Here is a 72,089-nt window from a genome sequence, read left to right on the forward strand (position 1 = left end):
GGACACATCGTCGCCTTTCCAGAAGAAGTGTACATTGCCTATCTTACAGTTAGCGCAGCTTCCTCCGATCGTTATTTCACAACATGATCAAAAAATTTGCAGAACAATAAATAACGTAGCTAAATCTATTCGTGTTTAAACGGATTACTTGTCATATTTCTTCATAACCACGGCACAAATTCTAGTCCGGTACTTCCGAGGAACTCCAAGTTCGATGAGTGTGTTTTTCTGCTGTGACGCTTGGCGACATAGGTTCGTGGTGAGGAGAAATTCAGTCCTCCGGCTCCAGTTCAGCCTCTTTACGGGCCTTGCGTGCAAAGGCCACCAGAAGCTGCTCCAGACTAGAGTCACTGACGACGATGTGGTCGAAGGTGAACGCCTTTCGCAGGGCGGCTACCCTCTGGAAGAGCACACTCCACGGGATCCGGTATTGCAAGCGGTATTCAGCAACCTTCTGCACACGCTGTGGAAACCAAGAAAGTTGCGCAGGTATCAGACAAAAGCTGGGAAGACTAAAGCGTGATCAAAGAAAAGAAACTGTAGTTACTGTGCTGCACTAAAGGCGCTACAAACAATTGCATCGTTTAATATAGTTACAAGAGTCATAATGCTCACATCTTTGCCTTCCAGGCGTTTCGCTCCGGGAAACGCTTGGAGGACGGCCGTGTCCAGCTGCTCGTCATCGACCTTAGCGCCTTCTGCCAGCTTGAATTTGAGGGTGAGGCTCCCGCCGAACTTTACCCTGAGGTGCCACATGGGTCCGAGACACGTCATTTGGCCCTTGACCATGATACCGATGCGGTCGCAGGCCTCTTCACACTCTTCCATGCTGTGGGAACGGGACGGGGCACATTGCGGAGACACTGACTCAGTGATATGATGCAGCAACCGACAATGAAGTGCGCGGCTGTATTTTATATTCTCTTAGGAGATATTTCAGTAAACGGTATGGCGGGGTCACGGTCTTGTATGTAGCCGCATGGAAGTTTCCTGTGGCACCTAGATAGGGCGTAGCTTATGTACGGCGATAAATGGCTGCATGCTATGCAAATGGAGAAGTTATCTAACTGAAGCCGTTTGCTACAGTAGTCGACTAGGCACCACTAGCAGCATTTTAGCAACAGTAAACAGTAACGGTTATTTTTAATAGTCGCAAAGAACGACTGTTGGCTAAAGTAGCCGCCACAGCCAAGTTTTATTGCAAATGATTTCTTCCGGAAAGGACCGGCAGGCGGCAACAAAAACGTCTGTAAGAAGGGCATTTATATGGGCATGGCAGTCTATTGGTGACAGGCACTTTCTAACAACACTTTACCTGAATGAAACTTAAGCGACTAGACGTCCGAAGTTCTCGTCACTGCAAGGTACAGCTGAGTTCTCATTGTGCACAGTTCATCTCGCAAAGAGAAATGACAACAGCACCTGGTGCTCTGTTATCATTGTAGTGCACTGGTATGACATCATGAAAGGGAACGGCTGGTACTCAATGGCCAAATTTATTTTACTTGCCATTGAACTTTAAAATGTATTCTAGAGACCATTCTTAGAGAGATAAATAATGAGAATAAACCGCATTTCTCACCCACAATCATGGAGTAATCGTCAGTTGAGGGAAAAGCAAGCGTTTCCTTTTATGCTGCTCGCGCCTGTGCGTGCTCTCGCGCGGCAGCTTCGAATCGTTTCACAGAAGCTCTGCAGAATTGTGCCTAACACGTCGTATGGGTCGGTTCTTGGCAAGTGCGGTGAACGCGACGCTGTAGACTTAAACGGCGAGCAAATATTATACATTCTGGGAAAGATGCATCACGCCAGTTGTGTGCGGCTTGAAATAAACAAGTTAAAACCGAAATTCCAACCAACGGAATTTCTTAGAAGACAAGCTCGCGCCATTATGCTGGGCCCAGGTAAAAGCTCTCACTTGTGCGTCGTTAAGATGAACGTGGTTTTGGTGGCGACCTTGACGTCGGCCAAGACACGCTGGATGTGAATGCGCGAGGCAACGTCGACGCCTGCGAAGGGCTCGTCCAGGAACACGACTGGAGGGAAGCCCACCATTGCCGTGGCGATGGAGAGCTTCCGTTTGTTTCCCCCCACTGCGCATTGGGAGAAGCCCACGTGAACCATCAAACTGAGGCAGGGAAGGTGGGCTCCTGTCTGAGTCTCTTGTTTCTTCACGTCTTACTTGCGAGGGCCTGGCCCACTGTTAGGCGGCATTCCCTTGCTTCGCTTCCAATGCTGTTCGATAGCTCTCGGCATTCATGCAAATGCTGTTGTTGTTGTTGACCTCACACAATGGCACATACCCACAAGGGGGATTGGCCATAACCAGGCGGTGACTATTTAAATGACCAGTTGCATGTGGCAAGCATGGGATGTCCTACCAAAATTTGGATCGCACAGTTTCCGTAGCCGAGGTGGTTGCAGGAGGTTAGGGGGGTCATACAAACTAAAATTTAGGCAAAGAAGGGGTGGGGATTACTATAAGTGGTTGTAAAAACCGAAATACAGAAGCTGATAATGGGATGGGCAGGAGAAAGCTCATGATGGTAGACGTTTTGATTCTAGGAGATAATTTTGAACGGCAGAGCAAACATTCCCATTGGTATGGCCAAGCATAGAAGTGCCAAGAGACAGAACAACCGCAGAAGACAGGCGCAAACTGAGATTCTGTATTGGAACTTCTAATAGTCGCCTCCTAATCGATGAGTAGCGACGGCAAAAAAGAAGAAAGTGCTCTATTGTTTCCGGCTCCGCACAATACAAAACCATGCCCAGTAGAGCACGTGCATAGCTCCCGACAATCTGTGCCCCGTTTTACCATGTCGCATGGTCGGAGTCCGTGGTATGCGTTTGGGCTGCAGCCACTCCTCAGTCAGACGAACAGATCGCCCAAATAATAAGCAAAGAACACTTTAGAAATATGCATTTCAGCGACTGTAAAAACGCGGTGCTGCAGCAGTCGTGCTGCGCAGTTGAGAATGTGTGTGTTCCGCGTATCATGAAACTACTCGAGGGGAAGGGCAGAGAGAGAGGAAGGCACGTGAGTGAGAGAAAGGGGACGTAGGAGGAGAGCAAGGAGAGAGTTCAGTGCTGTCAGGTGAAGGTGCCATTCGGGAAACCGAAGCTTACCATTTTACAGTACCACCTCGCCTTCTCTCTCTCTTTTTTTTTCAATTACGCAAGTGGATGCGTGCTCGCGTCTGCTCTCGCGTGAAGAGCGGCAATAGAAATACCGTGCTTGTAGCGACAAAACAAAAGCTGTCCTACTTCAACGTATTCAGCAAAAGATGGTTATAAAGGGGAGTACGCAGAAACTTAAAAAAAGCGAGGAAATATATCTTCGAAGTGCAAATTTTAGGTGAAAGCTGACTTACATGTCACCATCACCATTATCAGCTTGACTGCACCCACTGCAAGATAAAGGGGTTTCCCACGTCTCTCCAATTAACCCTGTACTCTGCCAGCTGCGGGCACCCTATCCACGCGATCTTCTTATTCTGATCCGCCCACCTAACTTTCTGCCGCCCCCTGCTACGCTTACTTTCTCTTGGAATCCACTCCGTTACCCTTAAGGACCAGCGGTTATCTTGCCTTCGCATTACATGCCCTGCCCAAGCCCGTCTCTTCCACTTGATTTCGACTAGGATGTCATTTACCCGCGTTTGTTTCCTGACCCACACGGCCCTCTTCCTAGCTCTTAAGGTTACATCTATCATTTTCCTATCCATAGCTCGCTGCATTGTCCTCAATTTAAGTTGACCCTTTTCATTAGCGTGTATGTTCCTGCTCGATAGGTAGTGCCGCTAAGATAGAGGTTTAATATATTTTTCTATCGAGGTGCACTGGTAAACTACCATTCGTGATATGAGAAACCTGCCAACACACCGTTCTTATTCTTCCAGTTATTTCTTGTGATCCGGCTCTGCAGTCACTACCTGCCTTAAGTGGACGCATATCCTTACCACTTCCAGCTCCTCGGTACCAACTTTAAACTTCTGTTCCCTTCCCAGACTATTGAAGATTAATTTGGTTTTCTGCAGAATAAATTTTTCATCTACCGTTCTGCTCTGCCCCGTAGGCTTTGAGCTTACATGTAGACACTTACAGTGAAGGTGTCAAACAACTTCGCCTGAGGACTTTTGCAAACCATTTCATCCTCGACTACGATGGCAAGTCATGCTACAGAGGCGCCAGCCCGCCGCGTTGGATGAGAGGTTAAGGCATTCGGGTGTGGAGCCCTGTGACATGGGATCGAATCCTGGCCACCGAGGCAGCATTTCGATGAAGGCGAAATTCGATTCACACCCGTGTGCTCCGCCGGCAGTGTACGTTGAAGGGCATCAGGCGGTCGAAATGACTGCAGGACCTTTAGGCCCCACTTCAGCCTTACTCGTATCCCACCTGCAGCTTCAGGGCGTTCATCCTACAAACCAAAACACTCCATCGCAGCAGGGCTTGAAATAACAAGCTGCAGTGCATCAACCGCTGCGTCGCGCCCAATGCGAAGATGTACGACGGCTGAGTCGTTCCTTCTCCTCGCACGTTCGGTGAACCTACTCCCAACGCCACTTGCGCCATGCGACCATAAATGACAACTGTAGCCAGAGCGCTGCGACTCTTCCGACGTATTCAACGTACCCACTACGCTCTCCTTGACTGGGTCCAAAAAACCAATTCGCGCAATTTTTCGCGCAAAGTTTGATGCCGAGAATTCTAGGAACAGACGAGAATACGTTTGTTGCTTACCTGTAGCATTCGCAAGGCTTCGCCGCGTATTCCTCTAGGTCGACCTTGATGATCAGCTCTTGCACCATGACGGCAAGGACCCTCTCCGGCACACCGCGCAGTCGGCCGAACAAGAAGAGCGTCTCGTAGGCATTCAGCTTGCCCAGTAACGAGTCCCTTTGAGGGCAATACCCGATGTGCGCTTGCCACTGCGTACACACGCAACAAGCAGACGGGGACGCCGACGCTGTTGGTACATTCTTCAGCGTGTGCAGCGTCCGTAGAAGTCGCTGCTACGCGATTGGATCCTCTTCTCATATATCGGGAGATCGAACCACGCTTTCATGCATCTTAACGTCGGTCTCTGTGTTGACACATCGATACGTCGGAACCTTTTCCACTCAACACATCGCCTTTATCATATAGGCATTTCGTACCTTGTTCTAAAACAACGGCGCATCGAACTGTTTTCGTGCATCATCACTTCTGACTCAGTTCTGACACACTGCATATCCCTACTGAAAGTTTCCATGTGGTGAGTCCCATAATTCCGTTTTCATATGGATTATACGAAGTACAGAGGGCAAAACACATGTACAGAACGACCGAACCGTGTGTTCCGCAGCTCCCAAAGCTGCATCGGCCAGGAAGGCGAAAAATGGCGATGAAATGAGTTTAACTGCACATGCTTACATCCAGACCATTTTTAATCAAATGTTATCGCTAGATACCGGGTGTTCAGTCCGGAACATGCCCGGAACGTGTTCTAGAGAAGCGTTTTGTCCTCTGTATATATGGAACAAGTGGAGAGAATGGAAAGCGCTAATAGAAACTTATGGACGTCATGAACACTATATGGAAATTATATTGAAGTTGTATGAAATATTTATAGACACCATAGAGAAGACATATGGACTTCCATATATTCCTCCATATCAGATGGCCTCGGTATTCCTCTAATTACACACGAGCGCCTCATGGAATGCTTCAGTAGGGTGGCACGTAGGAACCTGTTTTGATACATCGCACCCCGTTTTCATGCATGGCACGTAAGGCCTTATTTTGATACACCTGCACATCAAATCCTGTTTTCACAATTCAGCTCCCTGTTGTGACGCAACGGCACGTCGGACTCTGCCGGCTTTGAATGACTGGCACATCAAAGTCTGTTTTATCGGACAGCGCCAGGCGTGCAGTGCCGCTGACAATCGGCTCAGAGACTTTCAACTGCGGCGTCTACAGGTTTTACATGTTGTAGACTCGTAGCGGGCACAACAGCTTATTCTGGAGACGCGCTTACCTGCCGAGGCGCCTTGTTGAGAACGAGTGTCTTCATGTAGGCGTTGCCATCGGTCATCGGAATCAGCGCAGCGAGCATCTGGAATGTCGTTGTCTTGCCGGCACCGTTGACGCCGACCAGGCCGAAGCATTCGCCCGGACGTAGGGCCAGATAGATACCACGCACGGCGTAGAATTCGCCGAAAAACTTGTGCAGGTTGCGCGCTACCAGGGTGTACTCAGCCAACCTGTCGTAAAAATTGCACCCCTTCTGCATGTCATGTCAGATGCTGCAAACCGCACTAATACACCTCTGTTCACTTGTTGCTCCTCAAAATTCCGGCTAAAATGAAAAACTTCAACTAGGAAGAATACCAAGTTTTTGCTAAGAAACTCGGGTTAATGACATCCTAGTCGAAATTTAGAGGAAGAAACGGGCTTCGGTGGGGCATGTAATGCGAAGGCAAGATAACCACTGGTCCTTAATGGTAACGGAGTGGATTCCAAGAGAAGGCAAGCATAGCAGGGGGCGGCAGGAAGTTAGGTGGGCGGATGAGATTAAGAACTTTGCGGGCATAGGGTGGGCACAGCTGGCAAAGGACAGGGCTAATTGGAGGGACATGGGAGAGGCCTTTGCCCTGCAGTGGGCGCAGTCAGGCTGATTATGATGATGATAGTGATGTCTCTATGGCTGTAACAGAAAGAGTAACAGAAATATACCATGACCCGTTCTCGCGGCGGAGCAGCTGCGCCTGCGCTGTGGCAGGCTTGCGCCCCTCGGAGCCATCTGGGCATGCGGAGCTCGTTCTTCGGGGAACCGGTTAGCGGTAGTGGAACGCGGATCGCGCTCACTAAATCTCTCTGAGATTTGGAGCTCCAGCATAGCGCGTGCCGCTACCACTCTGTATTGCTCTACCGCCATGTGAGAATGCGCACGCGCAGATTATCCCTAAGGCAAAGGTGCGCACTCAGCTGTACAGTCGCTGGAAGGAGACTCCATGCAGTTGACTACGACTGGCTTGTCGGCGCTATCTGCGCATGCGCGATGGGTCCGGGCGGTCAGGGTATACGGTAACGGCATGCTTTTCCCCTTTCAGGCGCCAGTAATTGTTCCGGTTTCAAGTAAATATTTTACCCTTCAAATAATGAAGGAGGGGATGCGAAGAGGAAAAGATTCACCGTAGTTGTGCTCTCCGGAATGATTTCAAATTACATGGCGGACTTAAACATGCACTGACATTTCATACCGCACGGGGTACTTTTGAATCTAAAGATATTTGCTCTGTTCAAACGGCCTTACATAGAATTGGAGCCTAAACGCTATCTCATTAAAACACGACTAGATAGAAATGTGCACATAAATAAGCCTTGATTTAATCTCAACTAAGTGGTATCTGCCACCTGCGGTTGTTCTCATAACAAAGGGGCTAAATGGCTCCTTGCTTTGGAATCTGCACTGCTGACGTTTCTTACAATAAACTTTCAGAGATCCCTCTACCAGCCATAATACTTATCCATTATTACTGATTGGATAACAGTGCTGCTTTCTGGAGAGAGCTCTTTGTTTACCATTTCTTTTAGTGTTCTGTTCTTTTTATCAATGCCTTCTGCCGCTTGTAAGTGGTAGTTCGCAATTATCATGCAGCTATTAATATAAGGGTTTCCACTGTTTAAGTTAATATATTTTTATTTTATCTTCCTTTCTGCTTTCGCCATATTTCTGCACTGTGAGACAGATATACGGGTGCTTGTAGATGAAATCACAATACAGGTCAACAGGCTATAAGTAACCCAGAAAGAACAGGCGTTTTTTTTCTGCCTTCTGCTCCACCATACCCTAGCTGGAAGGGTGGAGAGGTGACTGGTGGGTGGTGCTTCTTGACGGCAGCTCGATTTCCTACTGCGTCTTTAAGTCAATTTCGACATTGTTTTTTCGTTCAACTGATGCGTGGGCTTCTAGTGTGTGGAGGCCTTGTGAAGGATGGAAGGAGGTGGGTTGGTGCTGCGTGGAACTTCTGCAGGTTGAAGGTATACTGGGGTGGGGAGGTGGATTGAGGGTGCCGCTGGGTGGGTGGACAGCCCCATAGCTACAGATAGGGAGGTGAATGGGGCTTTTGGAGTGGAGGCTTCATTTTTGCCCGTCATTTTAGTCCTGCGTCACTGGTATCGCAGGTAAAGAAGTAATCCTATGTCATATGCAGCTTTCGTACGTAAATACAGAACGGTTTAGGGTTGTGCGGTGCGCATCGAAACTATATATTAAAGATGAGCGAACAAATACTTCTTTTCGCGGACTATGGTGTTGACGAGCTGCTTCTCATTCTCCACGTCCTCGTCCAGCGCCGGCGTGTGCAGGTCCTGCAGCTTCTCTTCGCCAAAGATGTCGCCCGACGCCTTATGCACGGCGTAGGTGAACAGGCACGCACTCAGCGCCACCATGAGTGTCAGGGGAGCCTGGATGCTGTACCAGGAGAACGAGAAGGGGCCCGTCACCTGCCATGCCTCCTTCTTTGAGTCTGAGGTCAGCACTGCGAGCACAAAGAGGAGAGAACGTTGGAACGATTAACACGCTATCGATTATATAAGTGTCTCGATCCATTGTACCGTACCGTTTGCAGGTGGTGTAGCTGTTGCATCCCAGTAATTCAATCACAAAATACAACTCATATTTTCTGTAGTGCTGCTGTCAAAACAAAACTTCCTGTTGTATTGATCACTAGTCTCTTGTAGCGACAGAGCGAAATAAATTGTTTTGATTTGACGAGTGACTGCTGAATACCACAGAAGACGTTGTTGTTACTGCAGGAATACCTTTTGCGGCGTCAAGAATTTCGGCCGTTACATCAAGATCACGTACCAAAATACTGCAAGAATATCTGTTGTAACCACGGGAACTTTTCTGGCGTGTTTTTTATAGGGCAACTAGAAACACAGGACGTCTCACGACAGTCGTTAGGAGGGTTGGGCCACCCCGCACTCCCTATGGCACAACGGGTGCTTAGGACACAGCCTGTAGGTGATATTCTGTCGTAAAACACGGCTCCAACGAGCACAGCATCTTTTTACGGGTTTGAGCTGCGTGCCTGTAGTATCGCGATGAGTTGCAATGAGTTGTAATGAAAAAGATGCGGCGGAGATTTTCTCACAAAATTAAAGCGCGCAAAAGAAAACGACGAGGTGAGATTCGTAGAAACGACACTACCCAGTGGGCATTGAAACTCCCTTAGACGTCCTGTGGATGTTCAGGATGTCTGCAGGGCGTCTGCAGGACGTCCAAGGGAGGTTCAGTGCCCATTGGGTACGAGCACAGGCCGTAGTGCGCACGTGGTGTCGCTCTGCACGAAATATATAAACGTTGCCCCTACGTACTATTTTTCGTTCCAGACTTTTGCGAAGTTAGGGTTGAGTGGCGGGGGTCTCCTAGTTCGTAAAGGCGAATCAGGTGCGCTTTTGTGGATGGGTCTAATATGCTTCGCAGTTTACTTGGCTGGGCATGAACGACCAGCCGGCAAGCGCGTTCTACCAATGAATTCGGCGGGTTTACTGTGAATTCGTGGAATTCCACGTGATGTGAGAAAGGGGGTGGGGAGGAGAGTTATTCTTCTAGCTGCCAATCGCAAACGCAGAACTCTCGGCCCTGTACATCACGAGGCATTGGATTCGTATAAAGTGCCGTCTGTTATACAGTGCATGTAGTACAGTTCCAGAAGCCAGCTATAGAAACCCGGCGCAGCAACCTTTGGTGTATCTATAATTTTACATCGGCCTATACAATCCTTATAATAAAATGCATTGAGATAATTTCTTAAGATACACCATTTTCTTGAAAAGTTCAGCCCCGTTATAGTGTATGAGACGTTTAGGCGCCGCCGCTTATGATTCAAGTTTCATACGCACAGTCCCCAGTACACTGGCAACAGCATGGCGAGCCCTGCTGTTTTCGATATTTGTTTTTGCGAAACATAAAGGAACACGAACGAAGAAAGTAAGTGTAATGACAGCTATCAGCCTTCACAAGTTAACGGGACGAAAATCGTTCGCTTCGTTCATGTTAGCTTCAGCGTCGCGAAACTGTGTCCATCATTTCAACACACGTATTCTCCAAAAGGTCCTCGAAGCTCCCTAGCAATCGGATTTCAGGGAACGCAAGCAAGGTTATGTTGATACTGCCATCCTCAAGACTGTGTCGCAGCTTCTACTAAAGCCTTCATCAGCATGCATGTAGGCCAATGATAATTTGTGAATCGAAGTTGGTTGCAGCAGTCGCGCACCTTGGGCCCTTTGAGACTGTAATCTGAAATCACTTTTATTGTCCAACGTTATACATAATAAAACTGTCCCATAATGAAGCGCTGTACTGGAAAGCACTTAATAATTGGTTTTTGGGGAAAGGAAATGGCGCAGGCTGTCTCATATATCGTTGGACACCAGAACCGCGCCGTTAGGCAAGGGATAAAGCAGGGGGTGAAAGAAGAAAGGAAGAGAGAGGTGCCGTAGTGGAGGGCTCCGGAATAATTTCGACCACCTGGGGATCTTTAACGTGCACTGGCATCGCACAGCACACGGGCGCCTTAGCGTTTTTCCTCCATAAAAACGCAGCCGCCGCGGTCGGGTTCGAACCCGGGCACTCCGGATCAGTAGCCGAGCGCCCTAACCACTGAGCCACCGCTACGTCAATTTTTCTTACTCGGCTTTAAGACGTTACCGTCAATTCCTTTTGAACGATAGCTCAATACGGGCAATTATCAAGGGTAAGCAAGGAGGAGGAGGAGGAGGAGGAAAAGCTTTACTTTTATTTAAGGCAAGCATCGCGTCCACCTGCTTACCGACATGAATGATATCGAGGTGGGTTAGGACCATGAAGACCATGTGGGCCCAGGAGGGCGCGCTCTTGACAATTCTCCCTCTGCGGTCACGCCCTCATGGTTCAGCGCATTTATCAGGGGGTGCGGCTCCCCTCCTGCACTCCCATCTTCAACAATGGTGACACTGGATCGGACGGGAGTATTGTTTCCTTTAACCATGGCAATGGAACAAGTGTCAGCGTGAGAGTTGGAAAGTGGAAAGAAAGGGATAGTGAGGAGGAGGGCTCTCACTTTTGCAGCAATGAATGATGCCCGATCCGAGGAGGCGCATCTCATCGCAGAAGTTAACGAGCGTCTTGTCGACGCTGCTCCGAGAGCGCAGGTCGTTGCACATGGCCGCCTCGTATTCGAGGTTCACGGCGCGGATGGTGGCGGCGCCAAGCAGGAATGGCGGAAAGATGAGCAGTGGGATGCTGAGAGCCTGGCTGCGGAACGCCGTCACGGACGTCAGGAAGAGGAGGAAGGCTGCGGGTCCTGCAACACAAGCACCGGAAGTGGGCGAAATGTGACGTGCGGGAGTGATTGATGGATTCGTGTCAAAGCAAAGCTTTGGGCTGTGAAGGACACCGTACTGGAGGATTGCTTATCTGTTTAGACCAGCAGGGATTCTTTAACGTAGACTAGTATCGCAACGCAACGTCTCTTGAATTTCGCCTCCATCGGTAGGCGGCCACAAATTGAGGAAATAATCTTGCTGAACCTGCGATCATCAGCTCAACGCAACAACCATTAAGCCATCACTGGGGCTGGCATGTATGAAAGCAATTGTTTCAAGTGCTGATGTTCTAGGAACGCTGTCCTAGTTGGAGGTGGACCCAAGCGTATAATACAGTTTGAGGTCACAGCGGGATGCATTCCTTGTTCTTATTCGTTGCAGGCAAGCTTATAATACCCATCCCTGCAGTTCCCATACCGAGGACCACGTCTTTCACTGAGTTTTTCGCAACAGCGCGCCACGCTCAACAATCAAAACGAGTGCCCTATAGAGCAGATGCTAGCGCTGGTGGGCTTATTATTTATCAGGCCTAATTTGAGGGCCAGGAAAAAAATCTATGCGGAGTATTTTATTTTTTTCAGTAGGAATGCTGCATTAACAACGATAAAATAGTTGCGGAGCACAGCTCTTGGGGCAGTGTGTCATACCTTGTTTAAATATATTTGTAAATACTTTTCGTTCCGCTGCGTAATATGTTACTGGGATTTAAAATGAAATGTATTGAATTCCGTACCCGATACAGTCAAATAAACTGTATATTTACGGGCTGGCTGGTAAATATATAGGCCGAGTTTACGTGCTAGAAACGAGAAGTACGATGTTCTATTTGTGAAAGCACAAAGCGCGAAGGCGGCGCTCGGAACAGGGCACAAGCGGTATGTACAGTCTTGGTGGGTTTCACATTTTTTGGTGTTTTTTTTCGTACGTATGTGTTATTTGCACAGTGAACTTCCACATGGGTTACCCATCTTGCCCTATCTCCCACGCTGCTCATTTGGTTTGAGGGCCAGTCGTTGGTGCCTGCTGCTCTTTCCTTATTATGCGCCTGCAGTGGAGGGCCAGTTGGCAGAACGGTGTGACAGCCTGTCTGACATTTAGCTCACGGCGCACGCAAATGTGTCATTAAAAAGCTACAACAGGAATAAAAACGAATTTATAAGTATGCATTATACTGAGCAGTGCTGAGTAGTACAGACGGGCACTTAGCGTAAGATTGATACGTTACTCAAAGAACACCTAGCCTGATATGGAGTTGCATGCAGACTAGTCGGAAGCTGCTTTTAGCCACAACCTACAGGGCGTGCAAACTCTTACCGCGGAAGGGGGCAGCCACCTACTCACCTCCCAGAGCGTATATGCCCATAATAACGGAATTCGCTGTGCTCTCGGACGTGATGTGCTCCGCCACTATATACGGGAGCAGTATGCCGATCGGGGCGAACACCAGCACAATCGTGAAGAGGGCCACTGCAAATGTAAAAGTAGGATAAACAGGGCGGGGTTGTACCTAGTGTTATCTGTCAGAGTTACGAACGACATAAGATGGTTTAGTTTATGGAGTTTATTGTCCCAAAGTGACTCATGCTACGAGGGACACTGTATAGTGGAGGGCTCCTGATAATTTCGACCTCCTGGGATTAATTAACGTGCACTGACATCGCACAGAACACTGGAATCTAAGATTTCGCCTCCATTGAAGGGGCGGAGGGGAGGGGACAGCTAACGTTATCCGAAAGAGGGGGGTCTAAGCCATAGCTGCGTTGTAGACCTGGGAGTGGGAGTGGGCGTTCTCTAAAATGTGCAGTTTCTGGTCATACTCAGAGAGGGCCCAGTGGGAGTGCTTTTTCTTTTTAAGTTGCATTTGCTAAACACAAGGTGTCTGGCCACCACGTAACAGTAGTATAGTCGTTTTGACCATCCAGCAAAGCATACACATGCTTACAAAGCATACAAGGCATACAAAGCATACAAAGCATACACATGCGCTTTGCTGAGGCGCCAAGTGTACTATAGACTTCAACAGGAATACTGAAGCACAGGGAATCTTCGCTTACCGCCAGTCTCGAGGGACAGCTGCTGTAGATATATAAAGCCTCCGTAGATGGTGGACATTGGGACAAAATAGAAGAGGAAGTCGAAGGTGAAGTGCGCCGTGACGTAGACGCAGCCAGAAACGCCGCTCATGAGCTGCAAGCCACGCACCCCGCTGTGATTCTCTGCGGCCGGGAGGGCGACAAAAGGAGACAGCAGCAGACCCATGCTGACCGTCACCATGCAGCCCCAGTACGCCCAGTTCTGCTCCACGGCCAGTTTCAGCTGCTGCAGCATCTCGTCGTCATCGCGGTCGCTGATAATCCGGAGAAGGTCATCTGGCATCAGGTCCAGGGTCAAGTTGGTGTAGATTCGCAAGTCACGCTTGTTGGTCGCCGCCCGAAGATTGGCCGATTGCATCAGGTTGTTCTGCACCAGCAAGCTCATGATGGCCGCTGGGTTGTACCATCCGGTTATGGTTCTGCGAAGTGATAGAAGCGCGCATTTGTGTTTTGCTTCTTATCCGCTGCGTTGCCCATTCCTTCAGATGCTTTTTTTTGGGACATCGCGAGTTGTACCGTTGCCTCCAAAGGTCTCTGATGACTCTACGACAGATTCACTCCGCGGAGAACAGCCGGGAGGTGTAAAAATAGTCAAACGCACCAAGAACTGAAAGATTTACAGTTCAGCCGAGTAATGGAGCACCTACGGTACCCCTCAAGCCCCCATCTCAGAATCTGTATGAACAAAACATCTCATGGCTTTCAATCAATCTAAAGCTTCAGGCATACCTTAAGTACCCGGCTACAAGACTAACTTGCAAGCCAAGCGGCAAAGAGACCTTTGATAATGTCTGCACGTTTTAATTAAAGTAACAGATTGGACACGGGCTGCCAAATAAGGCAGAAAATGGATATCGATATTGGTGCATTTATTGTCGTTGAAATGTTCTAATTGTAACGATATCCGGAGTCTCTGTACGCCGAAACAGTGAGTTCAGGACGTAGCGTGAGGGAGCTGGTCAAAATACAATGTGCAGATGACCCGTCACAATGCGTCATATGACAGAAATATTACCTTGAGGTGGAATTTATTAGAAACCCTCCATTACGGCGCCCGTCGTAACCTGAGTCACTTTGGAACGTTGAAGCCCTTAAAATCTTGAAAACTTTCTCCGTTCCCGAGGTTCGTGTTCATTTCTGTTGCTGGCAATTACTTCTTGTTTTTCTCTCTTCAAGAGTTGTTCGACAACAGACGTAACCGCGCCTAGAGGGTGCCCTACAGCGTGATGACGTGCTGCCTCATAATCTAAGCTTTCGTGCATGGCATGAGCGCATGATTTCTGGATCGCATTCAGCACGCACAAGCTGGCTCGCAGTCACTCTCTTTTTCAACTTTGGATGGGCAGACTTGAATGGCAGCAGCTGCTTGCAGCTCCGAGGCTCGTATTTCCAGCCGGTGTGGCTTTCGCGAAAAACTTGCCGCAGATCTAAAATCGGCAACGAACTTTTGAAGGGGTCCTCATGAGTCACTTCCAGCGGCTTCAGATCTTGCTCTAAGGTCTCGAAACCATCCAAAAGTAAGGTATCCGCTTCTGTTCCAGTTCTTTGGTCGAAAAAAACTAGGTGCCTTTCACAACAGTGGGGCCTGGAAGGAGGGATGACCGGCTTGTGCCCTTCCGGGCTAGAAACAGGTCGCTGAGCAAAGAGGCGATGCAGGATCCTATATAAATCCCGCTCTTCACGCATACAGGGTCATACTCAATATTTATGGACAAGCGCAGTTTTGAACGAGATGCTATTTATGAACGCATTTTTTCACGTATCTCGAGGACCCGAAATATAACAGTCAATATATTCGCATATCCCTAGTCGGCAGACTATGAGAATTGTAGGTTTTTGGCTCTTAACATTCTGGTTATCGCCAGAAAAAGATTTTGCTATGCAATATTTCCATAATAGTACTCACAAAATTTTACAGTTGCCTCATAATTAAAATTGATGTCCTAGAATTCTGCAATTGTCGTTGCCACTGCGCTGTGGTTGACTCCAGGTACACTACTAGTACCCTGAGAAAATTGCCCACCCATAATGCTCCGGTGCTCTTTTCCACGCACACGATGAACTCCTCCCGAGGGATGGAATAGTGGATGTCTTTAACCTCTTTGCAACCCGCCAAGCACCATTTGCTGTACCGCTTTCGATACTCATTGACGTCATTCTAACTTCGTACTCGGAATGGGTGATCGATGGACGGCACGTCGATCTGTTGCTGAAGGAACATAGCTACCGATTTTTTTGCAGCTGCCACGAGAACGCGAAGCTTCTGCTGTGGCTTGTTGGTGTTCACAGTAAAGTAAACGTCAACTTCCGGCTTCTGACTGTTCTCGATAGAGCGGACCAGGGCGTTCAAATTCAGTTTGCATAGCTTCTTGGCTTATATTTTCATCATTAACATAGTGCGCTTTGTCATTTTAAAGAAGGCGTCAAAAGCAGCTGATGGTTTTAACGAGGGCAGACTTCTGTGAAGAAGAACAAACTAGTCCTTTTTATCTGCTGTCAGAAGGGTCAATGACCGTCCTTACAGGCACGAGCCGATATGTGCCAAAGGCAAGTTCTGGTTTTGCAGTGTCTAGTGCAAGGATATGTACGCACCTTCTGTTATGCATCTACTTCTATCAGCATCCAGAGCTGAACTTTCAACCGGGTGCACAAGGCACAATAGCGCAACCCATGAAACAGCTGGTTGTACGGCAAACTTAGGTCCTTGGCTAAGTACCTCGCTTACCTATTCCGACAAAGAATCCACTGCAATCGTATGGAAAATGTGCGTAGTAGCCTTGCTTGGCTTGGCACATTCTTTTCGCACTTTAAAAGTGCGCCGTTATGCTCTCTAGGATGCGATGAGCTTCCAATCATGTTCCTAGTGTCCACCGGTGTGGCTTGAAAGATCCGGAGATGCGAACACAAAGTCAGTCTTTGAAGGGGCGCTCTCTGATTCGGCTTTAGCAATAAAGCACAACATTTTCCTATAGGCGGCAGACGAGAGCAGACTGCTGAAGATGGGTAGCTGTTCCAGCGGGAGCACGTTGTTCCCGATACAAAAAGACATGGTCCTTGCATTACAGACTGCTTGGGCAGCCAGAAACGCCAGGCACATGAGATCCAGGGAAAAACAGTTGAAATGGCCTGATGCACAAAAAATGAAATTCATTTGGATAAGGTTGAAGGCTAATTGGTGATCCATGATGAAGGATTGCAGCGCAACACACAAAAAAAAAAACTACATAGAGAGACAAGTTGACGCATGAGCGCTGAACTTCCAAATTGCCTCTGTGTGTTACTTTTTCCTGCGTTGTATTCCAATTTTCCGTCAACCGAGATAATAATAATAATAATAATAATTGTTTTTTTTTGGGAAAGGAAATGGCCCAGTATCTGTCTCGTATATCGTTGGAAACCTGAACCGCGCCGTAAGGGAAGGGATAAAGAAGGGAGTGAAAGAAGAAAGGAAGAATTAGGTGCCATAGTGGAGGGCTCCGGAATAATTTCGACCACCTGGGGATCTTTAACGTGCACTGACATCGCACAGCACACGGGCGCCTTAGCGTTTTTCCTCCATAAAAACGCAGCCGCCGCGGTCGGGTTCGAACCCGGGAACTCCGGATCAGTACCGTCAACCGAGAAAACTCGCGATGCGCTCCGCGTTGACCTAATCATCCGGCGTCCACCCATTTGCTTTGGACGCTGCATATCCACTGCTCAAAAACACCTCCCATGGGGCGACAGAGTCAGGAAAGCAACCTTGGCTTCTCGAAACAATATAGTAAATACCTCAAAATTAACAGGGACCCTTAATTACGTTGTGTTGGCAATGCGATACGATAAGAGGACGGGGCTGCCTATATATTTAGCTTCCAATTATTCTGGCATGGTTCTTATTGCGGACCCTTACACTTCTGACCGCACACAACCAGACGTCTCCCCAGGCAATCTAGGTGGTGATTAAAGGTTTCCCCGCATGTTTCTCGATTTGGCGACACGGACTTCTAGTTGTCACTTCCGGTCTAATGGTGTCACTTCCCTTCAACCAATGGGCGGGATTTATGATCGACGGCACATTCTTTTCCCCGATGAGGCTTCCAGTGCTCTCAAATTAATACTGGTGTTAAGACTGGCGCAAACGCGTATCCACTCTTCTAAACCAAAGAACGAAACACACAGGCTTGTTCTGCGTTATCGGTCTTATTTAACGAGTGCTGCTAACCTCTGGTATAATTCGGCACCCATTGGGTAAGTCGAGGCGTAAAGTACGTAATCTCTTTCCAGACTGTCGAGCAGCTTGACTTGCGGGTTTTGGACCTTGTCGATGGCTGCGGCCTGGCTCTCCAACAGCACCCGATAATTGATCGAACAGTTGTCCGTGGTCATCTCGTGCAAGAAGGCGCGTGCGCCAGTGCCAAACTGCGCGAGTGCGCTGACAGCGATCTTCCGCGGAAGCATGCCAGTGTCCACCTGACGCGCCGTCAGCGTTGTCGTGGCCAGGTACGCTATGGCGACCGGAAGTATCCACGCAGGGAGCAGCAGGAAAGGGGAGCGGCCGAGGTACGAGCCGCGTTTGGAGAGGAGTGCCAGGAATTGCTGACACTCGTCGCGACTCCAGCTCCCTCTCCGGAACTTTTTGTTTGTAGTTTCTTGCGTCGGTTTGTCTTGCTCTGCACAAGAGGGAAATAAACAAGCTTCTGCGGCTTCACCTGTCACACCTGGCCCGAAAAATTGAAAACATTATTCTTACTTATTACTAGACTATTTGCACTGTTGTGGAACATACGAGGCACAAACGAACAAACTGAGCACTATGACCGAGGAGACTGGATTAGGGGGACATGTGTGACAGAGGTTCTTAATCAGATAGTTGACCTCCTACTAAGACTTGTGGTGCCTGCTCTCTACGAAGAATAATGCTCTCATTACTTGCAGCGACTGCTCGGAGCCTTGCGTATACGGCTTTTTAAACTTCTTTGTAGGCAAGTGTAGCGTCTTGCATGCTAGAATGGCAACACATGCCCACGGAACAGGCCCCAAGTGAGCACGCCCTTATGCATCGCAAGCAATCCGTGTATAATTTCATTATTATTTTTTTTGGTTTCACACTTATGAATCTTAAATGTGTCTTCTGCACAGATGCCACTGCTGACATTTCATCTTGAGGAACTCGGAAGGCATCATAACGTTACAGAAACGATAATAGCGGGCAAGGCAATTAAAAAAAATCAGGAAGGAACCAAAAGGGTGTTTGAAAGATGATTTTGAATCTAGATCCTTAAATTTAGAAGACGAATTTGCTGAAATGTTTTCTTTTTTTGGTGGGAAGAGGGGAAGGCGGGTTCCTTATTCCACGTGAGCAGAGCTTCAGCGCACATCACAAATGACAAGGGGACACCGCGGTCTGGTTTATTTGAAAATAATGCTCACTCTAATCGGTACGGATTGAAAAAAGTCATCGATTATAGATGGCCGGATATCAGTTGAGCGGCTGATGTGGATGCTGACGAAAAGAAGGCATCACTTTTCTGGTGGTGGAAAACGGGAAGGTGTCGAAAATTGTCTGTGATTGTCTGCGTTGGAAATTGCCTGGCGTGAAAATTGTCCCGGCACTGGTTATGACGTCACATTTGAGCGGGCGAAGAAGAGTGGGACATGGAAAAGATGTCGGCTGTGTTATGGATGGTTGTGTATATGTTTAGGAAATGCTGAGCGGGAGCAAATCCCATCATACATATTTATTATACCCTTGAAGGCCCTAAGGTCATTCTATAAGCGGGGGATATAAATCACACAAAAAACAGACACAGAACGCCCTAGAACGTGGAGTATTGGGCAAATGTTTACGGGATGCGGATTCAAAGAAAATAGTTTAGTCCTGCGTTGCCAGGCTAAGTTCAGTTGGTATTTGTTCCAGGACATGGAGCACGCATGTTCCTTCATGCTTGTATGGCTTTTCTCTGACGTCCTTTGCCTGACCGCGTCGGAATTTTTTGTAGCGAAAGTTACACTGGCCACGAACTCACAGTTTCGCCATGCTCGCATTCCCACCGTGCTCGCACCGCACCACGTGACCAACCACGCGACTGGTCACGTGACCAACCACGTGACTAACCACGTGACAACCACTAGCCAGACAACCAGACTAACCTGGACTTGCAATCAAGATTAACCTAGGCTAACCAAGCTATGCCTTAGCTTTCGCTACGTATATCCTGGCATATCCGAGCTAAGCCACTGCCAATTTTTTCCCTCGAACTCGCATCCCATAGACTTTTTTCCATGACTACAGCAACCAATGCGACAATTTCCTACATTAAAAAAGAACTCAGGAAAAAAATATATTTCTCGTGAATAATAAAATTTGACGCCGAAAGCAAGCATCGTTAAGGAATGCTTGTAAGTGCTTCGACACAAAGCAAACCAAATCTTTTATGCGTACGAGGGATCATGGCAGGAGACTGTTCTCTCCCATTTGGGGAGAGCTTTGGAAGAGGCTTGACGTCTGCAGCAACCGCGTTGGCAGGAACCACATTCGCAGGAACTACTTTGGCAGCCATCACGTTGGCACCTTCCTCCCCCGCCGCCATTACAGCTGGCTTGGCCGATGTCCCAGCGGCTTCGATACGACATACACGCAGAATAAACGAATAAGTGAGTACTGGTCTTAAACAAATGAAAGGATACCTCTTACAAACGCAGAAAAAATAATTAAAACCACAGTTTAATAAAAGGCCATTCATTATGTCGTGACTACAATGTGCCAAAACAAGCCTGAAACAAAGTATGAGAAACAAGCCAAGAGCAGTGCTTCATAATTATTTAAGGTATGGACAACAAACTGAAAAATGCAGGAGGTTGTTGGGCAAGTGAAAACATCTTGTTTTATATATGGTACACTCGAAGCACAGGTTAATAGAAGAAATCTGCTTTTACTTCTGCACTAATAAAAGCGTGCACTAGAAAATTCTGCACTGAGAATATATACTATTCGTGCCAAAAGTCTCCAGGAGACGCAAGCGGCAACTAAAGCGCACAACTCTGTTATCGCCCGGTGGCTCGAAACCACACACATAGAGGGGAACATTAGACTTCAGTCCTCTAATGTGTGCTAGGGACATCAGGCGATTGTCGGCAAACGTTGCTGCAGCTGCAACACGCCCTGATCGCTCTTCAAGCGCCCTGGAGACTTCCCTCCGCGATAATACATACCGAGGGTTTGTTACTCTCGGTGTGTCCCGCAAAGTCAGCACATATCGGTACCACATACACTAAATATCAGTACATTATATACGTATATACATAGCCACTGATCTCCAATTCCTCTCTCCCCCCATGGTAGCATACTGGGCGTCGTCTAGTTAACCTCCTGCATTTCTGTTGTTCTTTCTCTCTCTCCACACGCCCGCACGGGCACACGCGCACGCACACACACGCACGAACGCACACGCACGCACGCACGCGCACGCACACACACCGGCTACTGGCTCGGAGGCATCCCTGGCGAATGCAACGCCGCGCAGGGCGACGCATTCGCGGGTCGCGGCCGCACTCTGCACTGGTTATGACGTCACATTTGAGCGGGCGAAGAGGTTGCTGCAGACGGTGACCGCGGTATTCTATTTAACTTTAACCGCGGCGTGCCGTTTGCCGTCATTCAAGCCGGAGAAAAAGTGCAGGATGCGAGTGACGTAAGCCCATGGGCGTGTCCCTGGGTTGCCCTGCGGTCGCCGGGCGCCCGGTGTGTGCTGTGTCTGGAGAGCTTAAACTTAAATTGGGAGCACTGTAGCGCTGCAGACAGTTATATTTTCCCTAAAGCTAGTGACCGATATCGGATGCGCTGATGATCTCCTGTTTCCTCATTACAACCAAACGCCTGTCACAATTGATAAGGTAAATATAGGTGGTGGTAAATTAGCCCGCTATTTATCACTTGGAACCTGTTTTATAAAGTCCGCCTAGACACAGTCACGATCGCGCAAGAAGATTAATTTTAGCTCAAAAAGTTCATTTTCTATATCAGTCTTCCTTGAAACACCTGTATATTAGCACAAGCAATGGAACTGTCTTTTTGGCATGCACCAAAATTACAATCGCCTACTTGTACGCAAGTCTGCTGTCTGCCATTTGGTGTTGCGCGTATGTTTTTGGTACGATTGCTATTTACTCTCTTGTTATGGTTTCTAGCTTCTGGACATACACTACCGAATATGTTCACTGATTGAAAAGTCGTTCCTAGAATGTTTTACGGCGTTTTAAAGCCTCGCTAAAGTTGTTGAAATCAAAGCGGATCACATTGTTACGGCGTACCACACTGCCAACAACGCCGATTTAGCAAATAAAAGTCATCGAATGAACCAAACATTATTTGTCGGTGTCTTTGAGGCTTTTTGTCGAAGATGGCTCAACACTTACCAGGAATCTGATCTTTATTTTCGAGCTTTTTTTCTTCTGAAGCCCACTGTTTAATTATTCTGCAATGATAATAAACATCACGGAAGCAGAAAGTGAATTCTCGGGCAATCATAAAAACCTTTCTGCGGCATTTATTGCGAACAATTTTTATAGTGAGAATAAAACAAAAACGTCGCTTGCTTTCAAAGCAAATGAAACTCGCTGTCAAACTCTTTCTTGCAAATAAGTTCGTATGGCTAGAGCAGGTTTGTAAAAAGCCCTAGATTAGGATATCATGGCGAAGCCTGTGACAAAGCAATCCTTATTGCTGAGGTATTGCGAGGGTGGACACATGCTGTCTCGACGGAGTACTCGTAGAACAGTGTGCACAGTTAAGGGAGAATAACATCCAGCCTCAGCAACATGCTGGTTCAAGCCATTGCTGCATGGTCACCGGGCATAAGTGAAACAGTGGAGCCTTTGCGGCAGCGATAAAAAAGGCCTGAGCGAACAGATATCTGTATCTGAAAACATTTGGCGTCTAATCAGTCAAAACAGGCTCCCTCATAGCCTGAGTCACTTTGGGACGTTAAACCCGGCAAACCAAACCAGGCAATGACGAGTTATCCACAAAGGATTTGACGTCTGTTGCATGATGGAGGTTATAAATGGGGCTTGTATTTCAACAAGTCATGCTGCTGGATCGGAGGGTTCATTATGCTTTTACATATGCATGTAGCGCGACATGACGACAAAATGGGCTGATAGTGTATTTGCACTACTGCGTAAATACAAATGTGTGGAGGACATCTTATGAGTGTCGACTGGATTGCTGTAGAACTGCAGCTGCGGCCAGAGCAAGAGACATGACCAAGAAGATTTTTTTTTTGGCCGGCGCACAAAATGGCAGGGCCTAATATCAAAAACTGTGGAAAGACGTAAGTTAAACACCCTGAATATTTATCGGCAGGGGAATCCAAGTACTTCCTGCTTATTCCCTTCTTTCACTTCTTAGGCAAAAAAGAAGCCATGCCCTCCTGCTTCATCTAATGCCATCTGTGCTGGCCTTAGCCTTCACTTTCTACAACGCCCCTTGCAAAAAATTGTGGCTCCAATACACGCCGTGAAAGTAGTTGGACAGCGAAGCTGTAATACGACACCCAATTACCCACTACGACGTCACTTGAAAATTCACGCACACGTTGCTCTACAAAGAGTGAAACCAGGGACAAGTGAAATGTACTTATATTACCCTTTATTACTTCACAACGACGGTCACAACTGCTTTATGATCCTTATGATATACATTGAGATTTTCAGTTGTAACTGTGAGATATTCTTTGCTAAGGTTAAATCAATGCATGAAACATGAATGCTGGTTGGTTGAGTTGCATTGATGAAACGGCGTTCCCATTGTTCACACGCGCCTTATCATCCATCATGTCGTTTTGAAGCTTGTTTTGTTTTTTCTTAATGAAAACGAGCACCGAGCTGTGTATGTTGTATGCCTGATTTCAAAGGAGATTTACACTTAATATAAGTTTTATTGTTTTTGATATTTATTTTCTAATCTTTCTATGTTATTTTTATTTAATATATTTTTCTGCACTTTTTATTCTTTAATATATCATTTTTAAACTTATTATTATTTCTCTCGTTTATTTTTATATTTTTTACATTAAGACTGCTTTATGATCAGTATGATCATACAAAAATGTCCTATGGCCGGCTATAGAATTTTGGCCCAAATAGCTATAGACCTTTCCTATTTCTGTCTATAGCTGTCTACACAGGCTGATATATTTTTCTATAGAGAGCTTAAGACAATTGTATGGTTCCAAAGCTATAGCTTTAGTGCCATACATTTTTCAATAGCTGGCAATAAGCACCTCTATGGGTGCTTATAGACGTTCATAAAAGATAATATACGGACATAGCTTTTTCCATAGACGCCCATAGGACTTTTTTGTATGGGTGATATATAATTTCTATGCTGTTGGGTACTTTTCCACTTGGAGTAGCATTAAAGTTTTAGCGTGGCGTTTTTTGCTGACGACGCCGACGACACGAAAATTTCCTTGGACGGTAGAGGTATACAGCTTCGCTGTAAAAACGATTTGTCGCCCTCCGCCATGGAGAAGGACTCGCTAACTGTGTTTGGTTATCGTGTTGCGCACAGAGATACAACACAGACCACAGTGGTACCAGTAGGGCTCTTACTTGATGTACGCGTCTGCCATTGTGGCAGCAGTGACTCCCACGCCAGAGATGCCGAGCCTTTGGGCACCTAATTCGAGCTGCCGGAACATGTTCGCGAAGCCCTCGCAATCGAAGGTGCGCAGGGCGATGATGACGTCATTGTTGCGCTCTTCCTCTACGACTGCCTGTGGTGCCGCCTGACGCACGACGGTTAGGACGTTGTCCTTCTGGAAGCCTTTTTTCCGCTTTTCCCACTTTGAGCTTGTAGCCCACTCCTGCGAGTGAAATTGTGCGCCGCATTGCCGGTGTTCTGGAGAAGAACCGAAAACTGAGCTAGTTGGTGCATCTGGCGGTGTTCTGGCTTCGGCAACTTGTACAGCCCCGCCGCGGTGGCTCAGTGGTTAGGGCGCTCGACTACTGATCCGGAGTTCCCGGGTTCGAACCCGACCGCGGCGGCTGCGTTTTTATGAAGGAAAAACCCTAAGGCGCCCGTGTGCTGTGCGATGTCAGTGCACGTTAAAGATCCCCAGGTGGTCGAAATTATTCCGGAGCCCTCCACTACGGGACCTCATTCTTCCTTTCTTCTTTCACTCCCTCCTTTATACCTTCCCTTACGGCGCGGTTCAGGTGTCCAACGATATATGAGACAGATACTGCGCCATTTCCTTTCCCCCAAAAACCAATTATTATTATAAACTTGTACAGCGGCGAAGAGCTGTGTTGTGGTCCGAGTGCAGCGCGATAGATTCTAGCTGGCAGGCGATATTCAGGGGCACATTTACAACTTACATGTTAAGATATTTATAGATTTGTAGCAGATTGCACAATGCGTTTAATGACCTTGTATTGATGATAAAAATCGGGGCCACAGTGTTTTATCCTATAGGAGATTTCTCGCACCAAGCATGCCCTGAAATCTTCCCTTGGCCGGATTTAAGCGATGCAAGCGCTGGTCCAAAGTCGGGTGGGAAGCGAACCGACGAAATTTTTTCACGTCGTGCTGGCTTCGCAGAGTGCCGTTAAGTTCTTATGAGTTCCATACAGAGCCAAGAGCCGACAAACCTCTTTGAACTAGTTCTCACTAGCTGCTTTTAAATGAAATCGACAGAATGCGACAGTAGCACATAGCATTTGCAAGCACAGCACGGGTAATGCCATGCGCCAGCGTTTGCATGTATCGCATTGCCATTGGCTCGGTTGTGACACACACGGCGTCGCATAAGAGTATAAGTCGTATAAGAGTGAACTACTCAGTCGTATAAGAGTGAACTATTTCCGCGACGCTCATTCATTACATGCGCATGCACAAAACAAGCAGCAGATTTATTGCACTCGATAAAAAGTAGGCTTGCGAGGCTTTGAACAGAAGCACGGACGAGTTGTGGTATTGTAGACTCACGCAAACGACTACTGAGTATCAGTGCGTAGTGGATGGAGCAAAATGACAGGTGCAAGCTTAAATGACAGGTGGCAACCTGCAATCGCCTTCAATATGACCTGAAACGCACAATATCTGGCAGTAAGCTAATGCGAGCTTATAGTGATGCTGAAATCTTGTGCATTTGGCCGTTGATGCATGCAGGTAACAAATCACACTGAATGTCTAGGTTTGGGCGAATCAGGTGATGTGTGATAAGGGATGGGTTTACTATTAAGCGGAATCACCATTTGCGTTACCCAGCACGCACAGGAAGTCATATTGAGTGCGATAGTGGACAAAAGTAAAAGCTAGTTAATGACGCCTTAACTCAAATTAGGAGGGAAAAAGGGGCTTGGGCACAATGCAAAGAACAGGGAACCATGAACGTCTTAAAGCGACAGATTAGATAGCAAGAAAGGCAGAACGCAGTCAAGGGCGGCGCAGGTTCTAGTATATCGTGGGGAGGTTACGAGATTTCCTTGGATTGGTTTGGTGCCGTTGCCGTAGGTTGAGCGTGATTGAAGGTGTAGCAGGGCGACGATTGATGAAAGCGAAAATGTGAGAGATGACTTCGAAACTATATCTTTTGCTCATGTTCACTGTTTCATGGCTCATGCACCATGGACGAATGGAATCTGAATTGATGGAACCTTGAAAAAGAAGACGTCAAAGAGTTTCCGCGTTCCTAAAAAAACATATTTGACAGCGGTGTAATATGTCATTTTGGTCATTTATAGCCATGAACACCTAAGCAACGTATTTCAAATCATCGTAAATATATCGATCATCTCGGAAGGTGGCAAACTCACCGCACGCCGCCTTCAGGAAGCTGGTTGAACCGCTGCAGATCACCCTGCCTTCGTGCATGACGATAATCCTGTCCCCGAGGATGTCTGCCTCTTCCATGTCATGCGTCGAGATGAGCACGGTCTTCCTGCCTTTGAAGCGCTGTATTCGTTTCCACAAGTGTTTCTTGGCGGTCGGGTCCATTCCCGATGTCGGCTCGTCCATAATCAGCAACTGTGGGCATACGACACCCGGGACAAAATTCAAGAAATCTCATGGGCTCGGTCACGTGGTCATGGCCTAATGATACTCATGGGTTGAATCTTTCTCTCGTGACACTAAACGCTTAGGGATCTTAACACCTTTTTTTCGCATGACTTGAAGGTCTCTACGTAAGCCCACAAAAAAAAGCGAGCTTTATTGCATCAAGTTAAACCTGCGTTGAACATGCACATTTTCATCCGGATGTGCACAGTAGCCAGTTGTTATAGTTAAGATTAATTCGGTGGCCAAGTGGTTGAGCATCCGCCTCGCATGCGGGAGCTGCGGGGTTCGATTCCCAGTGCCGCCGGGTACCCACCGGTGATACAATGGGTACAAGCTTTCCCCTGGCCTGATGCTCGGCTTCTTTGGGGTGAAATGCTTGGGAAATGGGTCTTTGAGCCCACCTTGAGTGGAAGAAAATACCTTGTGCCATGGCACGCCTTGGCCACAGATGCCCTTGCGCCATAAAAATCCATCACCAGAATAACTAATTTGACAGAGTGTGGTTACGAGAGCGCCTGAGGCTCTCAAGGAGGAGTTGTAAGAACCTTATTGATCTCTGTGATCCCTTGGTGGAAAATAATCCTCGCGATAATCATCCAGTTCACGGCTATGATGAACACCATCATAGAAATGCGTCGGAAAAACGCGAACTCGCCTGTCTTGTGTTTCAAGAAAAAAAAAACTTTCAAAAGACGGGAAAGCTTTTTTTCCTGATGCTGATTCGGAAGAAAACAGGAGACGCTGCCGAGGGCGCGGCTAACGGCACTGCATGCATTCCAAGGACAGTTAACGGCGGTAGGCGGCGACGGCAAGAATGAACAAAATCGGATGTCGTTTAATGTGCACCCTTCACCTGCGGTGATGTCAGGAGGGCAAGACACACGCTGAGCTTCCGCCGTTGACCGCCAGACAGCTGATCAGGCAGGCTGGGGGCTTTCGAAGTGAGACTCATAGATTTCAGAAGCGAGTTCGTTCGTTTGACGGGGTCGGCAGCTCCTCTGATCTGCAGCGAGAATAAACAGATTTCTTGTTGTCACTTACTGAAAAAGATACAATGGTTACCCTTTATCATTCAGAAGCTATGAGTCTGTGGCTCAGTGTTCTTGATGGAGTGTTGTAGGCAGACGTGCGACTCAGTTCCCCTACCGATGTTTCAGCTTTTGTTTGAGAAACCATTTTCCAAGTTTTCAGGTCACCTGAGTAGCCTTTCTACTTTTAGCACGGGATAATAATGAAATCAAAAATTAATTTTCAATTTTTCTTTTGTCCAAAATGCTTAAAGTTTATATAGAAAATTTCTCATATGTTCCACATAGTAGTGGCTTTCTTTTAAACGAAAATAATAATGAATGCATATTATTCTTTCTAGAAAAATGTTGAACTAAGACCTAAAATAATGATTTTACACGTTTTGTACTTTGTGACAAGACAAACTAAAACTAATATGCCCTACGGAAAGGCAGTCTTCAGTTCAGTATACATGCAGCTGGAATATAGTAAATTAAAGAAAAAAATCGCGGCGAATGGTCTGTTAAGTTAAAAAGAAAAGATTCCTTGCGTGAAAAAGTAGAAATTTCCTTTCAGAAACCACACTATGAAGTTCGGTCGCACAGTCATAATCATTAAGCGTCGTCTCCTTCACACTGACTAGGGCCGCTTTCTTGGCAAATTCCTTCATCTTCCTTTTATCTTGCTCTCAGCAGAGGCTTGAGAATCTGTCCTTGTTACTCCGGCGCCGTACAAGTGCTTCAGCATGACATCACAAGGCGCACATAGTCTAACATACGGATTTCCGTAGAACCATAAGTTTTTTCCGATATCAAAGAAAAATGAGCCATGCCTTCACAATGTATTTGGAAAGCACAAAGCAGCTGCGAGCTTTCGTAACCTCCAAAAACTAGCATAGCTTGAAAAATAATTGATGCCAGTACAACAATCACAAACCAGCGCCTGGCACCCAAAACAGAAATATTAAGAACCAAATCCTTGCGTAATATGTTCTGTTTTGATGCCAAACACAGCTATTCAGACGATATCTGCCTGCTGTCGCCCCTAAATTAAAGAGCGTATAGGCATGGTTTACGCTATGTTAAGATATGCTCGAGTGCTCATAGGAGAAAGCACTTGTGAAGATGTGTGCTTCTGGAATTCTTATGTTTTTTACAAAGAGAAAAATTTGTATTATTTTTGCAAATTTTACATACCAAAGCCTCTTAAGTAGGATTTGACTGCTCATGCTTTCATCATAATAGTGGTCAGGCTAATGATGATAATTATGCTTTGCGATCCGCTAGGCTGCAGTTAAAGCGGATTCGCGGCTTGAGCGTTAATTACTCGACTATTAAATTCGACGTCGGGGCCAGGAAAGATGCCGACCGGATTTGTAGTTCCTTATGGTGAGTAGGTGGCCAGTAACTAGAGCACTAAAAATGGAAATCCCTCCTTGTGGTTGTTCCATACCCTTTTTAAATAGACAGCAAAGATTATGCAATGCCGTATAACTGACGGATTGCTTGCGCCGGAAGCGTTCCCTCTTAATATGGTCACGGTGTGCATCAGAAGTGCGTCTTCAGGTACGCTGTATACTAATCGGGCTTTTATTTCTTTAATACCTGTACGTAAATTATGTGCATTAACAAATAAATAAAAAGTTCGGTAGGCAACGGTTAACTTAACCTTGGGAAAGTACTCCAGGGATTGCTCATTTTATTTCTTGATTGTAGGAAGAAATGTTAACTTAAATTTGGCGTACTGCACACTTAAAGCCACAATGTTTGTGCATTGAAATTTAGGAGCAGGAAATACGCTCCCACGAAGCTCATGCATTCGTACATGCAGTGGTGTTTACTGAGAAACTGAGACGAAAGCTTATGACTATTAAAGTCCAGCAGGCGTGTGTACCATGCGCAAGCAACCATGGACCTGGGTACAAATTATTTGAACGAGGCTCCATGCCATGCGTGGTTTTTGCCTGTTCTTTTTCAGAAGCTGGTCTTAAAAATCCCTTTACTACTTCTCTTAGGAAGGCCTCGCATGCGGGAGGTGTGGGGTTCTATCCTTAGTGCCGCCGGGTACCCACCGGTGATACAATGGGTACAAGCTTTCCTCTGGCCTGGTGCTCGGCTAGTAAGGGCTGAAATTCTTGGAAAATGGGTCTTTGACCCCAACTTGAGTAATCGAAAAATACCTGGTGCCATGGCACTCTTTGGCCCTAGACGCCCCTGCGCCATAAAAATCCATAATCATCATCATCACCTACTCTTAGGAAGAGGCTCAAAGTGTGGCCGTTACCACGCCCTTCAAATGCAAATCTGTGGGAAGTAATCTCATCCCTGCTACGCAGATAAAAGCGAGCGTTGAGAATTTGAGGGTACCTAAGTGACCTGAAGAGTGGCATGCGATAGCATTAGATTTCACATTTGCCGTGGCTCCTCTTGCAACTTCTGTCTATGTTTGTGTCCGTTTATTTGCAATTGTCAGTCCACCAACGACCTTATTCGGACAGCTATCTGCAGTTGCAGGTATGCTCTGTGCTGTAATGGTGCCAGCATTTGCATATGTCACATTGTTTCCCGATTTTTCATTTCGACTATCCGTGTTGGCTGCTGTCTAGAAACTAGGTTTGCCAGAGCCCGGTGGGAAGGTGATAATGTCACAAGGTCGCGTGACCTCTCTCGACCAATCATTTAACTGCCACTTGCCATGATGGCCAGCTTGCCATCTGCTATGCTCGGCTGGTTGTGACGACATTGCAAGGTCACATGGACCCTGTCGACTAATCAGGGGGCCCATCAGGACAGGTTGGGATGACCCCACAATGTCACGTGACCTATCACGACCAGTTAGCGATTCTCGTCTAGGACATTTACAGAGTCCCGGAGTGACAACTCTACTGCATCGCATTAATAAAGTAGGGCTCCCAGCCAACACCGCCACAAGCTTCGCCTCGCTACTCTGCGCCAGTGGGGTCCGCTCGGTATTTTGAAAAACAGTTTTTTGTAACGTAGGAAGGGGACTCAAGGAATGGGGTGTGGCTGTCATGCCCCCCCCCCCCCCCCCCCCCCCCCCCCGCGGGAGTTGCCCTTTAATGGCTGTAACTTTTCGTGAAAAGAGGCAGTGACCATTTCCCACCACAACGGCGCATAACGGCCACGAAAATATTCTTCGCTGTGTGTCGTGCGTCGACATCACATCGCTCTGTAAAAGTGGCGGAAGAGGAAGCCTGCCATCAAGGCATCTTGAAGGCGAAATCTGTCTTCACAAAACGCGGCCCCGTCTGGGGAATGGCGAAAATTCGTCTGCTCTTGGGCGAAAACAAATGCCCGTGGGAAATACAGGTGCGATCCGGTACCACGAGGCACCAATTGCGGCTGTGAAGTGGCGAGTGCGTGCTTGACAGCTGCTGCCATCTGTCACAAGCGCCTCTCGCTAACCTCAGCTGCGCATGCACACTAGGAGCTGGCGGTTTGTTTTCAACCAGTGCAGATGGAAGAGGAGAGGCTCGTATGAGCAGAGCTGCCATGTGAAAAAGGCGGATTGTATGGTGTAACGAAGGAATAATACGACAGCATTGCAGTTGTGGTCACACCAGAACCCGCCGATGTTCCAGTCAAAATTAGCTGATTTGTCGAAAGAGGTCACGTGACCTTGTGACGTCATCGCAATCTGCCCAACGTGACAACTGGAAACATGGCCACCAGATTCTGAACATAATAAAATTAGGAAGACGCTTACGCTTGCCTTCAGGGTAGACGCCACCGCGCATTTTCATTCTTTTGTGACGCCCATTTAGCATATATATAATTGTTTGCATTTTTTAAAACTTACTGCAACATCAGTAAGCATCTCTAACACACTTGACTGTCATCAAACCCCAACGAGTTAACTTGTTGCCCCTCAAACACGCTTGCACCAACGACCCCTTGTGGCATGTAAACTGTCGAAACGGGCAATAAAGAAAAAAAAAACTTTTTGGCATATGCATTGCGTACCCGCTTGGCACTCAGAGGGTCTTGATTCGAACCCCAATAAAAAAATGAAAGTTTATGTTTGCGAAAAGGAAATAGCGAAGTAACTTTCTCACATATCTCCGCGGACACCCAAACCGCGCCGTAAGGGAAGGGATAAAGGAGGGAGTGAAAGAAGAAAGAGAGAAACAGGTGCCGTAGTGGAGGGCTCCGGCATAATTTCGACCCCCTGGGGAACTTTAACGTGTACTGACATCGCACAGCACACGGGCGCCTTTTGTGCTTCGCCTCCATCGAAACGTGGCCGCCGCGGTAGGGTTTGAACCCGACCGCGGCGGCCTCGTTCGCCTACGGCAATGGTCATGAAGGGAGCAATGCACTCAAATAAACACGAGCACGGCAGCTCATCTCACTCACACGAGCAAAGTAGAGCAGGTGCTCCTCTACAGTGAGGTCGTTGAAGAAGACGTCTTTCTGAGGGCAGAAGCCCACGGCTTGCCGTGCAGCATCGGTGTTAACATGCCAGCCAGCAACTGTAGCAGAACCACCGCTCGGACTGAGAAATCCTGAAACACAAATATTATGCATAAAAAATAAGTAATTCTAGTTTATAAATGGTATATAGATGCCGCTTTATATGCACGGCGAAAAATGTTGTCAACGAAAAAAAAGGAAAAAGGGAACATGGGCGACAAAATGCCGGTACAGGTACACGAACAACCTTCAAGCTGTACTAAAATATTAACAGTTTACGTTCCAGCCATCAAACTGCTTATCGCAGCTTTAACGAGTCGCTCTATTCGGAAACATGCCGCCAGCTAGAGACAGCAGTGTCAATGTCCTATGGATACCACGAACACGTGGAGAAAATGCAGTTATGCTCTTTCGAGAAACACTCTTCTTGGTGCCTTGCTCAGCATGATGCCTTTCTGTTACTTTTGTTCTCGAGACAACAAAATCTGTTGTCGGAACAATAGGTCCTCATCGCTGTCGCTGCTGCTGACGACAACAAAGATAGCTATACTCCTGACTGCGAATTCTGTTGCTAATAAAGGGAATATTCATTAGCAAACCAGGGTGAGGACAGCAATCTGTGAGGGGGAAAAAGAGGCAGTATGAAAATGACAGTTTTGGAGTTTTGGAGTACAGTCTTGGTCAAAGGCCACAGCGTTCAGTTGTAGCGAAATGAATGTTCCTAGAGTGCTCCGTGTAGTGAATCATTCAAAACGCAAGTCAAGGAGGAAGCTTTTATACCGCAAGGAGAAACCTTCTGTTAGCATATCAAGGTCATTCGGTCTATAATAGTGCCGTAATGATTCTGTTATGCGGCTAAAGCAAAAAGCCTTTGGCATTAAGAGTTTTGAGCAAGACTGTACATGAATTACTCCGCGGAACCAGAACAATGTTGAGAAGCTTTGAAAAAATCTGCAGAACATGAAATTTTCTCCATACAGTGCATCCCTAATCACCTAATCGACTGTCACCGTGATAAAGGGATCTGTTAGGACTTCATGTGTGGGTAGTGACTGCAGCAGACTCTTTATTAGCCATAGATTTTGAGATCTCCATAGTCGGGTACAACTCAAGAATGTAGCGCTGGACGCCCCTCAAAGGAAGCCCTCGAACGAGTGGCTCCGGTCTGTCTCCAAGATGTCGCGGTCAGCCGCTTAGTATCCGCGAGTGTTGCATCGCAGGTGCATGGCGAATGACTACGATGTCATGACAATATGTAGACGAAACTTGTTGGAGGGCCTGAACTGGGGGCCATTTGCTGCTGGATCTTCGAGTTGTGTCCTACCGCAATAAACAAATTGGTTGTCCGAAATTTTGAGTTACTTACCTGCGTCAAACCCGGTGGTTGGTTTGTTCATTTTAAGAATCATTATTTCAACTTTAAGGACATTTTAAAGCACGCAGATTACCTTATTCAATGACATTTAAAACATTCAACGTGCATACTCAATCATTAAACATATGACTTTCACACGTCGTCAGGACAGGGGGAACTAATCACTGGAGTGCTTGGTGGCCGTCTATCGCACCTGTGAGTATGCTCATCAGCGTTGTTTTCCCGGCTCCGTTCTGGCCGAGCAGAACAGTAACCTGCTTCGAGTGGATGGTCATGTCGACGCCGTTTAAAGCAATCACGCTTCCGAAGTACTGTGGACAGGGGAAAAAGAAATTAAAACTAGAGTGTGGGTTGTAAAAATCAGGAGGTGTCATGTATACGGTAGGCACAATTTACGTAATAACACCACCTATTACCAGACTTGTTCCTTTATTATTTAATAAAACAGCTTGCTCCCACAGTTTAACGTTTGGACCGCTGGAAATACGTAAAATGTTTCCATTAGAAACTTGGAGTGCCTCGAGAAAATTGCTTACTGGGGATTGCTGTGCGATGTCAGTGCACGTTAAAGATCCCCAGGTGGTCGAAATTATTCCGGAGCCCTCCACTACGGCACCTCTTCCTTCCTTCTTTCACTCCCTCCCTTGTCCCTTTCCTTACGGCGCGGTTCAGGTGTCCAACGATATATGAGACAGATACTGCGCCATTTCCTTTCCCGATAAAACCAATTATATTATATATTTCTTCAAGAAGTTAGCTGCTTTCTTTTTTCAGCGAAAGCTTTTACGATTTTTAGCCATACAGTCCTACATTCTACCGTTGAATATACAGCGTCAGCTATGAATCATTTTAATATAACTTGAATTATAAAATTTATTTTAACTTGAGTAAATGTAATGCAGTTATATAAAAATCAATTTCCACCAGCGAACCGTAGGTTGGTGAGCTTTTTACGCGCGCTGGCGTTGACGCTGGAAGGAAAAACATGGGCGTGGCATTACAACTGCCAATACGCGAAAGCAGAAGAGCGCAGGATTTTTTTTAACGCAAGCGAAAATGACGCCTAGAATATCGTCACAAGTGGTGAACACAATCTGGTGGGAAGGAGGACGACAGAGAACTGCTGAAAGAAAGCATTTATAGGGCGAACTTGCTCCCGCCAGTAAAAAAAGAAACATCTCTGCACACTACGCACACTACAAGCATTTGACCACTTGTGCCAGAGGGGGAAGGAAATGGTCAAAATAGTACCACAAGAATAACGAAATTTCAAGCTTCTTCTGAAGCGATGCAACTTTCAAATGAAAGCTTATAATGTATATGTAATACGTAAAAAGTTAATGTTGACTTCGCACAGTGAGATATATATATATATATATATATATATATATATATATATGAAGAGATCACCATTAGTGTTTTTAAGTGTGGTTGTCACCACAAACATAATTTGTTTCGTACACACTACCAATTCATTTGTTTGCATGACAAAAATAATCGTACATGGAGGATGCTACCTCGTGCTCTGCACACATTAATAAAAGAGACGCTTTAGTGCTGTTATTAAGGGTGTAGCAGCCATAATGGTGAGCTAGATTTAAGTGCCCATATGTACAGACTTTATGTAGCACCTTGGCGAACAGACAATTCATGAGAGCCGCGAAGCCTCTGCAGGTCATCCCTGCCAAGCTCACCAAGACAAGGGGCAGTGAAAATGCCTTCACATCGTAATGTCAGCTTCACCGAACTTGCAGTGCAGAAAGCAGCAAAGTTAAAGAAAGCACTGATAGTAGATATAAAACGGTACAAAGAAAACTGGCCTTTCGGCCGTCACCTTGACCAAGCCGTTGCACTGCACGACGGCCTGAGTTTCTGGGGGCGCCTCGAAACGCTCGTTTACACGTGGCTCCTTTTGTGGAGACTCCAAGTTTGGAGGTACGCGGCTGGGACGCCAATAGCTGGGCTGCGCAGCAAGAATCACCCTTTGATACAGCGAAATGCACTGGGATGAGTCCAGTGTTAGGAACCGGAATCAAAATGGAAAGCAGAATCACTCTTTACCTGCGAATAGAGTTAATGTGTACAGCGTATAACACAGAAGGAGGTCCTAAAGTTAGTGACTGTATGGGACTTCGTAATTAAATAAATCAAATGAATGCTGAGTATATACAGAGTAGCATTACCATGCAGACACGTCGAAGGAAATTAAAAGCCATTAAGCGGCTATTATATCAAGCCCAAGAATTATGAACAAACGCTTCTTTTTGCATGGCATCCACCACTAGCCGCGTGGCGCTGAACATTCAATATCCTCGCAGTAATTTCGAATTTTCGGTACGCCCCTGTAATTTTTTATTGCAGCCGAAAACAGCTGATGTGGCCGTATGAATGATTTAATAGTTCAGATTTTGATGTGAGGAGGAAGAGTCAGGGATGATAATAATCAAGTTACGAAGAATATACAGGAACTCTCTAGTTAATTTCGTAACTATAATTTTAAAATATCTCTAGTAAGTCACGCGTTGCTCACTATTGGCGGCCAACAGGTGATGCTAGTTACTAAATCTCCAAATAAGCGGGTATGGTCGTGTCTCCTCAATATCCATGCTTCTTCGCGTAACACAAAAAAAATGTCTACTGTTAACTATCTTAATGCATTCCAGATCATACTGCTCCTATGACAGGCTGTCATTCTAGCAACATCTACTGAACGTATGTAAGACTTTTTGAGGGTAGTCTCAAAACAAAAATAGTTTGAAGCACAGAACTAGTATGGCACTAACACAGGATGTATGATGGAAATAACATCTTTTAGAAGTATAATAACAAATACTGAGAAGCAGGGCGTCTTCCTATATCAGACCGACAATCTTCACCCATTCAATAAACGCGTCCACTTGAGTTCTAGGAGCGGAATATTTGAGAACGAGATTGCTTAAAGAAATTTTGTGGTCATTTTCTATTCTATGTGGGATAAAACTGAGATGCCGAGCTTCAATATTCTTTTAAAAAATTGTGAGTTGTGGGGTTTTAGGTTCTGATTCAACATTTGGGCTATGAGGGGTGCCGTATGGATGCCTTCGGATTATTTTAAACCACCTAGGGGTCTTTAACATGCGCTGAGTGAAACACTGTTGCCATCGCCGAAATACAATGAAGATTGTAAGTAAGAGGTGTTCCTGTAAGCACACAGTGCGTCTCTTCAATAGAAAAGGGAACAAAGCTTTAGCAATCAGTTAATTATTAATTTTTAATTAGGGGGGACAGGCACACGTCCTGTTTCCTACTTTCTATCGTGGCGTATGTAATATCTAAAAGACAGTTTCATTTTCGGAACCCCAGAAAAACCCCAGGTGGTCGAAACTTCCGGAGCCCTTCACTACGGCGTCCCGCATAGCCTGAGTCGCTTTGGGACGTAAAACCTCTATAAACCATAAACCAGATTCATTTTTAACGCAGAAAAAGCTATTCTCATTCTACATCCTTTTCTATTCACTTCCCAGTGGACTTCATGGAGTCCCACTGGTCTTCCCATGGGACTTCCTGGGAGTCCTTTGGATTCCTTCGTTAAATTCAATTAAACGTCCTGCACACACTCGCACATGCTTTCTTGCTAAAACGTATAACGCTCCCTGCCCCAAATCATAAACTAATTTGTCTCATTGACTTCTTTCACTCCCTCCTTTTTCCCTTCCCTTACGGCGCGGTTCATGTGTCCAGCGATATATGAGACAGATAATGCGCCATTTCCTTTCCCCAAAAGTAAATTATTATTATTATTATTATTATTATTATTATTATTATTATTATTATTATTATTATTATTATTATTATTATTATTCATTGCCTTCCAGAATGGCCGACGACCATCCGGACTCCCCCCGCCCCCCCACCTCCCGGCCCCTCTATTGAACAATGCCCGACTCGCCTCGGTCCTGCTGCAAGATTAGGTGGCCCGCGTGCGCCAGTCCCGCTCTCTTCTTGGAGCTTGACTTGGAGCGACGTGGTACTGCTACTACTAATACTGCAGTCGCTATTACTTGTCTATGCTATATGTAGCCCGATTTTCTTTGGTCCCTAGGATCTGGAAGGTTGGCGCATACATATTAAAGTGAGTATATTATGATCCTGGCAATGCCTTTTATCTTACAATTCACTTTAAAGCACGCGTGTCTTTACTGTGTGCTTCGGGGCAAGTGTCCCTTCGCCTCCTCTCCAGCATATGCCCCTCGATAATACAGGTGGTACTCCGAAAGGTATACCGACCAGCAGAGGAAAAAGCAGGTGCTCGGGCGTAGCCGCGGTCCAAGGCAGCACATTGGACAGGTACCAGATCAGCAGGGCTGCCCCCACCGCTGTGGACCCCATTACAACCCACACGTCGAGGATGGTCACGCTGTCGCATCGTAGCGCCCGACTGCCGACCACGGTCCAGTTGGCATTCACTGCGGCGAGAAAATTGCGTCGCGACACTGTGCCAGAGGCATTCCAAGGTTAATGACGCTATAGCGGTGGCCTGCTGGCCCGTCGCACTGACGACTCTCGTTGAATACGAAGAATACCGAGAAAGCAGCTCTGTCACTCAGCATAAAGATGCAGCTATCGCTGAGGCGCATACGCTGCTTTATTAACGTAAGCGTGAATTCCGCGTGATTGGCTAGGCGTTGTTGTATGCAAATTTCACAAGAAATTACGAAAAATCACCATAGGCTCAGGTGTCAAAATTACCACGCCTTTCCTCAAGAGCTAAATAGGCTTCAGAAATTTGATGAATTTCTTATGTTGTTTATCTTGGCTCATTGTTAGGGCCCTGTGAATATCTGACTTTAAGCGAGGTTTGTTCTTTGCGGGCATTTTTGGCATTTTTGTATTGTTTGATTATTTACGCTCAAAGCCGACAGGTGGATTTATCATTTTGTTCGTGACGCAAGATGGTACCAGACTTATTTCGATTAACCGGGGTCACGCGGAGCATTCTAGTTGCTGTCGCCGCCGCCGATTCATTCCGTTCTTTGTGGGCGCAGGTCTTCCCAATAAACAGTTTTGTTTGGAAGCCTTTCTGTAGTGTTCCTTCCTGTTTTACGGACTGCCGTCACCACTATTATTACGAATCGAGACAAAGCGCATAATGTTAGCAGCCTTTTGAACTGCAGTTAAGGACGCCAATTTCTGTACATATGTGTGTAAACGGACGTCATAAAAAGCGATCCATTATAACCATCAATAGAATACGTATCTCTTGTCTGTTTCGTTTAGATATGCATGAGATGGGAATTCAGCGCGACTTCCAAGTTAACAGATTTCCACAGATGAACGATTGATACCATGATGGAGCTGACGCAGCCGATGCTTGACGCTGTGTCTGTCACTTTATAAAATGCTTCCACTACCTCTGTGACGCTGGAGAAGAACCTGACACGATGCGAAAAATGAGAAAAATCCCTATTGAAAAATGTGTACAGGTTTGAATAGGAGACAAATAGGATTATGGCACGTTTCGTTTAACATTATAGCATGAAGCTTCCAAAGTGATTCAGCCTTTGAGTGACTCTTTAATGGAGGGCTCCGTATAACTACCATTACCCGTGGTTAATTACCGTGCACTTACATCACACAGTGCATGCAAGTCGTGGGTTCGAACCCGCCCACTACGGTATCACTTCGATGGAGGAAAAATGTGAAAATTCCGTGTACTGTGCACTGTTAGTGCCTGTTAAGAACCTCAGGTGGTCGAAATTATTCGGAGCCCTCCACTACGGCGTCCCTCATAGACTGAGCCGCTTTGGGACGTCCATCCTATAAAGCCGAACCAAATGTGCCATAATCCTATTTGCTGACCCGTTTAAACCTATATACATTTTTTTCAGTAGGGATGGCCCGTTTTAAAGCAAAATGAGTAGACGAGGAGTAAAAGGAATTATCACTAGTGAGATTCTCAGGTATGCACGATAAGTTTTTTTGTTAACTTTGTATAATTTATTTATTTATTTGCTCAATTTTTATTTCTTTGTTCACAAAAACTCGCTTGAAACGGTCCAAAATGTTTGTTAGGTTCGTTCCCTCTAACGGTTCAAGAACTGCAAGCATAACCAGCATGAAAGCTAGCCTTGGTCTGCCATACCTGGCATCTCGTCGTAGAACACTTCGTCTTCGCCTTTTCAAATTTTCATTTCATTTTCACCATTTTTAAGCTATGTATATAGCTTACATAAGCTACATTCAAGTTGAAGGCTAGCTTGCGACAGGGATTCGAACCGACGACATATGCACCTTCACTTGTGTGCCTCTCTCTACCACTACCCTTAAGGCGAGGTTGAGGCGTCCACCGAGATGTGAGACAGTTACTGCGCCATTTCCTTTCATCGAAAACCAATTTTTCTATCAAAATTCTGACTGAACACTTCATTGCACGCCTCTGCGGGTGGTGTCATACGATTTCTCGTTGCGTACAGCATACGTCTCTTAGCCATGTGAAAGGCTAGCTTGCGACAGGTATTCGAACCGAGTGTCCGAGTGTTGCACTCGAACCTTTGTGGATCCAGTCTTCGCTTCATTTCTCAGTACGCAAGCTGCGTCAAGGTGAAATGGTGGCGATGACACACCAATTCTTTCGTCTTCACACCAAGTAATCAGTCTCAAGTGCCTTCTAAATTTTTTTTTGCCGTAGTAGCATTAATAGAAACGTCCCTACTGCACATTGAAGAAAAGGCGAGAAATCTGAAATGCCTGCTTGGTAGGGGCTTGTTTATCGCATTTAGAGCCGGGACGAGAATTTGTCACCCTGCGTTAAAAGCGCAGAAAAGATGTTCATAAAAAGTATATCACTATGGTGGTTAAGGTTTCGTTTTTTTTTTAGCACTCCACGTCTTTTATTTTAATACCAGCATATATGAGAAGACTACATGAATTCATTGAAGAATTTGAAAGAGACGGTGGTTTTAACTATTCGTCAACACGAAGAAACTGTGCTGCCAGTTTTCCTGACCGTAAGCGGTCATATCTGAGTCATTAAGCAATGTATTCTAGTGTCTTCTTTTTAACTTCACTCTTACATTATTCTAAGGCCGTGCATACCAAATGCTTCCAACGCTCCTCCAAGTCTGAATATAATTTGTACGTCTCAGAGGGCCCACTACAGGCTGCTGACTAAAACGTCACCATATCTACAAGAGGGCGCAGATGCCTAGAGTGAAGAATGAACGATGTATTCGCAGGAATCCGAGAAGCGCTAAAATTTCGAAACAGCGAGGGCATTCTAAATTTTAAAAAAAGTAAAAACAAGCAAGAGACGACTAGGGGATAGGTGGAGAAGGTCAGGAGAGTAGTTTAGAAATTGGAAAAGGAAAATTGGCAGTTAATCTGAAGATATTGAGCATGGTGGAAATTAATGGCTAGGTACCACATTTCGCTATCTCGATACAAAGAGTAAATTGATAATTATCTCTCTACCTCACGTTCGCACGCGTTTAGCTTCTGCGAAAATATGGTGTCACTTTTTAGATTTTACTATGACTCACGATTTTCCAGAATACATCGCGAGAAAACGGCAATCATCCGCTCACAATCAAAGTCGGCAAAGATGGAGATAATCTTCATCACAGTAGCGGTCGCGAAGTTTGGGTAGACGCTCTTTCGGAGCTTGCTCAGCCTGTTCTCCAGCAGGTATTCGCTGAGGTGGGCTCCGGAGAGGTAGCTGAACCGGTCGCCGTCGTACATCGGTAGGACGAAGTAGAACGCGAAGCCAAACAGCATCGCCCATCGACCTGGGAGGAAGTTTAAAATAGCGCGCACGAGGTCTCTTAGTCCTCTAACTCAGGCAAAAATGTAGCTTTACGCTTTACCCAGGCTGGTGCTAGCAATGCACTACTGTCGAGCTCGCTTCAAGGTTTTGTGTTTTAATGGAGAATATGACGGATAAGGTGTACAGCACGCAAAATGCATAAACAACACTAGCGTTCACATAAATATTTTTGGCCGTTAAATGCGTCTTTCTAGAGAGTCGAATCTTGGACAAATGGGTAGGGGGGGGGGGAGGTGGCTATTAACATGAGCGGCTATCCGCTGCACGTGAGTGTAGGGTCCTGTGCTGCACTTCGCTTCGTGTGCGTGAGTGCGGGTATTTGCGCCATGTTTTGCGCACTGGCTGTCGCCACTCGTCATGCACTGTTTCGTCAATTCGCAGGACGATTGTTGCTGCGTGGTATTATAATGTCGCATTCATGGTGCGTGTGTGTGCCATTGGTGTTTCGAGAACATGCTGGGAAGGTGCGCACAAAGACAAACCTGCGCGAAGAAAGGGTAGTCTTAGTCATTGAGTCTTTGTTAATGTAGGTGCTTGTTGGATGCAGAGCCGGATTGTGCTGCAGGACAACTGTGTTACAGCTCAGTGACGACTCAATGAATCAAGACTTCGCTGAAACATTCAGTAGGCGTAAATGAAGAAATCACGTTACGTATCTTCTAAAGGAAGTTTTGCTGATATCTCGACGACGCATTTGCGGTCTCTGTGTAGCAAAACGCTTCGCCCAAGCTGATATAAAAGATCATTACAGCAACGACTAGACGTCACGTAGACAGGTAAATACACGCTTAGCTCTTGATTAACAGCACAACTACGAGCTTAACGGACGTACCAGAAGCCACAAGGCAGGAGACGAGCAGCACTAGCATAGTATGAGAGATGTGGAAGGCCAGTAAGACGGCTGCCAGTAGTGTTACGTCCGCATTGTGCAAGTACGGTACGTCCAGGAAGTCCAGACGGACGGCCTTGTAGTGCGCCCTCTCTTCGTCTCCTGGAGGGCCGTCCTGGCCAGTTTTCAAAGCGAGCCACAAATACCGGGGTGCTTTTGTGGGGAGATCCTTCGGAGGTGGAAAGTCGCTCACGGTGACGTAGATGACGATTAAAACGCAGAAACCTTCCACCAGAGCCATGATGAGGGCGGACAAGAAGTGGGCGACCCAGAACTGGGCCAAGGTTAGACCCATAAGCCGCTGGTACTCCTGGAGGAAGGTTAGATAGGGAACAATGAGTGCTTCCCGCATAAGTGCATACTGCATGCATGTCTTCAGCCTGCCTTTCGTATACCGGCATGACAACCAAGCATAGTTGCTGCTCGGGGAGAACCGTATCTAGTCGCTGCTTTTGCTGTTAAAGCGAGGCGTTGGGAGCCGGGACGTGTGACGGGAAGCTATAACCTTGGAGGCGCTATGGAGCGACGAAGAGTAAATGCCGTCCAAAAAGTTTTGATAAGAGGTCATTCCTCGAAGTTGTGGGTCATATCTCCGGAATTTGTAATGACAACTTGACCGCACTTCAGAAAATGGAAGTCGTTGTTGAATGCCTTAATGTTTCTACTCATAACAATGCGTTTCCATGCTCCACTGTGCTGCCCTTTATGTTACTTCTATGTCCCTCCACCTCTATAGTAATGCCCATTCGTGCGCTGTAGGTATTTAAATAAATAAACAAATAAATCAATAAATAAACAAACCTGCGTCTTTGTAGTAGTGCTAGTTTTAAATGAAAATGAAAACTGGTTTTTGGGAAAAGGAAACGGCGCTGTAACTGCTCACGTATCTCGGAGGACACCCGAACCGCGTCGTAAGAGAAGGGATAAAAGAGGGAGTGAAAGAAGAAAGGAAGAAAGGGGTGCCGTTGTGGAGGCCTCCGGAATAATTTCGACCACCTGGGGATCTTTACCGTGTACTGACATCGCAAAACACGCGGGCGCCTTTTTGCGTTTAGCCTCCATCGAAACGCGGCGCTGAAGGGAGCCATCTAATTTTCGAACCGTCCTTGGCCGCTTCTTGAGTAAAGAGGCACTCAGAGCGCGAAGAGCTGCTTGTACGCGTCTAGCGTCGATTGACTGATTGATTTAAAACATCTTATTTACTGCATATTCGCAGAACATGTGAGTGGGTCGCCTAGTCCGGTAGTCCACTGGTTATTGCTGCTGCGCCGGCCCTCCCCACCAGCCAGTGCTGACGGTCCGGATCATCGCTGAGCAGAATAGCCTCCCACTGCTCCTCTGAGGGGTTTGGAATGGGGTCAACTATAAGATTAAATTGCCATGCCCACACCACGTGGTAGAGGTTTGCTACCTCTCCACAGTGTGGGCACTGCGGAGAGTATAATGTAGTGCACCACTGGTGTAACTTAGCTGGCGTTGGGTATGTGTTGGTTTGTAGTCTCCTAAGGATGTTCTCTTCTATCTTATTGAGGGATTTATGTGGTGTGGGGTACTCCTTCCTGGCTGTTCTGTATGGCGCGAGATTGTCAGCACACACTGCTAAAGCAATTAGGTCGCGGCACCCTTTATGGTCATCAGGGGGAGACGCCCGGTATAAAAGAGCTCGGGCATGCCTGTGAGCGGCTTCGCTTCCTCCTGGTAGTTCGAGGTAACCGGGAAACCAGATGACTGAGGCTTGGCTGGGTGGATGCTTAATGAGCAATGACAACCCTGACCTGTGAATTAATCTGTTATTGAAGTTGCGGCAGGCGTTCTGGGAATCAGTGAGCACAACGGCGTTGGGGGTTAGATGCTACAGCTAATGACTGTAGGGTTAGAAATGATGATTATTTATTAACAGTGCATAGTGTGCTTCTTTGTCTATGTGCCTGTGTTTGGAGCATGTACTTTCATAAAGTGTATTTGCTTTAAAACCTTGTTTATGTATGTTAATATTTTTCTTGTTGCAAATCGTAACTTCACCATTGTTGCTGATTCCAAGGCATAGTGCTTACTAAGAAATATATGTACCCTCTCCTGCTTGGACCGATTCGGTCTGCAGCATTCTGTAAATAAATAATAATAAATAAATAGCTGCTCCCTCTGCGTAAGTGGGGTTAGATTTTTTCATCGAGGCGCAGTTCACCATCGATCCTGAAGGCGTTGAGACCACAATAGTCATCACTCCATTCTTTGGTACTGCGGCGTCCACATAAAAGGTGTTACGTTGCTCGTCCCATTTCTTCTGCAGGGCTTCCCCTCTTGCTTCTAGCGTCGAGAACATGTGCCTAATAATAAAATATAATCGACTAAATTGAAAAAAAAAGAAGGTATACATCTGAGTTGTCTTGGCAGGAAAACGTATTTGGTCTGTCATATGTGGTCCCGGGTTTGAACCCGACCGCGGCGGCTGCGTTTTTATGGAGGAACAGCGGTAAGGCGCCCGTGTGCTGTGCGATGTCAGTGCACGTTTAAGATCCCCAGGTGGTCGAAATTATTCCGGAGCCATCCACTACGGCACCTTATTCTTCCTTTCTTCTGTCACTCCCTCCTTTATCCCTTCCCTTACGGCGCGGTTCAGGTGTCCAACGATGTATGAGACGGATACTGCGCCATTTTCCTTTCCCCAAAAACCAATTATTATTATTATTATGTCATATGTGGAGTGAAACATGCGTTCAGGTCAAGGAGAGAGGTACGGAATCGTGAAGGTAGCCTTGTGCCTACCTCAACGGAAGGGTGCTGGAAATAAGGCGTGTTGGAAAACTGAGCGAAGGAAGGCCGGCCGCTCATAATTATTCTTTATTGAGGTAAGGAACTTTCTAAAATTAGGCCTTAAATCAGTGCTCACGTGAAACAATGCTTTGTACATTTGTCGTGACCTGCTGCGGTGGCCCAGTGGTTAGCGCGCTCGGCTACTGATCCGGAGTTCCCGGGTTCGAATCCAACCACGGCGGCTGCGTTTCGATGGAGGCGAAACGCTAAGGCACCCGTGTGCTGTGCGATGTCAGTGCACGTTAAAAATCCCCAGGTTGTCAAAATTATTCCGGAGCCCTCCACTACGGCATCTCTTTCTTCCTTTCTTCTTTCACTCCCTCCTTTATTCCTTCGCTTACGGCGCTGTTCAGGTGTCCAAGGATATATGAGACAGATACTGCACCATTTCATTTCCCCAAAAACCAATTATTAATTATTATTGATTAGCTTCTTCCTAACAGATAGTGCGACGTTAAGCCCCCATAAACCAAACCAACCAACCTTGCGTACTTAGCGCCAGAGTGCGTAAATGGTAGCTCTAACGGCAGTGGCATGCGGTAACGCTACCGTAAAGCTCTCTGTTGATGCCCCGTGTCCAGGCGACAGGTGTCTGCGCAAACCTCTCAGCGGACAGTGTCGATGTATTACGTAACTGGCGATGTGTAGCTTCGGAAATCCCCTAGAAAAATGGTAGGATTTTGACGTAGTTAAACCGACTAGACGTGCGAAAGCATGTGCTTAGCCTGGTTGGCTCATGGCTTTGCTTTGCGGGGTCGTCGGTACGTCTGACGACGATATTATACTCGGGTTAAGCTCTGATCGAGGTTAATTTGATCTGATCTCTTCGTGCCGCAGATGGAAGTTGATAAGACGACGATGTGTAGTGCACAGCGCGAGTGTGTTTTGCAGTGTAACACGAGGCATGATCGGCTGTGCGATAGCAAAGTGCTCTCGCGCACTGGCCAGAGCAACTGACCCGTTCGCGCCGCCGCGGCTTCGAAACCCAGTCGCAGCAATATTTTACTTTTGCGTGGGCTGTTACTATGCTAGGCTTGGCCAAGGTCACCCGTAAGGCCACTCTCCCATTGGCTATAGCTCGCCCGACGATTCTCCGAACTAACCCGAGCTTACCCGAGTTACTCCGAGGCTTCACACAAGATTCTTGCTTGTGTATGACCCCGTTGAGCAGTGAATTTTCTCTAAAAGAGGACCCACAAAGCTTACTTGCGAAATGAGGAAAACGGTCGAAGGCCGGAGGGCAAGCGCGTTTCCTGGGTGATGCAAGACAAGCAGTGCAGCTTGGCAAATTTTCCAGCACATGTGGTCGAATCACGATGTACCACACAGCGAATATTAGACAGTAGACAGTTTTAGCTGTGCGTACGCAAAGAGTTAGCGTACGCGAGGAGTTTGCGGGGACGGTAGTGCGCATGCGCAGAACGCAAGCGCAAGCCTTGCGTCTTGCGTACGGTAGCCTTGCGTACGGTAGCCAGCGGAGTTTGCGTTGCGGCGCTTGCGTGGCTTGCGTACGCTAACATTGACAAGATGGCGGCGCCCTGCTCGCCCGCTTCGGAATAAATACATGTCGCCGCTGGATTCTCCGACGTAATAGCTCGCTCAAATGGTAGCGGTTCGCTTTTATTTCGCCTAATCTTGCCCACACGTAGCGGTATAAGCGATAACTAGCCCCTGTTTTTCAGATAATTTGGCGGTCTTCAAGCTCCTAGGCCTAACTATATTCAATGTGTTTTCCTCGTAGCAACGACACCTGGCGAAGCAGTTTTCTAACTTTAGGCCAGATCTTGCATTTTCTTCGGTTTGCATAGTTTTTCTTCTTGGAACAAAAAAGGCTCCCAATGCACTCACAGTAGTTATCAGTAATCACGGATGAAATTTTCTTCAACCGAGCGTTGATGTGGTTTGACTTCTTGTCACTAGATGGCGCCACGTGCGCCTGAGGGACGCTACGGCACGGTCAGCTAAAACTATACTTCGGAGCGGACAGCGTAACGCACGCAGCGCCGTAGCTCTTTGCGTACGCAAGCATTTGCGTACGCACAGCTAAAACTGTCTATTGAGACAGACTGCCCTGTTTTGAACCACCTTACGCCTTCATAATCAAAGCAAGACCTGTGTATTGAACACGGTGTGTATAAAACAGCTGTTGAGACTTCCCGGTGCACTTGCCTTTAGGCCCGAGGTGATTTCTCCGGTGATGTCGCTGATTCTCCAGACCAAGGGCAGGCAGAACGCGATGGTCAGGGCGAAGAAGAAGCCGTTGCGATAGCGAGGAACGTCCATAAAGGGAGGCTTCAAAGGCATCTCTTGATATTTCAGCTGAGCAGGCAAGAAGAAAGGCCGTTTAAGCATTGAACACATGGGCGGGAACAAATCCCGTATGCCAAATGTCCTATAGCTAAAGGCGACCAAGGTTTTTAGAGTGTCCTAGGCGAGCAAACGCAACTGCAATAGCTGCAATGTTGCACCAAGGCGCCATTTATAGATTTTTTTACCGGCCTTAAAAGAAAGCCACCACGTGACCATCTTGTTTTCTGATACGCGTCTTGGGACGCTGAAGCAGCGCCGGTGTCACGCGGCGACTTTTTAACGCGTTAGCATTGGAGGGGTAACGTTGGGAAATGTGTGTCCGTCGATTGAGGCCACCTTAATAATAATAATAATAATAATAATAATAATAATAATAATAATAATAATAGTTTTTTGGGGAAAGGGAATGGCGCAGTATATGTCTCATATATCGTTGGACACCTGAACCGCGCCGTAAGGGAAGGGATAAAGGAGGGAGCGAAAGAAGAAAGGAAGAAAGAGGTGCCGTAGTGGAGGGCTCCGGAATAATTTCGACCACCTGCGGATCTTTAACGCGCACTCACATCGCACAGCACAAGGGCGCCTTAGCGTTTTTCCTCCATAAACACGCAGCCGCCGCGGACGGGTTCGAACCCGGTAACTCCGGATCAGTAGTTCGGAGTTCCCGGGATCGAACCCGACCGCGGCGGCTGCGTAGAATACGGAGTGTGGAAAGAAGGAATGCATAGTGTAAAGGGCAAGCTCAGGGGAAGTGGCGAGGTGGATAGTTTGATATACGGAGGAGGAGGGGTGGCGAGGGCTCGGCACCGCGTATCGGTGGCCGGATGTGAGAATGAGGGGGAGCGTGGCGTGGAGGAAGGTGCCACGTGGCGAGCGCGTATGTCGCAGACGAGGAGCAAAGCGCAATGCGTGTGCCGGTTCGTGTATGAATAGAAGGATAATGTCGAGCGGTCTACCACGTTCGTTCGTAGTTAAAGAACTTTATACCGTGTGCTTATCACTGCTTATTCACTCACCGAGCACAAGCTTTCACCACAATCTGGTCCTTTGTTCATATCTTTGCAGGCGGTATCACGGCTTTGCAGAGCGATGTGAGCATGATCAATCTTCGTCTGGGCATCAAGTATGAGGTCTGCAGAATAAAGATAGGTGGCGATATTTGTTGCTTCGGGCGATCTTATTGTCTAAACCTGTTAAATCGTCTTGAGCGCAGCAGTGTCCTGAATACACGGTTTTGCTGTTCCTGTTGAGCTGCAAATCAGGTACACTGGGAAGTTTTCAAGAGGGGTGCTTATAATCATGATCCGTACGAGCCACCTTTTGTATAATAAATTGCAAATGAAAGTTTTCCAACAGTAAAGGATATAGACGTCACCGTCAGATATTGCTGTAAGCCGACACTCCCTAGTGGGCGATCTCGTGACCAAAGCTGATGGGAGAGGTGTCGCTACAGCAGCAGTGTCATTAACTGACCTCACTAAGGATGAAAAATACGGTAATTTTTGCTTTAAAAATTTTCAGAATATAAAGGTGCCTTCTGGTAACTTCCGCCAACTCTGCAACCACAAGCTTCGGGCTACATAACCGATTTTCTGTGCGTCGATTTTCTGTGCTGACGGAAGGGAGGACGCACTGGAATGGTGACACTGTTCAGAAATAATTTTTTTACGCGCTCACCGACGAAGCGGCGACGGCTGTCATTAATGACAATCCCGCCATAGGGGCCCGAGTAGCTGGCCAGGTAGGCGCCCACGTCAATAGGCGACGCTTGCTCCAGCAGCAGCTCAGGGGGCACGTAGTAGACGAGGCTGTAGGAGAGGCTGCCGTCCACACCGATGCCTCCCGGTCCTGTGTCCCAAAACTGGGCGCACACAACGTGGAGAGGCGGACCGGGACGCTCACGATTCTCATATTGGTAGGCAAGTGTCTGCAGGCACGCCTTGGGAACGTCTTCAGCGCTTTTCCACGGTTGAACGACTCTTCCCAACAAATGGTCGCTGCCGTTACTGCTGGAAGAGGCTTGGTTCCTCATGGCCGGCTGCCGGTCACCGCCTTGTGCGGAGCGCCGATGTGGCTTGCGGAGCTGACTGCGCTGGGGATCTTTTAGTGAGTGAAAGAAGGAATAGAGGCAAACAGGAATAACAATAAACGACATAGATGCCTTATATTTTGTGAGCATTTCTTAATGCAGGGCTCCAAGGAACGAACGCTGGAATTGTGGTCCCAGGAAAGAAGCACGTAGATGACTGCATAGGGATACCTTGGAGTAGCCCCAGTCAGTGGATGTGCAGGGCGAACTGCCCAAAGCAATATCAAGGGCGAAAAAAAAGTGCATGCTGGGACAGATAGTTTCTAGAACTGCAAGTGGTCGCCTAACCGCTGTTCTCGCCTAGGTTCCTGAAGATACGTCCCCATCTACATTCTCGGTCAGCCGGAATCATTATGTGCTTGCGAGGCTTGGAACGCTTTGTTTCAATCCTGGAGAAAAGCTCATTACAGAGCTAATATCCCGCAGACTGCGCCACTCGGAATTCACATTCGCACTCTCAAACGAGTCCTTCATTTCGCATTTGAAATCAGCTGAGCCTCGTGGGTCTTGGCCGCGCACGAAAGGAGCCACCCTCTATACAATCGTACAGTAAATAGAGCTTAGGTAAGGTAGTCATATGTGTGTTACAGCTGCCTCCGTATTATACAAGAGATTCCTTTTGCAGCCACAGCTATAGGTTACATCTATACATTACACCTCACATATTACACCTCACACACAACATTACACCTCACAAAAGTAATCCACGCATTAGAAAATTCGACGAAAATGCAAGTTATTGGAAGCAACAAATTACATTTACACAGCTTTGTGTGCAAGTCTGGTAATAATGGACCGCTCTGACGCGCCGATAGATTTCAGGGTGCGGATCCTGATTTGAATGATCCTACTGTAGCTTGCATTCATGCAAGCCAGTAGTGACAAATTATGAACGAAAGCTCAACGCCACAGCATGAAAAAAAAAACAGCTCGATCAAATTCGATTTTCTTTCTCCCTGGCCTCCCATGCACTTACTATATACTCTGCGCACGAACTCGTCGACGAGCTGCTTGGTGTAGTTGGTGTCTGGGCCGTACACCACGATCCATTTGTGTCTTTCGTTCAGCTGAGTGAGGAAGGGATAACTGGATTTGTCGCGCAGCTCCTGCCTCTTGCTCAGCGTCCTCACACTGCTGGGATCGACTTGGTCATACTTGAGCACGACCCCGAAGCACAGCATGACGAAGATGAGCTCGGCAGCGAGGAACACCGAATTGCGAAGCAACGTCTGGACGTACAGCCGTCGCCAGACCACGGTGCGCACGTTTGACAAGAAGGTCATGACCTGGGCGCAACAAGAAGGAAGGCAAAGATGCTTATGTAGTCTTGCTAGCTCAGCATAGACAGTACATAGACTTCTTATAGATTCTGTTGCCTTCCTATAGATATTTCTCTCTGCCTATTCATACTATATAGGCTGTCTATAGACAAAAGACTGACCAAAGTGTATGTCCATAAATGTATATTGTCTATAGACTGTCTACAGGATTTGTATTGCCTGCAGACTGTTCTCTGGGGTTTGTCTCTAGACAGCGTATAGAGTTTATGGACTGAAGTATATAGATAGTCTAAAGAAATTTTTGCAAGGGTAGGGCCCGGCAATGTAGCGAGCCATGGAAAGAAAAATGATAGGTGTAACGTTAAGAGACCGGAAGTGGGCAGAGTGGGAGAGGGTACAAACGCGGGTTAATGACATCCAAGTCGAAATCAAGAAGGAATGGGCTTGGGCAGGGTATGTAATGCGAAGGCAAGATAACCGCTGGTCCTTTAGGGTAACGGAGTGGATTCCAAGAGAAAGTAAGCGTAGCAGGGGGCAGCAGAAGGTTAGGTGGGCGGATGAGATTAAGAAGTTTGCAGGCAAAGGGTGGATGCAGCTGGCAAAAGACAGGGTTAATTGGAGAGACATGGGAGAGGCCTTTGCCCTGCAGTGGGTGTAGTAAGGCTGATGATGATGATGATGAAAAACAGCAGCCCATGGGGATAATCTCATGGCCACGGGAAATTCATCTGGAGGTCTCCTTTCCGCACTATCTGATAGGAAGAACCTAACCATACCTAATTCAAGAATCAGCACTATAGGGTTTCTGGCTGGTTAAAGAAAAGCGTTGCTCCACGAAGCTTTGCGTTGCATTACGAGTGTCCGTGTTCTAGCTAGAATACAGATTAATTGCACGTTACTTCCCGGACGTCAGTATACAGTCCCACTAGTTTCTTCTGAGAAACTGGTGGGAATGAATCAGACCAGAAAATGATCCAGGTCAGAACATTAGGGGAGGCTGTCCAAACATTCAGCAGTGAAAGCATACGTAGAAGGTATTGTAGTCGCACAAAACAAATCTACGCTCTGATCTAGTCATATTGATAGCGGTACTTCCCTCTTTACGTGCAGCAATCTGACAGGCAAAGATCTCCGAGATCTGCCTAGGACAAGCAGAATTAAGAAAAAAAAACTTGCGAAGGGAATATTAAAAGCTAAGTCACACTAATTTAAGCTGCAAGTACGATTTTGCATGAAATTAAAGGTGCCTAGAGAATACGCTGAAACCCTATAATATGTGTTAGTCACGAAATAAACCTGAAAAAGTACGACAAATCAACTTATCCCTTCAGTTTTGCTTATTATAGACTGCCGCGAGGACTGGTCGAGCCCAGGGATAGCTTGGTGTGAGGTCATAAGAGCCAATCACGGAATAGGAAGGGGAACAAAGCTACGTCAGAATTGTAATAGAATGCTGAACTTATACCAACACGGCCTAACGAGAATATCGTGCTGTGGATGAAACTGCGGAATAGTTACTGTTATGTTAGGTGACTACTGGGAAAAGAACGCTTTTGACTTTTTTAAAGGTAAAAATGAGCCTTTAGTGCATCTGAGTCAGTGTTCCTGGGCAAGGAGTTGGGCGTGGTTTTACACCACCGCTTCGCTGGAACAGTCTCACCTGAAATATCCGAGGACCTTTGCCGAAAAATGTCTGAAATCAAGGAAGCGAAAAGGAGACAACTGCTTCTTCCTTCTCGTGCAGTCACACTGAAACATGCTCATGCGCGTGGCTGACTGTGAATTGTCGTCCGTGAAACTTGCTACTAGCGCCGCCACACTTGCTGTACGACAAGCTGCGCTTAAAAACAACGAAATGGCAGCGGACGATGGCGCTTTCGCTATCATTGTAGTGGCAGCCGCAATATCAATCAATCAATCAATCAATCAATCAATCAATCAATCAATCAATCAATCAATCAATCAATCAATCAATCAATCAATCAATCAATCAATCAATCAATCAAGCAAATTCGCTTTACAACTTGATTTCTTTCTTTAGAGCTTCGTTTTCCGGCTCCTTCCAACAATGTTGGACACATGATACTCGGCTAAGGTCGAACTAACTAGGTAGCCAGCTGCAGCCATTCTTGCAGCCCTGCGAAGTTCTTCGGGAGGCTCCTCTTACTGCGGGCCATCCAGAATAGCATTAGGAAGAAGGAGAACGAAGTTTTGATATAAAAGTGCAGTTTCACCAAAATGCTGTCTGTTATTTAACTGTCAATATTGTTCTGTTGTTTTTATTCATTGATTTTTCAAAATTCACGATTGGTGCTACAATTTTGTCGTCATCTTCCATGAAAAATTCTTTGTTTATTCAACTACACCTTGGCCAATCCCCCCGCGTGGGTATGTGCCATATACCAGGGGTGAAGAAGAAGAAGAAGAAAGTGCAGTGATGCACCATCCTGTAAAGTTTAAGACATACTATAGGTGTGTTTTGTTTTATTTATTTATTTATTTGAACATACTGCTGGCCTCACATTTGAGGCCGTCGCAGGAGTGGGACATCACATACACTAAAATAACACAGGTCAAGTAAGTGCCAACACAAAGGCGATCGTAGTCCAACAAGGCAATATGCATTATACAAAAGATAAAACAAAATAGCAAAACAGGAGCAAGTAGCATATTTGAGGACTTCGGCACGGTAAAAAAAAAACACAGTAACAAAAATGCAGACAAGTTTTTAAGGAGCAAGAAATGAAACAATAGCTGCTGAAGAATGATACTGTCATGAGAAACGAGCAACATGGTTAAAAAATATAATAAGCGAGAGTCAGATAAGAAAGTCGGGATGTCATCGTCAGCAAGGAAAAAAGAGTGCAAGAGTTAGCGCGCCAGCATCGTAGTCGCTATTGCAAAATAAAGCGTGATATGTTGGCGATGAAATCTTTGAGTGATGCGCAGTTGACAGCATCGCAAGGCAGACTATTCCACTCACGGATTGCTTGTGGGAAGAAAGAGTACCTGAATATATCGTTGTGAAATCTGTACGCGGTTAAGTGCTGTTGGTGTTTTGTTCTGGTAGTGCGCGTGTTTGACTTTATTAAGTACTTACTCGTATCGATTTTCATACCGCCATTAAGCAGAAGGAAAAGAAACTTGAGGCGCAGTAGTCTGGCTCGGTTATGTATAGTGGGAAGGTCGGCTTGTCTTAAGAGCTGTGTAGGGGAGTCATGACGGCGATATTTGTTAAAAATAAATCTGACCGCTTTTCGTTGTACGCCCTCTAATCTTTCTATGTATTGTTTTCGGAAGGGGAGCCAACATATTATTCCATAGTTCATTATGGAGCGAACAAGTGAAGTGTATGCTAAGAGCTTAGTGTCGACTGATGCGGATTTAAGCGATCGTTTAATCGAGTAGAGAGCTGCCAGTGCTTTATTAGTAATATAGGCTACCTGCTTGTTCCATTTAAGATCCGAGGAAATTATTACTCCTAAATATTTATATTCTTCTACTTTCCTTAACATCTGTCCTTGTAGATAATAAGGGAGATTTATTGCCGCTCTCTTATTTGTTACTGTCATGCAAACCGTTTTTTCTACATTAATCGTTGTCTGCCATGTTTCACACCATTGTGCTATGCTTTCAAGGGCACTATTTAGAATTGCTTGGTCTGCATGGCAGGTTATTTCTTTGTAAATGATGCAGTCGTCTGCAAACATTCTTACTGTTATGTTAGTACTATTATGCAGGTCGTTGATAAAAAGAAGAAACTGGACAGGGGCCAGAACGGAGCCTTGTGGCACGCCAGACATCACATCGCCGCAATCTGAAGAGTGCCCTTTAAAGTGTACATATTGGCGCCGGCCTGTAAGGTAGCCTTTCAGCCATTTGGTAATATTATTGTCACCGAGATAATGGAAAAGTTTTTGGAGGAGCTTAGGGTGGGAGACCCGATCGAACGCTTTCGAAAAGTCTAAGAATATCATGTCTGTTTGGCCACATTTGTCTATTGTAAACGCTAGGTCGTGAATAAGCGAGGCGGCAAAAGCAACGCAAAGTCACAAAGTGAATACAAGTATCTAGTTCTATATTTTTTCTTTTCTTAACTGAAAGAAGGAATTATTTTGGCGCTTGTGAAATAGCTCGCGCTCAGGAAGCCTACATGTATCAAAAGAAGAAGAAACATTCGCCTGTGGTGGTGTTTGTTCGACCAAGGGATTGAACAGACAAGGCATTGCACTGTTTTTGCTGCTCGAACATATATATGCCTTCAGCTGTCGGAGAAGGCAAGTGACTACCTCTGTTTCTCGATGTGTTAGCTCCTGGTGCAACTTTGCGTCCGTTGCGTCATGACTGCAACCATTCACTCATGTCGGAATGACTGCTGATCTTACGTGAACCTTAGCTATGTTTTTTTGTTGTCACTGGAAACTACGGTCCGGAGAGGGAACAAGAAAACCTGATATCACAAGACATCACGTATAATATTGGTGATGGAGACAGTCGTGTGGTACAGATTGTGCATGAATCAATATGACTGAACATAAGGTGGTTCTGTAAAGCTATGCCAAAATACCTACAGACCCGCAGGTTTATAAGATTACTTTCCGAAACGCCTGCCCATTTTTAAACTGGGCACTATTCGTGAAGGAAAGCAGTGGGAAGCTACGTTTGATCTCTAAAACATTTTTGTGTTATTTTTGGCATAGTGCTTTATTATTTTTTGAATATATTTTCGTTCCCATTGATGATGGCCGGCTGGAGCCCAGTCAAGCTGAAGTGTAGCAGCTCTTTCTCCGGGCAAATTTTCCGCCTTCTAAATTTGAAAAATGAAGTTGCTGTCATTGATGGATTGATTCTGTGTGGTGAACTGCAAAAGCCACCCGCCAGCTCTATAAAGTAAGAGAAAGGCAGTCGTACTGATGTGGTTCTTTGCGAGCCTAAAGAGACAGTCGTGGTGTAGCGGGAATTGATAAAACGTCAAATTTTCTCCTGCTGCCAACGACGTCGGGCATTATACTGAATCATTCTCCTGTGATGTTACAGCCTATCCTGATGGACACGCCGCAAAGTGATCGACGCAAACACTCCCGCAGTCACAGGCGCCACTTGTCCGCAAGTGTCGACAAGCAGGGGTCTGCATCCGGGTTCTCTTCACCAAGTCTTTCACCACCTACATCTGTTTCCTCGACCGATGAAGAACAAGTCCAGTCCGGCGAAAGGGTTGCCCCGACTACAGCCTCTCCCGTCCAGGCAGCTTCTTCCTCGCGAGGTGGCGTGGCACATCCAACTAGAGCTGTGACGTCACCCCGTCGTTCCTCGCGAGATATTTTCTTGGGCTCCAGTACCCCGGACGTCGACGTAAAACCTCCAACTAAGGCTGTGGCGTCATCACCGCGTTCTTCTCGGGTGTCATCACCGCGTTCTTCTCGAGACGCGTCCTTGGGTTCCAGTCCAATGAACGTCAACTTAGCGCATCCAACAAAGGCTCCTGCGTCTCCACCACGTTCTTCGCGACACTTGTCCTTAGGCTCAAGGCCAGTGGACGGTGTCGTAGTGGGAGCCCGTCCGACACAGGCTTACGTTGCAAAGGCCAGGTCTGACGCCGCCAGTCCGGCACATTCTTCCGATGACACGCCCTCATCCACAAACTCCCCAGACTTGCACATTGCGCACACAACTCCACTGAAATCCTGCCTCACTAAAACGCCACCTGAATGCGTCGACAGTGGAATTACTGATCAGGACAAAGGACCTCGCAGTGAGCTGACGGCGCAGGCCAAGCCTCGATTCTTTTTCTTTGCCTGCGCATCAGTGGTTCCTTTCGTCTTACTGGTCATCGTAGGAACAATGTACACTCGGCGCACTCCGAGGCTGGCATGCCGAGATGGCGTTGAAGACCTGCTCGTGAAAACAACCCTTGGCCTTCTGAAGGGGAACAGTGTGGAGGTCGAAAATGGCCTGGAGGCTCGAGCCTTCCTTGGTATCCCCTTCGGAGTAGGCGTATCAGGCCAGCAGCGCTTCGGCATCGCCTGGGAGATGAAGAAATTGGATAGTCCTTTTGCAGCGGACATACAGGGACCAGGTCAGCATTGTTCATCTACAAGTTTTATTTTGCGAAGGTGACCAACTTCCCGCTTTTAGTGCGTAGTTTAAAACGTTATTTCGGTTAACATTTATTTATATATTTATTTTATTACGAAAAGATGTTATTCAGAACATTATAGGAGATTTTTTGCGCATTCCTTTCTGCTGAAAGGAGTGGGTGGAAACAATGGGGGGAATTTGGCCCGAGATAACATTTGTGGCTTCCCATGGAGGTGCCTGTCTTTCGCAACATTGGAGCGCTAGAAATGACTTGAAACTGCTGTCGCTATCAAATGCTACGGCTGCTTTCGATGCCCTTAAGACATATGCATCATCCAGATCGGCTGCAGTCGATATTCTAGCACTATCTAGCGGCCGGTAAGAGAAGAACAGCGGCATTTAATATAGTATCATCGAGTCCTTATTTCCTGGCTTCCTTTTTGACACTTTCAAGTATGAGCCCTCTACCATAGCTTTAATTTGTGCAGCTTGTTACGAACTTCATGTTTACATGAGGTATGCAGATGATTAGAGTGATAGTGCTAGGGGTGAGAGGCAATGGTGAACGCGTTACAATTTCCAATTCGCTGACGTCATTGCCTTGCTAAGTAATCCAGGGCAAGAACTACTGCTCGTGCTTGTGAACATAACCACTCAAAGCCCAACCGAAGGGCTGATAATAATTGGGAAGGGCGCAACAGCCTAAGATGTGCCGGGAGGTATTGAAATGGCTAGGGTGGGTACATCGTGCCTGGCCAAAAAGCTAGCGCAGATCCACAGTATGCGAGCAAAATTCGTGGAAGAATAAGAATGGGGCGAAGATCATTAGGCAGGCACTCTGAAGTCAAGAACAGTACCTCACCCATAACATCACTCAAGACGAAAGTATTAATAGTCGTACCTTGCTAGCGTTCACGTGTAGGTTTGAAACTCGGAGGCTAAAGAGAATGCCTGGAATCGAAAGCAGGGCAGTGGTTTGTGGAGAGAAAAATTACCGGGGCAATGTTAAGAGATGGAAACCGAGCTCCTTGCGTTAAAAACTGACAGTAATTAACGATAACCTAGCTGAAATCAAAAAAGTGAGCATGGACATGGGCGATACGTGTAATGCTAACAGATAACCGACGCTAAGTTAAGGTACCGGAGTAGATTCGGCGTGAAGGAAAGCTTAGCACTGGACGGGAGGGACTCAGGTGGAGGGATGAGGTTAAACAGATTAGCGGCAGTATGCGACTGCACCTATAGCAAAGTAGGGCTAATTTGAGACCATGGGCAGAGGCCTTTTTTACTGCGTTGGATGTGGCCGTTATGACGATTTTGCTCATTGAAGAATCTTGGGATGCCTTTAGGTACTAAGCCTGATGCCCACATTGCTATGATATTTTTGTCATCAACGCAGCTTGCCTTCAGCCGGAAGTATCCATGCCCGGCCTTAGGCCGATTACTGCTACCTCCGACGACTGCCTCAGTCTGAACGTCTGGACACCCAGAGGATGCTCGCTCAAGGGAGAGTCACTGCCGGTGCTGTTTTTCATCAGCGCCTGGTTGTCCCACGGCGTAAGTTGGAACGGCTTGTACGACTGGCGTCACCTCGCCTCTCGCGGCCGTGTGGTCGTGGTGGCTCCAAACTTCCGCCTGGGCGCCGTCGGCTTCCTGCACAGAAACGGAATCGGACCGGAAAACCTGGGCGTCCAGGACATCTTGGCGGCCTGGCGCTGGACCAGGGAGCACATCGCCTCCTTCGGCGGCGATGCGGAAAACGTGGTACCCGTGGGTCACGGCAGTGGAGGCTTCATCGTGTCGGCCCTGCTGACCCGACCGGAGCTATTGGAAGCAAACAAGGCCATCATCCTGTCGCAGAGCATGCTCGCGCCCCTGCCGGACAACAGCGGTGCAGTGGGATTGGCCACGACAAAGCGCATCGGCCAGCTCTGCTGCGACATTTCACCCTGTGTCGACGACTCGGTCTCAGGTGGGGCTTCGTTGCAGGACAGGAATGACTGGGAAAGGTGGTTTCTTCTAGACATGCTTAACGCCAATAGCTATGCTTAATAAATGTTGAAGTCGATAGAAGAAGACCTCGCTCGCATCACTGATGATTGGTTGTACTGTCAAATTTGCATTCTTTACAGCAACAGGATGACTTTACAGAGTCACATGATGAAAAATACATCATCCTACTTTTACTTCTTTCCACAGGCGCGATGAAGAGGAATTGATAGACGCATACGTATGCGTTCTGTGAAAGGGCCTACTGATTCTTCTGTTTGCCTTTAGCATTTTAAAAACCAGTTCCAGCCTGCTGTCCTTTGCCACAAATTGTGCTATCGGCCGTGGAGGCCGGCTCTTGTGCAACTGACAGGCATGAAATCTGACAGGCATTTAGATATCGTAACTGGGAAACCTTTCTGCTGAGCGGAAAATGGGTGCTTTGTAAAGGTATGTGAGTAGTACTTTTTCGAAACCGATTAGAATGCAATTAGTGTAGCTTTGAGCCGAATCGGATACGTATCGAATGCTATCAGAACTAAATCGGATTCGGTTTTCGTGCAGTGCTCGTTTTGAATGAAACATGTAGTGAAATAGAGAACCATTAGCTGCGCTGCTACGGTACGAGGCTATGACTTAAGGAATTATAGCTATAGCTGTTGAGAGCTTAATTGTGATCTCCACTCGAGGGAAGATACACGTATTCACTTTGACACGGATTCACTTTACGTAATATATTAACTTTACGACCGTCCAATTATGCTCATAAAAAGATCACTTGATAATTATGATGAAAGGTAATAAACTAGCGACTCATCTCAGTAAATGAGGTGGGCGAGAGGCACATATGAATCAGTCATGTCCTAATTTATAAATTCACTATTTGTTTTCGTTCATCGAATGTAATAAGAGGACATTCATTTCCCTATTAGAAATTTTTGAAACATTGGCGCACTTCTAGTATTCAGTACTTGATTCATGCACAAACGAAAAAAAAAATCAAGATCATTGCACTATTTCTAACATTGCGCTGCGCTCGGCATTCATCACAGCATAGCGAAGGCGTGAGCTCAACCAGTTTTGATGCTATAGGTGGCATCAATAAAACGGTTTTGGCACAACTTCCTGGTTACGCCTGCATTTGCGCCCCACAGGAAATTTGCAGAATAAAAGGCTTTACCGCATCCGCGGTTATAGTTTCGGCGGGTGGTCCCTGAAAGTTAAATCTCTCTGCAGTGCATATAAGTAGCTCCAAAAGTTGGAGGAGTGGCAGCTGCTTTCATAGCTCAGTTTGTAGAACGTCGCATACGACATGCGGAGTATGCTGGGGTGGCTCCCACCAGCGGCATGTTGTGTTTCCTTATCATTTATCAAATTATCCTTGATAAGGTATGATATCGCAGTTCTTCTCTTTCACAGGAAAAGCCAATAGCAGTAACATTTCTCACGTGCATTTCATTGATTCCAATACGGTTAGCTTCTTTCGTAATATATTCTAGCTAGTCTCAAAGGCATTTGCAGTTTTTTGTGAACTGAAAGTTAGTTAACACCTCTGGCTACTCATGTAAAAAAAATTGCTGACCAAGTTTATGCTCTCTTGTTTTCCAGCGTACATCCGATGTTTGGCCCACCTTCCTGCAGCCGGCTTGACGAAAGTGCTCGGGACCCATTTCATGGAGCCTCGTATAAACATCAAAGCCGAACCGTTCCGCACCAAAACGGGAAATCCACCAAACGATAGCCACATCTTCGCGCGCAGAAATCTCTTGCTTGGGAGTAACTTGTACGACGCCGAGCGCCTGGCTAGACTTAGCGTGGAGAGCTCCGATATGACCAGCGCCGCGGTGCACGAAATTGTCAAGCGCCTAATGTGGGACTTCGGTCTGCAAGGCACTCAGACAGTCGAGTTCATCGCCAGCCAAGTCGGTGCCGACAACGCCTCATTGACGAGGTCCCAGAAGCTGGAAAACCTCTTCGACCTTTTCACCAAGGGGCTGTTCCACTGCCCCATGTTGCAGTACGCCGAGGCAGCGTCCAGAAGCGGCGCCTCTGTCCGCTACGTGGTGTTAGCAGAGGAGTCGCTGTCCAGCGCTGACGGCGTAACTCACGCGACGCTTGGAGACCACCTTGTCTTCTTGTCCGGTGACGCAGTTGGACTGAACATGACGGACACGCAGAGGAACCTCTCTTTCGGCATGATTGACTACGTAGCGCAGTTCGCGAAGAGTGGGTATGCTATCGCTTCAATTTAAATCAACAAACGAAATTTGGACTACCAGGAGAATTTTTGTAGAACAGATACGATAGCAAACTTTCATCAAACTCAACGTTAAACAAGGGAACGCCTTGTGATAATACGCGCTAGTTACATTAACTTAATTGTATGCTCTAGATTACACGACAGCTTTTTTTCATATTTTTCTTTGTGACAAAGCGCTTTTATGCTTTTAGCGTGGTCTTTAGTTTCATGCTGATGGTTTAAGCCAAATGTATTCGAACAAGTTTGGTTTATGGATGTTTAACTTCCCAAAGCGACTAAGGCTATGAAGGACGCCGTAGTGAAAGGCTCCGGATATATCGACCTCCTGGGGTTCTTTAATCAACGTGCACTGACATCGCACAAAGCACGGGTCTCTAGAATTTCGCCTCCATTGAAATCCGACCACCGCGGCCGGGATCGAACCCGCGTCTTTCGGGTCCACAGCCGAGCGCCATAACCACTCGGCCAACGCGACGACATATTCGAACAAGTGATGACATTTGAAGGAATTTTTAGTGCGTACGCCATATATTATACCCACACTGGCTTCATAACGTGGCGCATGCGTAATGCGGCTACGATGGGATTTCAGCGTTTTACAGTGAAGATCATTGAGAACAAGCAGACACAGCTAACTGAAAGTGTCCTTGTACTCTGCAGAAAGAATTTTGCACAGCCATTCTTTCTGCAACTCAAGGTTTGACGAGCATTTCCCGTGCCTCGGACAGCACTCGATATAGAACTGAGCAGCAGTCGCATACCCTTATGTGGGATAAAGTCAGAACACTTAAAGCGGATCGAAATGGGGGCCATTCTTTATGCAAATTTTCTTCACACAGCTTGAAGTGTCGGTGCCTCATTGCTGAATTGCATAAAAAATTTGCGCACTGCTTGTTACTGTACGGACAAATCGCTACTTTTCCTCCAAACGCGGTTAATTAGATGCGAGGGCAATGCAGGCAGTGCATATTAATGAGTATCGCTTCACCGTGCTCTTGCAGATATCCGGGGGATTTGCCAGCGGGCGGCCCGTGGCCACCATGGACGGCAGTCGAGAAGAGTGTGCTGATGCTAAACAGCACGCATAACTGGGAAGTAGACAACTGGCTCGGGGATGTTTGCCCTGACCTGATGTCTCGCCTGGTCACGGGGACATGACGTCGCTGATGCATATCACCGCAGTTTTAAAAGATAGTGTTCGATCTCCTTTCATTTAACTTTGCACAAATAGCACCAGAATACAAGTCTTGTAATACTCGATACGTGAAAAAGATCACGGAACATTACTGCACAATTGTTATTGAATAGCAGTTGTCTCTACCGTGTGTTATCTTTGGAAAGTAGCGCCCGTAATTTACAGAGAAAACGATTATATTTAGGGTCAGACGAATGAAGAATTTCTGGCTGGTATGTCTTGCTAGCATTCGTGATAATTACAGTAATAGTAACAAGAAAGCTGTGCTCTTTAATGCGCTTGTTTTGTGAATGTTAATAAGTGCGCAAACAAATAAAAGTACTTGCATTTGCGCTCTTCAACCCTGGCTTGTGGAAGCTGCCTTCGAACACGACCGTTACTGCGTGCGTCAGACGTTTCAGGCTTTGGTGTGCAGAGCGTGCGATGCAGAAGACTCAGTGCAGTGTTTTGATGCTTAACTATACAGTTACCTTTGTCTTCTAAGGGGTTTTGGGAATATTTTCTGTTTTATTGAAGCGCAAAAGTGTATTAATACCGTTAAGCTTTACAGAGGCATGTGGTAGTTCGTTTGATAAATCTGAAGGCGAACTGTGCCCTGGGTCTTCGTGGTACGTGCATTCCATTAAATAACTTGTAGATGTATTAGAAGGTATTGCTGCGGAGACAATGTGGACTTTTTATGGTGATAAACGAAATGCGTACATTTTAAACCACAAATTAGCCTTGTTCTGCAGCCGGTGTCGATACGAACTTTTGTGTTTGCAGCTAGGTAGGAATTACTGAAAGCAGGGATTGCACATAAAATGGTAACTAAACTTACTATAAGCTTTAAAATTTTTTATGATATGGTGTCCTCCCTGAATTTTAAAAACATGTAATATTTCATCAACTATACTGAGTTCTTCTCGGCAGCTCAAAGATAAAAGCATTTGAGAGTACAGAGGACAGCCAAAGGTATGGCGCAATGTATGACTCATATGATGGCTATGAAAGTTAGCACATTTGAGTGAGGGGGAAAGGGAGGCAATGAGACTGACCTGCTGTGCACAGATAATAGAGTCCTAGAGCTTGTTGCATGATCTCTCATCTGTCATTATTCTGTGAACCAGACCGCATAATTTTTGTGTAAAATTCTGTGGCGCCTGATATTTATAACCACGATGTGTCAGTTTGCATGGGAAAACCTTCTGCCAGTGGCGCTATAAGTTCGGAGGCGCCAAAGGCCGCGTGGTCAGGAAAATGAAGGGAAACACTGTTTTCCGATGGAGCCAGTTTGTCTGGCCGTATAGATTTCCTGCTATGAAATTCTACACTGCTGAGATGCCGCGGATGAATTTCTTTTCCCATGGGCAGAAGGCACGGACAAAACCAAAAAGAAAAGTTTACCCATGCGATTTCCGGAAGCATTTAAACGGTGGTGGTGCACCGACCTCGCGTCCCGCGCTCTGGTGAACTGTGAGAGCTGAGTTTTTTGTTCAAGAATAGCCACAGGGGACGAAAAAAAAACCGACCCTGTTTAATTATTAAAAATGTCCATGCAAATGTGTGTTTCCGCTAAAAAAGTTATATACGGAAAGGCTTCCGGTATCACACAGGGATGGCTAACGAATACTGGTCCCAGAGTGTAGTTGCAGTGAGGCAAATCATTTATAAAAGCGTCTACAACACTTATTAATGCAGGACTTAATGCCTGTACAACTCTGCAAACATTGTTTCATAGGGTTGAATATGGAAGATTAACAAGTTTGCGGGCATACGATGGGCGCAGCTGGCAAAGGACAGGATTAATTGGAGAGACATGGGAGAGGCCTTCGCCCTGTAGTGGGCGATGATAATGATGATGATGATAATGAATTGACAATGGTCAGCTGAGGGCCGGGAGTGGTAAGGGATAGCATTTGCTTGGAGCAGGTAGTGACCGCAGAGCCGGCCCATGAAGGTGGAATAGCTAGGCGAATAAGAATGAGGTGGGGTGCGTTTGGTGGGTTCTCTCAGATCGTGAATGGAAGTGTACCAGTATCACTTGGCAGAAGAGTATACAACAGCTGCATCTTAGCCATCTCACTTATGAGGCGGAAGTGTGGCAGCTAATGAAAAGGGTTGAACTTAAATTGAGGACACTGCAGCGAACATATTGAAGGGAAAATGATAGGCGTAAAGCTAAGAGAGCCGAGTGGGTTAGAGAACAAGCGGGGGTTAGTGACATTTTAGCTGGAATCAAGAAAAAGGAAGGGGCTAGGTCAGGGCATGTAATGCGAAGGCAAGATAACCGGTGCTAGTTAAAGCAACGGACTGGATTCCAAGAAAAGGGAAGAGCAGTAGGGCGCGACAAAAAGTCAGGTGGGCAGATGAGATAAGGAAGATTGTGTGGGTAAGGTTGGTGGCAGCGTTCAGAGGACGGGGTTAGCTTGATGGATATAAGAGAGACCTTTGTATTGCAGTTGGCGTAGTTAGGCTGATGATGATGAATAGAATTGCAAAAAAATAAGGTCGTTATTCCACTTGAGAAGACTCAAGTTCTTAACGTCTGACATGACTGCACTGAAGGACCAGTGCCGTAGCAGAGACCATACACCGTTGTGCGTTGGAATGAAGCGAATTGGTGTCAAACATCTTTATATCTTAATTCAGAAGTCACACTCGCAATATAGTAGCACGGAATAGGATGGGTGAGCGTGTTGTAATCTTCTACATGGCTTGTAGAGGCTTCTTATCTCCTAACATTCCATGCCTAACTGCCCGTTGCTCAGGAGACATTTTTCTAATGTGTGAAGAAAACTCGACAGTAGCATAAGAGAGAAAAAAGGTGTGTGTGTGTGTGTGTGTGTGTGTGTGTGTGTGTGTGTGCGTGTGTGTGTGTGTGTGTGTGTGTATGCGTGCGTGCGTGCGTGCGTGCGTGCGTGCGTGTGTGTGTGTGTGTGTGTGTGTGTGTGTGTGTGTGTGTGTGTGTGTGTGTGTGTGTGTGTGTGTGTGTGTGTGTGTGTGTGTGTGTGTGTGTGTGTGTGTGTGTGTGTGTGCGTGCGTGTGTGTGTGCGTGCGCCAACAGAAAAAGCTGCTCGCTAAGTTATAGCGCTGTGTTTCGTGTCGTCGTGGTATGTTTTGAACCTTTAGGTTTTGTGTCTGGTTCTGGTTTTACGATGAAAACTCAAAGCTCCAAGCATCTCAGCGGCAGTTCCACCACGCCGTTTTATCGTTTTTTTTTCAGAAGTTAAGGTTGGACAAGGAGAATTTTTTGTACGCTCTGGAGGCTTCCTTGAGGAATTTGAATGAGGCAAAGGCACGCAGCTCGAGGCCCGCGCGCTTTGTCTCAAGCTGGCCTCACGAAACGATCGAATGTACGGTCAGTACTATGATGGGCGTCTGAAAGGCGCCGGTATGTTCTTCAGGAGTGGCATTTGTAAAATAGGCGAGCCCAGATTTCCTTTTCGCTGGAGGATAGGGAGCAGCTGTAAGCAGCCCTAGCCTTCCAGATCTCCGGCTGTCGTCAACGCCTGGCTGGCTGGGAAGACTTCGTTCCCTTGTTTTTGCGACGCCGGGGCCCCGATTTTTTTTATTATCACACGCTGGCCATCTAATGCGGCTATTTTGCCTCCTGAACAGCGATGCCATCCAGGAAGAATAAAATGAAATGGCACGCCGCGTTTTTGTGGGCTAAGTTATAGCTTTTGGTGGAACGGGCGGCTTTGGAAAGTAATACCAACAAGATAAATGTTTTTTTTTTTTTGTAGGCTGTCGACTCAAATGAATTCAGGCTGTAAGGTCTGGCGACTGCCATATTCGGATCTAGGAATTAAAACAAGCACTTTGCTTACTATCGCAGTTAACGAGTCGAATTGACTGTTCCTGCCATTTCGTGCTTTAAAGGATAAAATTCTAAGTTTTTTTCAGGGAAAGGAGAGGGGCAGCAACAAAATGAAATTATGGTTTAGAAGGTATGCTGTGCAGTTAACAGCACTGGCAGACGAAAGGGAATCGAGAGATTTTAGACTTTTGCCTATTCATATATACTGTCTATAGCCAAAAGCCGGTTGGGAGCCCATTAGACATCTGTCGATTCGCAGTTTGTAGACTGCCTCTAGATGAAAGTTGATTCGAATTGGTTTGACTTTTGGCGCTTCATTATCTCTAGACGGTCCACAGACAGGTTTTCGGACTGTAAAGGGAAACACACACACACACACACACACACACACACACACACACACACACACACACACACACACACACACACACACACACACACACACACACACACACACACACACACACACACACACACACACACACACACACACACACACACACACACACACACACACGCACGCACGCACGCACGCACGCACGCGCACGCGCACGCGCACGCGCACACACACACACACACACACACACACACCACACACACCACACACACACCACACACACACACCACACACACACCACACACACACCACACACACACCACACACACACCATACATACATACATACATACATACATACATACATACATACATACATACATACATACATACATACATACATACATACATACATACATACATACATACATACATACATACTAATGGAATCTTTGTAAGGGGTGTCAGCTATACTATTCACTGGAGGAATCGTCAGCACGTGTACTATTATTACCCATTTATCACTTTCATAAAATAGGCTTGGTTTGTGTAAAATGCTAATCACTTATATCGAAGTAGTTTATTTTATCCCCAATGCAGCGTCCTTCCTATAATTTCTTAAATGTTGGCCTTATGAGGCAAATAGTGCTGGTAAGAACAGACATTTCTGTCAGGCGAATACATCTGAATCATAGCAAGAGTGGTTTCAAAGCGCGGCGAAACCAAGCGCTGCTGAGTCAGATAGCGAAGAAACCGATTTCTGACGGAATTTGCTGGGCTTTGCCAGTACCATGCGTAGTCGGGAGCGTATGCGGCTTGATAAGTTCCTCAGGTTACTGATCAGGAATGGGCGTACCGATCGAAGTTTAGTTGGGATTTGTGGCAGTAGCTGGCACAATGAGCAACAGAGCTGCATGGGGCGTCGGAGGTGGTGAGCACATGACTTACGTGGTGAGCGGGACTCAGTGAGAATCTGATTATTAAACTGGTCTGAAGATCGCCACGCACAGTGCAGACGAAAAGAGAGGAAAAGCGAACCAGAACATCCAGCTACAGCCACTTGAAGATGAACAACCTTGAGTAGCTTCAACCTTCGATGAATAGCGCAACGTCCGGTAACAGCAGGGCGGCACTGGCGAGTACGGTTAGGAATTCAACTGCGCGCAGATTGGGAAGCTGCGAGCGTAATTAGGTTGCTGGGGGTACTCGCGGACTTTACAAAGCATGGGAAATTAGTGTTATTAATGCAGAGATAGGACCGCACGAACGTGTGGTGTTAGGTAAATGTTCAGGAGAGTCCCTCAATGCCGAGGAGGTTTTTAATAAGAGCGTAATCACTCATTAGTCTCCATCGAAGTGCAGCCCCACGGCTGCAGCGGGAAGCTGCGTGGCTCTATAGCCAGCCATTGTAGGATGCTTTGTAGCCGTATAGCTGCGCTTGGGTGGATGTGAATGAGTTATTAAAAATCTACGCCCCTTGGGGGATTCCTCGAAACATTGGACTGTATAGCTTTCCTTTGAAGCTGTGTGGCTGCGCTTGGGTGGATGCTAATGAGTATTTACTCCCGTATTACAAACTGTGGTGCTGTAGCTTATCGAATATCCTGGTTCAAGCCAATCGAAAACGCACGTTGGAAGAGCGAAAATTATTGTTCCCTTTATTCTTACTCGTTCATTTCTTAGTTACCGAACTACTTTAAAAGTTTTAGGACACAGGACAAGTCGAGAGACAATAACATTGCGTCGATCAAAAGAAAGAGTGGTTATGCACTGTAGAGAAGGAATGGAGGACCGTATTAAGCGTTGGATCTCTTAAGTGTATTCGGCGCCCTGTCCGAGGCAGTTGTTATCGTGCATAACTTTCAAACACAACTTGTGAAAAAGTTTATGAATACTGCATGTATTTCAGGGCACTCACCAAGGCTTTGCGTCATCATTTTCCTTCGTTGACTTCTATACTTGCATAAAACAATATTATATAGCACTGAAAAAAAAAAGATTACAAGAAACGTAGGACTATTGGCAGGACGATGAAAAAAAAAGGCTTACTTAAAGAACTTGAACACATGCAGTCTTGCCGAGGATGTCTCCTAGCACTACTCGCCCCTTATTTGGAACAAAACTTTTGTCGTTCAAGCAATTCCATCTTTAACGAATCTGATACCATTTGTGTAACGAGCGCGCCTGACATGCAACCTATCTACATGTTTTACAATAATTGTGCAGCGTTAGCCGAGTGTATTAGTTGCTTAGGTGTCGCACGCTGCTACAAGCAAATGCACTCTCTTTAGGTTTTAATCGTAACAAGGGTGCCTTAAAGTTCGCTGCACAAAACAAAGCCTAATTCTGATAGTACCTTAATCGCATGAAATTTACTGGAGTGAACCTTGATCACCTTTTTGATCCATCTCGCTTTGTCTCGACATAGTTCTCCTTTTGCCGACGAGTTTTTAAAACATAATTCCCGAAGTTCCGCCGCAAATTAGTCGTCTTTGGACGCGCCACTGCATTAGCTTATAGGAGGAATAAGAAAAATTGAAATATGGGGTGCTCCACAAAAGCTACTTGCCAACAAAATATTATCGACGCATTTTTTACCAATTGTTTCTCCCATTTTCTACATGATGTATTGTTATAATAGGATATTGGTTTCCTCGTAAATCGTCCTCTTGTAGAACGGTTCTGGTTAGGCGACTGGTTAACTTAATGCAACAAACATTTTTTAGCCAAATGCTCAATTCGCTAATAAATCCACAAAACATTTGATGCCGCCACGCAGCATGCATTTATTGTTCCGCTTTTTCTTTAGAGATCGAATTAGCAGCGCTTACACCATTAGATATCACCGCATCCTACTAACGTACATGCAAGGGGCTCGTAGGCTGAGCCTGCGGTTTTTGACCTTGCCAATAGTGCCGCTCGTTGGCTGTTTCGTGACTAAGATCAAATTAGTAGTTTGCGCAGCGTGGGTGCTGTGCTCAAGCTTTTACATCATTGAATAGTTTATATACTATCAAATTGACTTCTTCTGGTGTTCGGCTGCCGACCTAAAAGACGCGAGTTCGATCCCGTCCGCAGCGGTTGCACTTCGATGGAGGCGAAATAATAGAGGGCCATGCACTGCGCGATGTCGGTGAACGCTGACGAACCCCAGATGGTCGAAATTATTCGGAGCCCTCCACTACGGCGCCCCTCATAGCCTGAGTCGTTTTGGGGCGTTAAATCGCATAAACCAACTAAACCAATCAAATTTACTTCGTCAAAAAATTTAAAAATATTTAAAGCCTGTCTGATCAAACTGAAATGACTGCAAATGTTTCGGCCTTTTGAGCACTGCTAATATTCAAGAAGGTACCCAAATGCCGAAGGGACAGAGGCTGAACTAGTAATTGAGGAGTGAGCGCTTCGCAGAGGTCTAATAGCTCGCTGGCGAACCTAGGACCAGAGCAATATGATCTCGAATAATTAAACCTATTGCGCTCAAACTGGAAGAAGATCCCAGACCCTAAGCGTTTTCGAAACCAGTGGGCCAGACAAGAGGCCAGACAAATGACTTGTGCGGGTCAGCTTTATTCATATTACTCATAACAAGGCCGCAGGCCGACAGGCAATGGAATCTGAAAGCTGGAGTTAGCGACGAAGCGGCTGTAATGATTTTCTGGCTGACCAACGGCCTCCACGTCCCCGTTGTCTCATTGGTCGTTTAGGATGGCCATATGTCGGCAGCCATTTTGCATGCAGTGCAACGCGAAGACTTCCAGAAAGACAGCCCAAAAACGCAAAAAGTTAGCGATGCTGGCGCCAGCGTTGCTTACGGTTAAGGAGCAAGTCATCCCTTGGAAGAGGTCCTTAATAAAAAGAAATTAAAAATGGATGCCATACAGGAACTTTTTTTCACTCGCGTTGACCCAGTGTGTACTGAGTGATAATGAAACACGAAGAGGAAAATTTAAGCCTTAACAGAAGCAGAAAATCATTTGCTGGTTTAGGCTGAATACAGGCGGTTTTCGTAAGCACTTCCAAAATGTAGCCTACGGGACTTTGAAGTGAAAAATGAATTGCGTTAGTATTCACTCTCCCGCAAGCAATATTTTCCCGATTTACCTCTTGATGTTTAATTTATCCTGTTCTCGCTTCTTTTGATTCCGATAATAACATAAAATGGGTGTCAGCTCTAGGTTTTGGTATTTAGCACGCAGTCCAACCACAACTCTGGTTCTGAGGCTTATGCTATCTTGAAATTGGAGAGGACACTTAAGCTCTGCCCTAATAGTAGGACACGATAGCGCAGTGGGCTGTCCATTCTGAGCATTTTGACACCTTTTAACTCATCTTTAATTTTTGTCAGTCGTTTCAGTTATTAATTGATCAATTACACTCTCTTTTCTTAATTAGCGTCATCAAGCATTAGCGTTTCATCCTGAGAATTTTGACAACTTTGAGCCTCCTTTTTCAAATTGTTTTCATATTTCATTTCTTTCATTATTCAATGAATTACAATAATTTCCTTAACCCGTCATTGCTGATCACAGACCAATCAATAATAAATCATTGGAATCACAAATTACCATGATGCAGTTTTTTTAAGCAGCCCCCAATTTAGGTCACCGGTGCGAATCCCTGCCGTGAGCTAGGCTCTAACTTACCCACTAAATTTATGCTGCACGAAACGCTTGATCACACACCAGTCAATCATAACTCACTAGAATCACAAACTACCATGATGCAGTTTTTTTATGAAGCCCCCAATTATAGGTCACCTGATGCAAATCTCTGCCGTGAGCTAGGCCCCAACTTACCTACTAAATTTATGCTGCAAGAAACGCTGAATCGTATGACACCGTGCGAAATATTCTGCGGCAAACAGTTGATATGATACGATTTTTTTTTACGCAGCCCCCGAACATTTCCGACTCGCGGTGCCGACTACGGCGACGATTTTTCGACGACCGAACGAGCTGTATACGCTATCGCGTAAAATGACATCGGGATGTGAGCGTTGTCATCAAGGCAGATTGTATCAGGCGCGCTCGGCGATGAAGCTGGATGTAAGATTATAAGACCCATATGAAAGCCGCTGTGTTCCACTAGAGCAAAGCGGGTGCTAGTATCACTCAACTTTTCGTACGGACGTCGGTTCATAACCGACAGCATTATTCACTTGTAAACTATTTATTACCCCTGTTCATCTTCGCGTTATTGCTCCTGTACTTCGCTCACACTTTCTTGGTGGTTCGTTGCTGCCTATATTTTTCGGCTTCTTTGTTTTGGGAATTCCTTTCATTACCAGAGTGATTTCTTTATTTTTCTTACTTTGTTCTCGCAGATTGCATATTGGATTCCTCTACTGTGCACTGTTTAGTTTTTTAGTGCGCTGGCACCTTAACTCCATGTCTCAGATTTCATCGATCTTAGTTTATCTGAAGCCTCTCTCGGTGACAGAGGTGGCAGGTGGGTCACCTAGGTCCCGTGACCTTGTGACGTCATCACAACTTTCTTACGGGATTGTGAGAAAAATTGCCGACCATGAAGAGTGATAATTCATTTATGACTCGTCGTGAGAGGTTGCTCTTGCGAGCAACCTGGGCCTGACTGGCCCCACCGGTGACAGCACCTGCCATCGCAAGGCAGTGGCGTATTATGCACTTAACCGATTTCGGCGATCTTTTTCTGAAGCTTGCTTGACCTTGGAAACCGAGCCTCGAAGGTAAACCGAAACCGAGCTGAAAACAGAAATGCTGGCGCACGTAAATTGCATTTGGCATAATCACGCTAAAACGCCTGTCATTTTTTATGCGTTGCATATTGCAATCACTCAGTTCAGCCCTTGGGCGCGGCCGGGGAGCCACTAAACCACGTGACGTGACGTCACGACAGCCGGAGGAAAAGCTGGGCCCCAACTCGCGCGGTCGCGCGCGGCCGCAG

The 72,089-nt window shown here is 46.5% G+C and overlaps 2 protein-coding genes across 2 annotated transcripts; both read right to left on the reverse strand.

Annotated features, from left to right (window-relative positions):
- Positions 1-271: 271 nt before the first annotated feature.
- On the reverse strand, positions 272-20,029 carry LOC144129985 (phospholipid-transporting ATPase ABCA1-like). The gene is made up of 11 exons (XM_077664033.1): positions 19,882-20,029; positions 17,662-18,109; positions 13,419-13,876; positions 12,706-12,831; positions 11,100-11,342; positions 8,285-8,531; positions 6,026-6,251; positions 4,747-4,934; positions 1,919-2,128; positions 616-829; positions 272-463 (listed from the first exon to the last, which is right to left on the reverse strand). The coding sequence occupies exons 1-11, from the start codon at positions 20,027-20,029 to the stop codon at positions 272-274; spliced, it is 2,700 nt and encodes an 899-aa protein (XP_077520159.1).
- A 4,066-nt stretch (positions 20,030-24,095) lies between these two features.
- LOC144129986 (uncharacterized) lies at positions 24,096-33,343 on the reverse strand. The gene is made up of 5 exons (XM_077664034.1): positions 33,313-33,343; positions 31,890-32,038; positions 27,359-27,508; positions 26,262-26,472; positions 24,096-24,307 (listed from the first exon to the last, which is right to left on the reverse strand). The coding sequence occupies exons 1-5, from the start codon at positions 33,341-33,343 to the stop codon at positions 24,189-24,191; spliced, it is 660 nt and encodes a 219-aa protein (XP_077520160.1). The 3' UTR covers positions 24,096-24,188.
- Between the last annotated feature and the right edge of the window lie 38,746 nt (positions 33,344-72,089).

Source organism: Amblyomma americanum, chromosome 4 (assembly GCF_052857255.1).
Source record: "Amblyomma americanum isolate KBUSLIRL-KWMA chromosome 4, ASM5285725v1, whole genome shotgun sequence".
NCBI lineage: Eukaryota > Metazoa > Arthropoda > Arachnida > Ixodida > Ixodidae > Amblyomma > Amblyomma americanum.

Coding starts and splice junctions, on each gene's coding strand:
- LOC144129985 (XM_077664033.1), bottom strand. CDS start 20,029: ATGGCGGCGGGGGAGGAAGGTGCCAACGTGATGGCTGCCAAAGTAGTT. Junction 12,832..13,418: donor GCTGTCCCTCGAGACTGGCG/GTAAGCGAAGAT, acceptor TTACATTTGCAG/TGGCCCTCTTCACGATTGTG. Junction 8,532..11,099: donor CATCATTCATTGCTGCAAAA/GTGAGAGCCCTC, acceptor TTGTGCTCGCAG/TGCTGACCTCAGACTCAAAG.
- LOC144129986 (XM_077664034.1), bottom strand. CDS start 33,343: ATGAACAAACCAACCACCGGGTTTGACGCAG. Junction 27,509..31,889: donor ACCTGCTCTACTTTGCTCGT/GTGAGTGAGATG, acceptor TTCTCGCTGCAG/ATCAGAGGAGCTGCCGACCC. Junction 24,308..26,261: donor CTTCCTGAAGGCGGCGTGCG/GTGAGTTTGCCA, acceptor TTTCACTCGCAG/GAGTGGGCTACAAGCTCAAA.